At 40.8% G+C, this 67,726-nt stretch overlaps 3 protein-coding genes across 6 annotated transcripts; 1 reads left to right on the forward strand and 2 right to left on the reverse strand.

Annotated features, from left to right (window-relative positions):
• Positions 1–591: 591 nt before the first annotated feature.
• sun1b (Sad1 and UNC84 domain containing 1b) lies at positions 592–25,540 on the reverse strand. Of its 4 annotated transcripts, none has more exons than XM_056407699.1 (23): positions 22,527–22,768; positions 20,544–20,641; positions 12,907–13,101; positions 12,337–12,599; positions 11,143–11,397; positions 10,864–10,998; positions 10,477–10,605; positions 9,698–9,781; positions 8,849–8,959; positions 8,609–8,728; positions 8,369–8,462; positions 7,780–7,838; positions 7,256–7,458; positions 6,731–7,006; positions 6,539–6,631; positions 5,156–5,247; positions 4,925–5,069; positions 4,493–4,819; positions 4,291–4,375; positions 3,203–3,318; positions 2,594–2,761; positions 2,420–2,512; positions 592–2,333 (listed from the first exon to the last, which is right to left on the reverse strand). In XM_056407699.1, the coding sequence occupies exons 2-23, from the start codon at positions 20,624–20,626 to the stop codon at positions 2,217–2,219; spliced, it is 3,243 nt and encodes a 1,080-aa protein (XP_056263674.1). In that variant the 5' UTR covers positions 20,627–20,641; positions 22,527–22,768; the 3' UTR covers positions 592–2,216. The 4 variants fall into 4 exon arrangements, with proteins under 4 accessions (XP_056263674.1, XP_056263673.1, XP_056263676.1 ...); XM_056407698.1 differs by lacking the exon at positions 22,527–22,768 and adding an exon at positions 21,041–22,491; XM_056407701.1 differs by lacking the exons at positions 20,544–20,641; positions 22,527–22,768 and adding an exon at positions 25,448–25,540.
• A 143-nt stretch (positions 25,541–25,683) lies between these two features.
• Positions 25,684–40,850, forward strand: LOC130189059 (centriolar coiled-coil protein of 110 kDa-like). The gene is made up of 17 exons (XM_056407703.1): positions 25,684–26,202; positions 26,282–26,317; positions 26,418–26,567; positions 26,648–26,766; positions 33,067–33,238; positions 34,047–34,175; positions 34,883–36,086; positions 36,212–36,327; positions 36,498–36,675; positions 36,949–37,058; positions 37,582–37,698; positions 37,864–37,965; positions 38,046–38,162; positions 38,614–38,687; positions 38,796–38,861; positions 39,305–39,364; positions 39,859–40,850. The coding sequence occupies exons 5-17, from the start codon at positions 33,074–33,076 to the stop codon at positions 39,932–39,934; spliced, it is 2,514 nt and encodes an 837-aa protein (XP_056263678.1). The 5' UTR covers positions 25,684–26,202; positions 26,282–26,317; positions 26,418–26,567; positions 26,648–26,766; positions 33,067–33,073; the 3' UTR covers positions 39,935–40,850.
• A 9,225-nt stretch (positions 40,851–50,075) lies between these two features.
• Positions 50,076–59,646, reverse strand: LOC130189061 (nuclear GTPase SLIP-GC-like). The gene is made up of 22 exons (XM_056407706.1): positions 59,609–59,646; positions 57,981–58,062; positions 57,406–57,518; positions 57,173–57,217; positions 56,998–57,031; positions 56,334–56,420; positions 55,907–55,997; positions 55,417–55,633; positions 55,054–55,281; positions 54,284–54,487; positions 53,987–54,165; positions 53,417–53,507; positions 53,248–53,335; positions 52,978–53,099; positions 52,532–52,708; positions 52,285–52,439; positions 52,006–52,129; positions 51,726–51,834; positions 51,476–51,609; positions 51,301–51,379; positions 51,100–51,176; positions 50,076–51,026 (listed from the first exon to the last, which is right to left on the reverse strand). The coding sequence occupies exons 2-21, from the start codon at positions 58,045–58,047 to the stop codon at positions 51,115–51,117; spliced, it is 2,406 nt and encodes an 801-aa protein (XP_056263681.1). The 5' UTR covers positions 58,048–58,062; positions 59,609–59,646; the 3' UTR covers positions 50,076–51,026; positions 51,100–51,114.
• Positions 59,647–67,726: the final 8,080 nt, after the last annotated feature.

Consider the following 67,726-nt stretch of genomic DNA (forward strand, 5'->3'; position numbering starts at 1 on the left):
AAACAGTATTTGGCTCTATAAATTCCTGGAAGGCAGTATGATTTACCTTTAAAATCGTGTAATGTCAGCGTTTCTATTTGGTACATTTATTTATAAAGATAGCTGGTATTATTTCAGTGAACTAATTATTAGCCCCATGTATTACTATAAGCTACTATACACCTTAATAACACCATACATCGATAGTTTACACATTCAATTTAAATATATTTTAAGATGTCATGTAATCAATATGCTCCTTTACCTTTTCTAAATAATAGACAGGGATATCTGGCTATCATTGCACCTAGATGGTGTTTAGTGTTTTCAGAAGAACAATAAAGTTATGTTACTTTAAGTTTTTTTAATTCTGCTCGTCATCTTGGACTACACTATCTTTTAGGTAACATAGTATTACATTCCCAATGTGTTAAGTTTGCTCTCCTACGAGGAACAATGTCCTACATGAAGTCTTATCCAATACTGCTACCACTATATAAAGCATTTACCAAAATATTGATCAAAAATAGTGTTGCATAGTAATAAGCATTTTCGCTACGATAGTTAATGAGCAAAACATTTTTTTTGCTGAAGACCTCATCACAATCTTAGTCATGATTATATTAATCTTGAGAAGTTCTTCAAAATTAAAGTCTTTATTGGAATATATTCCAAAGCAGTTGTCATCTCATGACTGAACAAAAATAGCAATTTATCTTAAAAAAAAAAAAAAAAAGAAGTCCCAAGATGGTTCCAAAATGCACTGAACAGCTTTTGACAAAATATACATTGCAGTAAATAATTTCTTCCATTCGCAATTTGACTTGTTAATAAATAAGATAATGAAATAAACATATATGCAACTGAAAATGATCATTACTCACCCGCCATAACCAATTGTGAAGACCTGTGCCACAAACATATCTCTAACAAGCTGTTGCAGTGCATCCTCCGACATCAAGCCCCCCCCCCCCACCCGCCAAAAAATTAAAAATAAAAACAAGCTAAACACTACAATGAGAAACAGTACACATTATGGTAGTAATACAATAATTCTGATATTGATGGGATGAATTTTCTTTTTTACAAAGCAACACTAATAAAAGCAGATATTATAAAGGACCAACTATCAACAACGAAATATACAATTTACATTCCTTCAGGGTTTCATGTGAGGAGGACGTTTAGAACTGAGCTAGGAGACAGAGTCCCCTCTTTAGAGAAACTGAAAAGAAAAGTCACACTCTTGTCTACAGGAGGAGTTATTAAGTAGCCTTCAACATCAGTCATTAGTCAATTAAGATCCAGGCACAGGAGCCACAACTTCAAAGCGCAATAACACTCATGATGCATGTAAAAGTTAAGGGGTAGTTTGGGAAGAATCACATGCTAGAATTCGTTCTGGAGTCCATCCATAACCATATGCATATTGTCAAAGGTACATAGTGAAGAGCCTCCTAATACTCGGAACAGCGCGCAGTTCAGCTGAGTCGTGTTGCTGTGAAGCTAGAGGACGATTTGCATCACGCCTCCACTTGAGGAAACATTCAGTGTCCATACGCAGCCTATTGTGTTCCAGAAGGTATGGCTGTCTATATGGATGCGTGACGCCGAGTCTCGACTGTAGTACACACCTTGCAGGTCCACTTACACACCCACTGTGAGCGGGGTCCAGTCCTGCAAGCTGCCCAAACAGCTCAATTAAATCCATTGCAGAGACTTGGCAGCACCAAAGAGAGGGACATGGCCGGACAGCGCCACGGGCCAAAGGGGCTTCGATCGGGAAAATAGTCGACGGACAGGAAATCAAAGTTAAATACAGATGATGGAAAACAGAACTCAAAAATATGCCGTGTGTGAAGAAATAGTGGAAATGAGTCTTTAATCCCCCATTTCAAGCGTCCACCTCCCTGTCGGAGTGGAAGGTGCCAGGACGGGGATGGATCGTCCGCTCAGTGGAGCCGGCCGGCCCTCAGCCTGATTCAGTGCAAGAGGCCTTTTCATGAAGAGGGGGGACTGGGAGTTTTAGCTTCTTCTGTGGTTCTACTCCTCTTCCGCGACCACTGACGTTCTCTATACAGACTTCGCTGAGATTCTTACAAAACACATGTTCATGATTCAGTCTGGGCACACTCCTTTAATAATCCACAACGTCACCGCGTCATTCAGAGGCCAGCAGAGTCGGCGCCGCTTTAAAGAAGTTGGCGAGAGCTATGTACAGAATGGTAGCGGTCAGTTTAATGAGGCCGAGGTTCTCCATGAACTCGAAAGCGGTACATGCAGGTGTACTCTGGATGACCCCAGTTGGATAGCACCCGCACCTCGATGATCTGGAAGGCCCCGTCGTTCTGCTCCTGAAAGACAAGAGGGGGAGTGTTCACAACACGCTGGCAGACAAGGACCCCAGTTCTAATCGGTTAGGAGGAGCGCCGTAAGTTACCATAACGGGAAAGCTTTGCAGTGACTCCCCATCTTCCTCATACATGTAGTTCCCCAGCAGCTTTCCTTCTCCCTGGTACTCGTCATCGAGACCCTGTATGAAAACAACTCGTGAAAATAGGCACTCATCCACTGTGTCCAGTTGCAATGCTTTTACTATGACGATGGTCCTTACAAAAACAGTGAAGTTGCGCAGGGCGCTGGTGATGTTCCCCGTCGGGGACAGGGCCTTGGGGATGTGCTCCACGCAGAAGGATGTGGGCCGGATCTTCAGGGACAACCGGATCACCAGATAACCCTGAGATCCTTTGAACGCCCAGCAGTTACCGGGGTACACATCGGGCTGTGGGGATAAATAATCACTTTTCTTACCCACCAATCATTCAACAGCAACAATAATTCAACTCAATATAGTTCATCAACCAAAGAAGACCCAACCGTAGATCCTAAATCATAATATGCTTTAAGGATGCAATAGGCTGGTGAGCATATACACATTTAAACAGGTTTAGCTGCCAGTCATCATTCCTCCTGTTCATACAGGCCGTTAGAAGATCATCTTGGGCTTTCACCGTCCGTGATGGGGACAGAAGGCGAGACGAGGTTTCAGCAGACCGAGTGAATATCTCACAAGCGACTAAATTCCCTCGTTGCGTTTCCCCGCCGATGGAGGAGCGATCACACAATACTAAGTTGTTTCTCCCGACTATTGTTTTAAGACGGGGGTGGAGCATTGGAAAGCGATCCTGTAACTATCTTTATATCATCAGTCAAACGGACTCACCTGGATGACGACGCGTGGCGACTGGGAGAAGTACCAGAGCGACAGGCCGAACAGACTCATGAGGGCCGTCTTGGTCTTGTACGTCTCGGAGCAGCGAGTGCCGAGAATGCTGCCACCTGAGCGCACAGGGGAAGAGGAAGTGTGGATTTTATATTTATGTGTTGGGGCTCAATCATCCTGCACAGTTTGTGTGTATTGTTGCAACTGCATGTTGCAGTTGCAACTCCGATGTGAGGTTCTGGGACAGGGATGTCTATATGTACAGGTTGTAAAGCACTGAGAAAAATTTGTAATTTGTGAAAATGAATATAAACTGAATTGAATGTTGGCTGAGGTTTCCTCATCATGAGCTGCTGCCTCAGTGACTTAAAAAGGGAAGCTTCGACTGCAGAGTTTCCTGCCTCGCCCGAAATAAAAAGCTCACCCAATTTGAAAACAAATTACATTTTCAATAGTATTATTAATCAGTGGCAGTACATCACACAGTAAACGCCATACAGTAAATAAGAGGTTGTTTAAACAGTTATGTCGTAACATGCACCTCTAAACATGAAATTAGTCAGTCAGATGCTCTTGGTGGCCTTAATTTGAATGATAGGAGTTTAATAAAATCATTAAACCCAAGCCAAAAATCATGCCCCAAATCTGTAAACGCATATCAGTTGAAATGGCCACGCCTACAATCTTTTAAAAAAATGTCGGCATCTCAGCCTGAATTAATAGGAGGAGTCGAGACAGACGGGACATTTTGGGAAATTAAGTAAAGGTCCCCGGCTCAAACCCAACCCGGGTGGTTGCGAGTGTTCGGGTGTGTCTCAACTACTCGGCTACCTGGGCGTCTCAGTACTGACGCGTTCTGTGAAGCGACTCTCATGTAGGTCAACAGACTGCTCATTAACACGCCAGATAATGGAGCCTGAGCTTTTGCTGTTAATACCCTGTCGTCCTCTGGTCTGACTAATGCCTGCACCAACATTACATAAGAGAAGCACATGCGGGCACAGTGCAGCTAGCGGACACATCTACCCTTTAGAGAGTAAAGACCCGGATGGACAGGCACTGATGTCGATGCGAGGCTCCTTTCTTACCTCCCGACTCCAGGGCGTAGTCCACCAGGCCCGTTCGATCCTGGGAGTAGAGCCTCAAAGCGTTTTGGACAATCAGCTTCACTTGCTGGAGGAGAGACCACATCACAAGAGTTACAGATTAAATAAGGGCCTCAAACACTCATGTGAAGAGAGCTCGGCCTCCACAGTGATGATGTTGACAGTCGGCGTGGATGCTCATTACCTCTTCTGTCAGTCCCTGAGCAGCAGCACTGTGTTGGACCGTTCCTGCTACAGTCTTAACGATGGTCTTGGCTTGGGACTCGGCCTCGCCCAGGGTTTGGGCCCGGTTCAGCTCCAGCTGCAGGGACAGGTTTCTCAGGATGCTCCGCTCCAGTGAGGACAGGGCAGCCTGCAGGTCGGGTGTGGTCATGTAGCGCTGGGACAGCCAGAGGATCAGAGACTCCGGCACCGCTCCTTGCTCTCCACTGCCGAAGAACAGGGCCTGCAACTCCTGACGCACCTGGGAGGACACCTGGGAGGACACCTGGGAGGACACCTGGGCTGATATCTGTGACAAGGACACACAGACATCTAATGAATAGACCTGTATAGAAAACTGATTCACAGCAAGGACAAATTAAAGCTCAAACAAGTCAATATTTATGTTTCCTACCGTCTCCTGCAGAGTGTCCAGCTGCTCACACTTCCCCTTACATCCCACAACACCCTGCAGGTCTTCTCGGATTTTGGTCAGCTCCACCTCAAGTCTCTGCACCTCGACGAGCAGAGCATCATGTTCCTCTTGCTTCACACCCACACTGAGGGAAAGACAGAATCCACACGTGAGTGGTGAGAAAATATGCATAACACCTAATAAAGAAAAACAAATGATTGTGCTTTGTACCTGACGGGAACTGTGTCTGCTGAAGTGACCATCTCCTTCTCTCTTTCCTGCTTCTCATGTTCATGCTGCTGCTGCTGCTTCTCTTGCACCTCCTAAAACAAAATGTCATGTATATGATTACGGAAAAAAGCACAGAAAATACAAACAATGGCATTTTCCCAAGCACACACTTACATTAGATACAGCACCACAGCTCATTTACATAAATGGTAAATGGACCTACTTTACCTATTTTTCTACTCTTCTGACAACTCAAAACTTGTCATCATTCACCCATTCATACACTGATGGATGGATCCCATGCAAGGTTAGAAACCGGCTGGTTTACAGCTGATCAGCCAAGACTGGTGACTGTGATTAATTTCTCTTTTTTTAGCCGGGCACATTTGAACACGTGTGCCTCCGCATTATAGTTTTACGTCAGCACACAGCAGCACAGACAGGAAACGTCACAACCACAAATGTCGGCGAGTAAAGACGACAGCTCACAGTTTGTCACACAAGTCCAAAATATGCTGAGGAGGAACAACCAAAAACACTTTTGGAACAACTAACTAAATGCATTGTAATTCATTCTCATTCAGAGTAACCTGCCGACAGCACAGTCCTGCTAACAATAAAGCTAACAGCTAACGTTGCCTTCAAGATCTACTCGGTGAAACTGATAATTGGGACATGGTAAATTATCTCACTATCATGATGTATGATCAATGTATTTATGGATAGAAACCTGGAATAAATAGTTGTTTAAACAAGATGTTTTCACAGCAACATAAAATAGATATTAGAGGGATTATGACTGGTTTAACTTCCAAACATTACCTTTTAGCAGATTATAATAAATAATGTAATACTAATGATGAGATTTAAAATTTTTTATTTAAAGCAAACAGTTGAATACAGTCCTTTATTTCTGAATACTTTTTTTTATTAATGTGGCAAATAACCACTATAGATGACAATAACAAAGTAAAAGGATAACATTTAAAATATTTTACACAGAGTCTGGGACTATATAAATTATTTTCCGGGTTGGTGGTAAAAAAAGTTTTTCTAGAGTTTTGCTGTCTGTTAGAATTCCTCGAAAGTCAATCTGACTTTTCAAAAAAATCTGAATCAGAAGAAACTTGCAATCAGTGCATCTCTAGTTTGTTAATAATTAGACTTCAGGATTTGTATGTTTCACATTCGTCTTTCATTCGGTGCTTTGTCGTTGATTGCAATCTTGTGTCTGCTTGTTTTTATGATGCATCTACTGAATTTCACATCTACTTACAAAGACACTAATGTGACATTTACATAACAGTGGCAAGTATGTACGTAGTATGTAAAATAAGCCATCTTGCAGGTACGCTTTCAAGATGTATTTGAGTTCAAAAGTACCTCAGTCTTGGCAGCCAGCGCATTGAGCAGCAACGCTAAATCGGCCAGCCGGGTGGCCTGACCCTCTTGCTGCTGTTTCTGCTGCTCTGCACTCTGCAAGGAGCCGGATGAAGAGAAAGAGAGTGAGACTCTTGTAGATTTTTTTGGAATAAAAACATCACCACTGTAAGACACTTCTCTTCATCTCTTTACCTCCGCTCTGTGCGTGTTCTCCCGCTCCACTTCTCCCCGTAACACGCCGAGTCTCTGCTCCAGCAGGGAGGACACCCACAATCCCAGGCTGTCCCTGTCGGTCTGAGTGTGGAGCTGCTCCTTCAGGGTGCTGTAGAGAACCACTACGTCCCCGTGACGCTGCTCCTGCCTCTGATCACCCTGCTGGACTCGTGCCCACAGCAGGCTCAGTTGGCGCTCCACGCGCTCCAGCCGTTCCAAGTCCAGACTTGAGACCACCACAGGATGAAGGAACGGCTTTGGAAGAAAAGGTTGGCATTTAAAAAAAGATGTTTTAAACGTGGCAACACCAAAACAACTGGCATTCACACAAACATACAATAGTTTGATTCTTCTCTAAAATACACAGTATCTGTGGGCAATTAAGTGTTGGGCGAAAGAATATCTGAAATAGAAAACAGCTTGAACTATAATAATATTACCATAATAATATAGTATTTCAAATAGTTAACTAGAGCAATTAACTGTTTCATCTTTGTATCTTACTGGTGCCTGTGAGACCGGGGTGGCTGGGGTGAGCTCCACTGGACTCTCTGCTGCAGGGACGGGGGCCGAGGCAGGAACAGGAGCAGAAGCTGGCACCAAGTTAGACAGCAGGGTGAAGGGAGACGCGGGACGCCACTCGGTTAGGTTTATGGCTGGGAGGTAGGCGAGCAGGGCGGCAGTGGACGGTCCCCACCACCAGAAAGCTGCATATAGAAAATAGATTGTGATATTGCCCATAATATAAAACACATTTCTGATGAGTTTGAATAAGGTTAAACTTTGTGGGTTTATGAGTGTGCGTTAACCTTCCTAGATGCTACCATACAGACATTAATGTAAAGTTGTCAGTTATAAAAGGTACCAGACCTGAATCTGATACTGTATTTGTAGCATACTCTGGGGATGCGTGCTGGTAAGGATATCTCCCGTCTCTCTGAAGGCTGACTGACTCTCTATTTGCTGACTAAATGAGTCAATAAATACACCTGCTGTAAAAAGGAAGAGAACGCTTTTTAAAAACTCACCAAGGAGAAGCAAAAAGGGCAAAAGGAGCAGCAGGAGCCTCCAAAGTTTGGGAAGGCATCTGAAACACAGAGTCACACAACGGTTAGATAGACGCACAACTGACACGAGTGCTTGTGTTAATAAAAACAGACAAGGACCCTTTGAATCAAAATGGTAAATTCTCTGAAGAATACAGGCACTGCTCCTTGTGACAAGTTCCATTGAATTATTCATCAAAATGCAGTATTTCAATCCACCTGGTAAATACCTCCATCATGATTGCTGCCATAGCTCTAAAAAGTTTGGCTTTATTGTAAAAAATGATGAAATACATTTGTACATTTTAATGTTTTTATCGTTCTCTAAATATTCAACAATCTAAGAACTTCAGCAACTGAAACTATCTCTTATTAAAAAGCAATCATTAAATCTGAATGATTATGAAGAAAAGCATCTATTTAAAACATGTACGCCCTTGTTGGTCATGTAGGGGCATAACAATAACACAATGACACCTCATAAAGATCATAATGTGAACCGGTTAACAAACAGTTGCTTATTTACACATCCAGCAATTAAGGTTTATGAAAAGAGAGAACAAGCTCTTACCGCGTCAGAAAGAAGACGTTGAGGAGAGACATGAGAGACACCAGCTGGTACCACCCGGTTGCAAGAAACCACAGAAGTCCCCTGCCTGCCTTAACTGGGCAGATTTAATAAATATAAAAGAAAAACACATACAGACTGAGAATGAGAACCCATTCAGACCATATTGACAAAAAAGAAAAAAGAAAAAAGAAAAAGAGAAGTCACATTTTTCAAAGCGGATGAGACTTAAGCGCCACCAACCTGGAGCTGCCAAGAGCATCCAGAAAAACGACAGGAGCCTCTGCGCCACTGTGCCGATCCGTGATCCCACCGCTTGGCCTCCTCTCAGCACACCGTAACCTTGCCGGATGAGAAAGTGACCTGGAAGACAAAGAAAATGAAAAAGTAAACTGATTGATTGCAGTCAGAGGTGGAGTTATAGACCCGTCAGTAACAGTGTGTTTACAGGCTGTCATCGACATTAGTGAGGTGCTGGTTAACCTGTGTAAACTAGGACGCTCCACAGGGCCCCCACCAGGCGCCGAGGCCTGGAGGACCGTGTGAGGCGGACGGTGTGCGTCTCTGAATGCTGCTGTCCTTTACAGTCGTTGCCTGTGTGCACCGAAATGATGGATGGCAGCCAAAAAGAAGACACAAAAACAAAGGATGCGTGAATGAATGACATCAAGATGAATAACAAGAACGAAAAAAATATTAAGAAAAATCTACAAATAGCCAAAGCAACCAAATTAATAATAAACACTAAATCATATGTAAATACAAGTGGGCGGCCGGCATGCATGTTGCGCAATATGCAATTCACTGTATGTGATGACAACATGAACAGCTAATATTTCACTATATTCTTACCGTAATTATGAGCCTAAATGTACAACTTTGGGGCGGGTGAAGTAAACCTCAATCCCAATATTAGGATTATGTATTTTTCTATGAACCAAAACGTTAATTAGTCAGCTGAGCGAAACTGCATTATTTGTTTTTATATATGTTTTATAATTGTTTTATTATTTCTAAATTTCAGAGAGAAGTCCACGAACTGACCGTCTTTTTATAAGTGTAAAATAAAAACTTGAATTGTACTTATAGTACAACAGGATGTTAAAGTTTATCAATATTTCTGAAATAATCAGAATTAATGTTGCGATTTGGTGTCAAATCGTCCCTTGAAAAATATTTGGAGGACTAACTTGATTGAAAGAAGTTTGGTTAAAGCAGTTCACACAACCTCTGTTCTCTGGTCACGCATATAATTAAGTCTGTCAATCACCGATACCACAAGAAAACACCAAGTAGAGGGAGAAAGAAAAAGGTGTGTGTGTGTCTGCTTACAAAGGGAACCATTGAGTTTGAGATGTGATGCATCTTCAGTCACCAGATCCTTCACATTCAAGCTTCCACAGAAACTTGAGTGAGCTGCAAACAAATGGACAACATATTTTTTTAAATAACAAAAACCACATTGTGTGAGAAAATTATGAAAAAATAAGCGATTAATGAAGAAAAAGAAGAAGAAGAAGAGTAAATGCACAAGTCACCAATGTGACAGCTGAGGAGCTTGATGCCATCGTGAAGAAAATGAGAATAGCTGTGCATGAAAATGGTTAAAGAGGATACATGTTTATAACTGCTAGAAACAAGAATACAGAAGAGTGAGTTGAGGAAACTCTACCGCAGCTGTGAAAGAAACTAATTAAAATCAGCAGTATACTAGAAATAAAACATTTAGGGGGTATTTTAAGCTCCGCTCGAGTTTTCATGAAAGTGTCCATCTTCTCACCATCTCAAGTGAATTAAAAGATGCAACTTGTCATGCGATTGTTTTGTCCGAATTTGGGGGATGTACAAGGAGATGATTCGTTTATATTTTGTTTATAGTATACTTTTGCCTTCAAAATTAGAAAGCAACAGTGAAAGCCGGAGAGAAAGAAACAGATTATGAAGAGGTCCCTCAAAGTCAATTAAACTATTAAGAGGCTTCTTACTCCTTAGGAGGAAAGATCTTAGGAAGGAGAGAAATAGTGAAGAAAGTTTAGTAATAGAAGAGCAGCAAAAGAGTCAGGGGCTGGCTGTGACCCTTGACCTCTGCCCTGTGTAGTTAAAGCTGGTACCTTTTCCTTCATAGCCATGAGCCCTGTAGCCCATCATCCTGTGGAGAGTGGTCTGCTTAAACAGCCACAGTTGGGATAAACTGGAGGACACGGCTCGCCTCATCGAGGCCGAAAATGATGTGAGGACATCTGGTGACACACCAATCACTGTTAGTCAAAACACAGTCGAGGCGTTGCTAGAGATACAAAGTAATAAACAGAAAATGGTGATAAGATAGTCCGGGAGAAAAGAGACAGGATGCTACGGAAATTCGGCGAGAGAAAAGGTAATTACATGTGGAATAGAACATGAAACTCAGGAGAAATTGCCACTGCAAAAGACAGAAGAAAAGAAAACAACAAAAACAGAATGAGGGATGAAGAAAAGAGCATCTCTTGTTTTTATACCTTTTCCTGCATGGCTCCTGGCCCATGAACCCAGCCAGAGCACATTGTTGAAGAGCAGGGTGACGAAGGACACGATGGGGGCCAGGGCTCGTTGGCTGTAGCGCACACACGTGTTAGACATCGACACCAGGACACCTGGAGAGAGACGCCACGACCAATTACATTCACCTCATTACAACATGCGAGCAATGTCACCTTCCAGCTCCAATAAATTGGCAGAACTTGAGGAAGAACAGCATTTTAAATGCAACATTTCACCCCAACGCAACAGGTTCTCACCCGTCTTGTTCCTTCGACTCCTGTCTCTGGAGTATATGCTTGTGAAAGGTGACGAGGACGAAGAGGAGAAGAGGCCGCCTGAGGAAGCTTCTGCAGCCTGAGACGACGATGATGACGATGATGATAATGAACACTGTGAGATAGGGGAGTCCGTCTTGTGAGAGTGAAAGGAGCAGCCTTTGCAGAGGTATCCGTTGGTGCGTGAGGTGTGAGACTTTGACGCGCTGGCGTCGCCGTTGACATTTGAGCTTCTCCCTGAGAGGACAGCATGTGAAAGATAAGTCGCGACGCAATAAACACACAGGGAAACTACGAATACTTTATAAAAAATAATAACAAAAAGACATTACGAAGCAAGTATTATATTCCTTAATGTGTTACATAGTATACTTGTGGATACATACAGTGGTGGAGAAAGTATTAATTCATAGTAGAATTCAAAATCGGAACAAATGGAACATTTTTCTGAAGTACTCACTTTGGGCTCTGTCAGCGTTACATAAATACGTGATACAGTGCTGCATTTATTTTTTATTATTAATGTGCACGGCCCGGCCAAATAAAATAATAATTAGGCTAATTATAGGTATTCAAGCCCATACTTAAGTAAATAAGCAGAAGAAACAATATCAACGGTAGGTTATACGGTTATGAAAGCAATGCAATAATCTCACACGTGACATTTTAACCTGTAACTAGTATTTACCATTGCATCACTTTCTACTGGGTCTTATACTATTCTAGCTTTGTGTTTTAATTACATGTATTTTATTGCACTGAAATACATTTGGGATTCACAGCACAGTTTTCCCATGTAGATCAATGGTTTAATGTTATTGATGATATGCTCCAGTCTTGATTAATTACTTTGCTGCTACCACTGAAGAACTAGTTGATACCCAGGTTCAGACCGGATAGCCAGGATTGTAAATTTTAGGTCAACAAAGCTAAAAAACCCTGAATGAGTAAACCTTGCTGTGTGATGTATGCTCAAGAAATCAGTGTGCACAACGAACACCGTTTAGATTATGTAAAGATTAACCAACTAAATAAATAAAAGCTTTAAAATACGGTAATTTACTGGTTAAGTTAAGTATATTCTGCATGGTGGAAGTCAAATAAATGCTATGATATAATACAATATGCTCAAATAATAGTTAATTTGTGATGTAATCCACATTTTCATCAACTGACCCCAGTTTCCATCCACAGACGTAGTGGTGGTTGTGATGATGGTGCGTTGTCTCAGGTAGGACTGGTCCAGCATGGAGGAGAGCAAAGAGCCATCAGACGCCGTGTTGCCTTCATGAATGATGCTGCTGCTGCTGCTGCTGCTGCTGTTGTTAATCGGGGTATTTGCAGCTGAGAAGGAGAGGGTTTTCCTCGGTGTGGCGGCTTGGCTCAAGGATAAAGACAGTGAGCTGGAACTGGACTGCTGCTTTTTACTCCGCAGAGTCCTGGGAGAGCAGAACATAAAGAGCTGTGAGTTTTGTTGCATGTAAACTTACAGCCTCGAGCACTTTAGGGCTACAGCCACAATAATACGTTGATGTTTCGTCAAATGATTTAAAAATGTAAACGATCTCCGTCCACACGGTCGTTTCAGCATAGTTTTAGAAATGTTTACATCTATACTAACACGCATGAAAACAAATATCACTGACTATTAATAATAATAATGACTTGTACGACTCTGTTCGAGCGACATGCTCCACACTCAATTTAATTGCTTTCTTAGTTGCGAGTATCCGGTCCTGGTCTCACCGTGTCTCTCTCCTGGTGCTGGTGTAGCTGCTGCTATTGCTGTGGTTCTGGGAGTAATCAGCCAGGGTCTCGTTGCCATCGTGACCGGCGCCTGTCTGCAGACGCAGGCTCCGCCGTGACATCCTGGGAGACTCGTAAACGGCAGCAATGTGGTGCTCCTTCTCAAAATCTAGCGCTGCTGTGGAGTAGCTGGAGCTGAGGGAGGAGTGGAGCAGAAAGAGCAAGAAAGTTAGAAAGTGGTCGTTCCTGAGGAGACAACAAATGGGCCGCGACCGACTCCAACCTTAAATCAATACAGGGATATCCGGTACTCTTCATAATGTGTGCACCGTCTTAAGAGAGGCTTTCTTTTAAAACAAAAATGTAAAAAGTGCAGGAACAGTCTGTATAGAGAGCTGCGATGCCGTTTGATCGCTGCAACTGGCAGTGGGCCGAGAAGGAAGTGACTCAGAGGGAGAAAACAAGACAAAAGAATCGGCCAAATGGATTCCGCAAAGTATCCACCCGGCCTGTGGACTCACTGCATTCGAAAGCCAACCGGAAGTAGAAACAGATCATGAGTTTTGTACATTTTTGGTTTGCCACACCGTTATGACTCACGGGGCCACACCCACCTGGCAGAGGAGGCAAGCAGAGTCAAGGCCAACATTCAGACACGACTAACAGGCAGCAGGGCAGGAGCTGCCGAATACAGTGGAACCATGACACAAATAAGTATATATATAAATATATATCCCTTCTAGCTAATGCAAACAAACATAGCTAAACTGTGGTAAAAGAAGGTTCAATTTTAGAAGCAAATTAAAATCAATCAGATTTAATATTGATTTCTATTCACACAATACAAATATTGTAAGCCATCAGTGATCAGTTATAATAACACAAACTGAAATGACCAAACACTGCTGCACTTTGCAGACCGTACAGTCCTCAGCATGGGGTCCGACTCGGTCAAGCCTAATTACTCCACAGACGCACACAGGAAGGTGGATGAAAAGGAGGAGCAACAGACTTTGGAGGACAGAGAACAAACTTCCTGTTAGCGCTTGAAAAGGAGGGACCGTTGCTGTACAAACAAGAGTCTTTACAACTGGACCAACGACAGTGAGCAATATCAACAGTACAGGGCACGTTGCTCTCTGGCCTTAAACCAGGAGGCGTACACACCGAGAGCCAATTATGTGCTTTAGTGAAGGACTCTGAACACACGAGCAGGGAGGCAGCTCTCCGTTGTTGATCAGCTACCATAACGCTACATGTTTAAGACCAACGTCCTTGTTTACATGTGTATTTATGAAATACACTGGCAGCCTCCAATCATCTTTTTTTAACACGACCCTCTCTAGATGTCTCGCTGTCCACCAAGAGAGATTTGAGAAAATATGGGTAGCATTATTAAAAACCTCTCCAAACAGTGCAATTATGTCTGTGTGCTCCTGTACTTCGAGGAGCATGTTTCTGTGCACGACACACCCGTCTCCCGACAGTCACATACCTACGAAAAATATATCTCAGCCAGAAGGAACGCCGACGCTATCAAGCAGACCATAAATATACATCTAGACAGTTACACACCGCCAATAATACCAGAACAAGAGGCCATGCAAGAAGAGTTGAGAGTCTAAGTCACTGTGGCTTCCTGTCGTAGAGAACATGGGACCGAGGGAGGAGATAATCTCAGAGTAGCTGAACACAGGAGGGCCTGATATCAACCAAACAATCTACTTTCCATCACATTTCCATCCCTGCTTGTCCGATTAAAATTTGACTTTCAAATCATGGTAAATATCAGCGGGGCAGTGCAGTTTGTTTTTGTGTTTGCTTTGACTGCAGAGCATCCAACTGAAACCCAATTCCAGTGGGCCATATGACTTAAGAACAATATTCTATTCCATTGATCCTATTTTTAGGGTTGCGGGGCGCTGGAGCCGATTCCAGCCGTCATTGGGTGAAGGCAGGGCACAGATAGACAGACAACCATCCGCTCACACTCACGGTGCAATTTAGAGTCCAATTAACTGAACTGCAGGTCTTTGGACTGTGGGAGGAAGCCTGAGAACCCGGCGGGAAAAAACGCTGACAAGGAGAGAACATGCTCCACACACACACACAAGGATCCGAACCCGGGGCCCTCTTGCTGTGAGGTGACAGTTCTAGCCACTACACCACCGTGCAGCCCCTTAATAACAATATGTTATTAACAAACTAATCAGTTGTAAAATACAGCTGCAGAGTTCCTAAACTTGCTTCCAGGTCCATGTCTTCATGTGTAAACAAACAAGCAACATAGTTTTTCATAACGGGAGATATTAGTTCAGGATTCATTGCTAAACTGAGCACCTGGGGCGTTGAAGACTTGTGCAGAGCAGGGTGTGTGTGAGAAATAAATCAGACTAATGTCAGTCTATGTGTGTGTAGCCTCGAGCCAGGAGCAATGCAACGCTCGGCTCTACCTGGCAAATCAGGAACAGTCACATAGATCTTTATTTCAACAACATTAAGAGGTCCCTCTCCACGTGGCACTGGCAATCCCACAGTCCTTAAACAAACGAAAAAGATGTAACACTTAGTGACTGTAAAGATCCCATCCTGCCTCATCAGAAGCTGTAAACAATATTCAATTGGTTCGCAATTTTTGTTTGTTTTTCTTTCCCGGTGTGCTGCTCTCTCTCGGGCGCTCCCACGGCCCACACTGATAAAAATAGAGATGGACACTGTGCTTTCAGAACAGAGTTTAAAGAGAAAGATAGAGACATACAGAAAGGATAAAGAGGAACAGAGGATACTTTCATCCTGGCATTCAGCTTTCTGGAATCCCTCCTTACATAACACTAATAAAGCTTTGGTATTCCTCCCACTCGGTGGGCACAGCCGGCTTTCTTACAAGACACAACTACACACAGCATCAGAGCAGATAGTATTCTACATTTGTTTAGCTTATGTTGTGCAATTTACCACATGATAGTTTGCACAGTGACAGGTGCTCAACATTGGTGGGAATCAGCTGCCTAATAGACACAATTGTCAACCTATGTGTATGTCGTAAAACTCAAAAATATCAGAAAACAATGTGAACAGATTGTGTTGGGCTCACAGCAGCAGCCAAGATGGAAAGGCTCGTCATCATTTCTTTCAGATCAAACCAAAAAACCACGGAAGACAACTTCCTCCACGACCAAGACACAAAACTTTAGTAACGTCACTTCTGGTGCGTCTACACTTCCAGTCCCATGTTTGTTCGCTGCCACTAAAAGGACTCGCCACCCACCCACCTTCTGCCTGCTTTGCATGGTCGCTGCTAAATGCGAGCGGCCGTCACAAAGCACACCGAACGGACACGGCGAGACATCCGGTTCACGTGCGAGGACCACGTCTACGACCTTTACCTTCGACAACGCAGAAGTGGTCTCAAATTTAACAGATGACATTCTGGACTCAAAGAAACATTACTGATGGTTTAATTGGAGCAAAATGGATTACCTGAACAATGATGTAATCATTACCTTTTGGAGCTGCAACTAAATGCACATACAGATGGCACACTACAGACACACACCTGCATACTATTAATTAATTAATTGTTTGGTAAATAAAGTGAGTTCCTAATACTCTGGCAAACAATTAAATGGTTGATTGATTTCTTTGCTAGAATTCCACATGGAACGACAGTGTCAATCAGTACCCAAATACGAAACACTGGCCACCGTTTGTAGTCTCAAACACACACATTTTTTCAAAGATTATAGAAACCTCGTGGATTGTAAGTCTCCACAAAAGCCCTGGCAAATGCTGGCAAACAAGCCTGAACACTCATGCGCACAAGAACACTGGAAAAAGCTTTTCACAAAACAAGGGGCTTATCCCAATTATATTCATGGAGCAAAAACTTTCAGTGACAGCAAATGAAAAACAATCGTTAGTTCGCGATTAGTGTGTACTGCATGTCTCTTTTGAGTCCACTCAGAGATTCTTGTCTTACCATGATATGGATTAAAAGATTAATACAACAATATTTGATGCCTGTTAATGCTAACAGCCTTACCAACAGTCAGATCTATGATACTCTAATAAATGAGTATTATTCTTGGTTGGCTCTATAATCCATACATTTGTACATTATATGAGAATACTGTAAGCATAAGCAGAAAGAGTCTCAAGTCATCATGGGTTGGACCACTACCAACACCCCATTCTCAACAATTCATTTTGAATCTCCTCCCTACTCGTGGGACCATGCTGTGTTTACTAAAAGTATACTGAACTCATTTAGTCAACTGAAATTCAGCTAAAAGAGAAATCCCAAATCAGTCTTTGCGTTTCCACAAACTGTTACAGAAAGACTTTCCCCTGAGGTGCTGAGGCCGATATTTACCAGAGGCCAGGAACTGAGAGTCGAGAACAGAATCTTTAAATTTCCACCCAACTATCTCTGGGTGGGTAGAATGTTGCACTGATTAGGATCGCTCCAGCCCTCCCTCTTGTTCCCTCCCACGAAAACCACTTTTATTCTGCCCACACTCTCTCTTTTTCTCCAATAGTGTCCTTTGCTCGCCATGTTATAGCACTATAATGTGCCGTTTCATGTTGCCTGGCTCATGAGCGACTGTGATTAGAAGCAGAGGCTGGACATGTTAGTATTTCCAGATGCAGAAACAGAAATGCTTCCGACGTGTAAAACACCTCCACAAACGCTTTATGCATACAAGGGGACGGCCGGCGTTTGGCTTTTATAATTTGTCACGGATTTGTTCATTGGAGTAGTGACAGTTTGAAAAAAAGGAAGAGTTAAATAAAAGTCTGTGTTGTCGTGGGTTGAGCGACCTCGGCACAGTTCGGCTCCAGCTGCTGTCGCTCGGCCCTGGAACAGTGCTGCACGAACTGAAATACACTCGGAACAGATGTCAGAACAACTGCGACAGCAGCGTGAACGACACCTGTCCAACTGGCCTCGTGTTGGAGAGCGGGATTCATAAAAGATAAACTGTATTTCATATGCCCTCTCAGATGTATGTAGACTGCTTTAAAAGTAACACTATAAATGAAAAGTGTTAATAAAAAAATTTAAAAGCTTTTTCCACCAGCATTCAAAGCTTGAATAAAATAAACATAAGTTTTCATTTGTACTTCTACAAGATGGAGGGTTGAGTTTGGACATTTTCTACCGCTTATCCCTCATACAATGTTCATCTTTTCCATCAGCTGCTGCTCTTCTAAGACGACCATATACAAAACCAGATGGCTATCACTGCTGCTGCTTATGATCGTCACTCTTCAGCAATCACTTGGTGGAAAAGCACCCCAGACCCAGTGACCCACTTCCACCATCATAAAATATGAAGGGTCTGAGTAAGTCCAAACACAGCACCCAGTGAGGAGATGGGCAGAGCCTGTCAGCATTGAGCTGGAAAAAATAGAAAAGTCAAAATAATATTACCAGTTTAAAAAAAGGAAGGAGTCGCGTTTTCAGATCCAAGGGATAAAACTGCTTCAGAGAAATAAATACTAGATTATTTGAAATCAAACTAAAATCTTTCAAAGTGTATGTGAATTCTCAAAAGATGTGAATTAAAGACATTGTAGATTTTTCAAATCCCTTAGTGCACAAACCACCTTCATATCTTCTATATGACACAGATAATGATAAAGAGAGAGGAAAGAAGCTTTCCAATTCACCAATAAACACCTTGTTAGGAAAGTCTTTCCCCCCAATTCATACAATATCAATTAAATTCAATCAAACGTGGTGGTCCTGGTTGTAATGGTCCCTCTCTGGCAGGTGGACAGGAACAGGTCGTGATAGCGTGGGCGGCTCTCACTGCCTCTCGGCCATTCAATGGCACAAAACGTGTCACTGCTTTTTGAGTTTTGGCAGCAGATGGGCCAACGGTTTCTGACACCTGACTCCAGTGTTTGAGCTGCTCTCTTGTTCTCACTGTGGGCGACGGACACAGAAGACTCTCGGATGGGTTCATATTGCTAAACTTTGGTAAAAATACAATATAGCAGTTACTGAGAGGCGGAGACAAAGACATGCAACCAACTGCCTTCAGTTAGCTGATTTATATTTTATTACAGATTTTTCACGAGAGCTGGGAATCATTAGACGCTCAGCTGGAGCACACCGAGGCCATTTGAATCACAGGTCTATCGACTCGCTGGTCTAGAAGCATAACCTAGGTGCCTAATCCTGGGATTAGGGCCACGGTTGTGACAAAGGTTCATTAATAGCTTCTCAGCTGACGGCATTCAAAGGAACACGATTAGCTTGTTTCATCTTTTCAATCTGACAGGCAGATTCCAGGGGGGTGTCAAACTAGCTTTAGCACATTGATCTTACTCCGCCTCAGTCCACTGTGTGACTCAGACTAGTTTTCACATTGCTGGTATGCACTTAGTGTGCTGACCTGAAATCATGAGGATGTTATCAAGGGTTTATTTAGCCGTCATACCAGCTATTCTACATATCGACATGAAATCACCCAGCAGGCAAATGCCCCACTGTGCATCAACGCCATTCACACAACCTATAGAAATATAAAAGCTGCAGACATAATACATAAGGAATGCAACTCAAATAATTGTCACCTTAAACAGACTTCAGCCTGAACTTGTTCAGCTGGACAGGAAGAATGCCCAAAGCCGGTTTCACAATGCACTCTGCCATTCTGTAAGAAACACACACCTGGATATCTGATGGGGTTCTGGTTTCAATTTAATTGTTGGGCCTCTAGTCCGAAACACCATGCAGAAACTCTCGACTTCCCCAAAGTCGTAAAGTGAGTTAAGCATGGGGCCAAGTGTCCTTTCATTTTTTGCCTGACACACCCTTTCTGTTCTGACAACAGCATTCCTCCACAAGCACAGGCTTTCCTAGGTAAGTGCCGACCACACCTACAGTACGAGCCGTGATGAGGAGGCCGAGAAACAATACATGGATGAAGAGTGCGGGTAGAGGTCGGCGTGACATGAGCTCCAAAACTGACAGGGCTGCCTTGAACTTCTCAAAAGCTGAAGTTGGCACCTTTAATCTACATTATAGGAACAGTAAATACAGATATATCCCACGCTCGGTTTTTACCCTGGGCAAGGTTCTCAAATTCCCAAGCATACAAACACATTCACACCAACTCATGAGGCTGAGTCATCAAAACCACAGGATTCTTTGGGTTGGAAACAAATAAATAAAAAAGGAGCCGACTTACTGAAACCTCTAGTTAAGAAACAATAATGTAATAAAAAGTAAATACATTTAAACATATCATACTGGGATTATTTTTGTTATCAGTTTCCAATCTCACTGGGAAACAGCGCTGGACTATCAACGCAAGCTGCTTCCTAAAAACAACACAGTCGGCTCATTGCTCTTATTGGTTTTGTCTTTCAACAGAAAACCAACACCAGCAGTAAAGGTAAAACAACCTCTGGCATAATTTGACAGCCTAGAACCCTTTCAGTGTGTTGCACTGACATATGACAAAAGGTAACATATTATCATTAAGTTCAACAAAAAAAGAGACCAGAGAACAAATGGAACATAGCAGCTGGTTGACATTCTGAGTTTGTTCTACCTGGAGACACAAAGGACAGGCGGGGGGGAACTGAAATGCCATCGGCCTGAAGGTTTGATGCCGTCTCACCTGAGAGAGTAGGTATAGCCGGTGTTCTCGGGAGCACACTGTGGCGGCGTGTATGTGTGCAGTTGGGAAAAATCCATGTTCATTCTTCTTTGTTTAGGCTGCAAGAATCAGGATGCAAGGATAGGACTCTTTAAGCCAAATCGGACATGGTTTGGTGGAGATAACAAGCACAAACAAACAAACCATACGCACACATATACACACACACACACACGCATTCATTTGCCTTGTTCAGCCCGTCTCTTGCAGACAACTTAATTTTTCTAATGAGCTCCAGAGCTGCCATTGTGTTAAACACTCATTTAAAAATTGATTCAGAAGCGCATCTATACATCAAATTCAATACAGCACTGGTAAATCCTCTTCCTCTACTCAAACCAATCATAACGTGGTTCATTGAGCTGCTCTCCAACGATCACAGCCACTGGTTACTGCAGGCCCTGATGAGAGCTGCTGGACATTCCTTTTCCTCCGACAGTAGATGAGCATCGGCCGACCTTTTCCTGCATGCTGGCTCTGGCTGGTTGTTGACGAAGCTGTAATGAATGACTCGTCTCTTCTCCTTCGGTCGGCAACTGACACAGGAACGGCTGGTAGAGAGAGGACCGAGACGATCCTCAGTCCTGTTATATGAAGTAGACTCCTCACCGGGACGGCTACTTCTACAGCGACTGCTTGGGTAAGCTCCACACGGAGAGTGAGCCGTATTATGAAACCAAGTGAAACAGCAAGGGGTGGGGCTAAGTAGTGGGCAATGGGCGGGAAACAACTGCTCTGAGGGCTTGTCATGCATTGCAAAACTGGCATTACGGAAACAAGGTGTGCAAGTACAATTACCATCATACCATAAACTGCCAGTTCATTGGTGCACCTTGCTAAAACACAATGTAGCCCAATACAACAGTGCTGCAATATATGAATGAAACTGTGCATTGTAGCTTCGTGAAGGTAGGATATATTAAAGGACTCTATTAGACTGCGTTAGTTTAAGTCAGGTATTCCTACTAAACTGGCAACTGGGTGTATATTTTCAGCCAAAACTGCAGAGCATATCCAGGTAAAATGTTGATTAGTTTTGTCAGTTTATATAAAAGGTTTTAACCCTGGCTCAATCTAACATACTCCAACTTCTAATGATGCAGAAGCAAAGCAACAAATAGAAACAGATGGCTTTTCCAAAAATCCTCCTCAACCATTAATCTTAACGTTTAAAATCTACGTCCGAGCCGAAAAGGATAAATAGAAACACATATCTAAACGCCAAGGGGACTACTTTACTGCAGATTAGTTTTAGTTTGACTAAACTGGTGAATCATGACGCCAGTGCTTAATGCTGGCACTCAACTTGTATACCAGCGTCATTCTGGAGCTCATAACTCAAGAGACAGGTTCAACAACAACAGAGCATGCGTTCATCCGACTACACACACACACACACACACACGCAACCCAGGGACACCTGTCCCACAGGGCTGCATGTCTCCTCGCACGTCCGTCCGGCTGGCTCCTTTACGCACACTGCGAGTGCTGCGATAAATCCATCTACTGTCGAGACAGGCGACGTTTAAAACACACATCCAGTGTATTAATAACCGCACATAGGGTCCGGGCAAATTACATACAAGCCCCGTTACTGGCTCACATTGCCCGGTGCTAAATTTAGATGCCATGTATTTTAGACAACGCGAAAGCACCGACTTATAGACTTGAGGGAAGACGCGCTGTTCCCATGTCGCATCACGCTGGCTCTATTTACATCCATACGTCAACACTACGTACTCCTAATGACACGCGCGACAGTTATTGTCTGCAAATTTCGCAGATGTGAAATAATCACACAATAAAAATAAGGCCTGAAATTGCGTTAGTTGTGGGTAAAGGAGCTCAGCAAGGACCCAATCGATGTGGATAAATCGAAATGCCTCATCCACAACAGAACATCGTCGTAAGATGAACGCATCGCATGTCATCGTAGCATGTCACCTTGCCCGCGTCTGAGAGTCCATGTATGTTATTATTCTTTTAAAGAGCGTAATCCAAACAGGGAAAATATCCAAACATTACGATCACGGAAGACGCAAACTCCGGCCAGCATCCCGACGAACGGAACCAAAAAGATGATCTATCGCTGCAGACCCACAGATCCGAAACGTTATTCGTCTGGTGAAAAAACTAACGTTTGCCAGTCGCTCGAGAGTGTTCTGCTAGAGCACAACAAGCGGATTTCCAAAATGGCTTCCCGGTCGGAACAAAGCCAGAAGGATCTCTGGCGAGCTGATCCTCCCACTCCGCGGCCCTCTATTGTCGGCCAGTGCGCACACTTTAAATCTATTGGAGGACAGAAAGCATCGCGACGGCGGGACGCCCGGGCCGCCGCTGGAGCCCGGTGCACCGAGAGGGGTCGCACTATTGTTTACGTTGACATTGACCCCCTAACAGATGTCAACTGAAAGTAAAGGCCGTTGTATCACATCTGCCACCAGAACAACCGTAAACACATTTCTGAAAACACTAATATTGATATGCCACTCAAAATGTATTATGTTATGTAATGTGTGTATGTCCATGCACTATTAGACTATGCATTATCATTATGCCTATTGGTATTATTTGACAGCTCGCTATTGTTACTCCAATGAAACTTGAAGCACAATTTGTCTTTAAGACCCCAGAAAAATATTATCATTACGAAATACATTGTAAGCGACCATTGTTAATGATCAATCATCAAGTAAACAAGTGCAAGATCAAAAATGGTACGTTTGTGTCATATCCCGCCACGCTTAATTGCAGGAACGATAAGAGGAGATAAGATCAAGTGAATCAAAGATGAAGCATTGAGAAAGTCTAAAAGTACACAGATAATCAATAACAGACGTTTATTAGTTGGACCTTCTCAAGTCGGTGTAGTGAAAGGTTATGCTGGTAATTGTGAAAGTCATTGTGGACCATAATAATAAAGAGTTGTAAATTGTCCTGCAACAAACTAACAGCAGAGTTCCTAAAGTCCCCCAAATTATTATCCATTTCATATTGTTGCATGTAACAACAACTTTACATTCATCTTGATAAAAATATCTTTCGGGGCCTTGAGGTCTCTCAAATGTAACAGCAGAGTAGATTTGAGTGAGTATGTTTCATCATTTAAGTGCAGTTTAGCTGGTAGCAGTTATGTACTTTTACTCAAGTATAATTTCGATTGCAAGGTTTTTACCGACGTATCCGAACATTTTCCACAGAGATATATAAATATTATTTATACCTAAATCTGAATCATAAGATCTGATGAGAGCAATACGGTCTGCGGCGAGGCGCCATCTCCTGGACAGCAGACTGTACACTTCATTTAGATCTATGCTGTTCACACCCAGTTTCAGCATAGATAAGACATTTATGAAAAGAACAACTGTGTTTTAGATTTGCAAGCCAGTGGGGAAAGACATTCAAATCCTTTACGCAAGTAAAAATACCAAGACAACAATACAACATTAGTAACATAATAGCATTCCATAAAACTAGCATATTAGGTATCGCTCAGTCCAGTGGTTAAGGATGGGGCCCCCTCACGGTGGCTCCGTTCTATTTAACTGTGTTTTACCATACTGCCATGTTATTTGGTGTGACAGGAAAACATTTAGTGTGTTAAATGCAGTACGTTCCAAAACTACCAGGATGTTTCAGGTCCGGTTAAATTTTGCAGTGTGCAAGCCAGCATGTTTTTCTGTCTATTCTAAGCCCACAATCCTGTCTGCAGGAGATGCACAAGCCAGAGGGTCAAAGTTCAAGGTGCATGGGCAGCTGCATATGTAGTGCAAAACAATTTAATTTGTTTAATTTTTAAATTGAAAAAGCATGCACGATACCGAACAACAAACTCAACGCAACTAAATTGAACTCAGCGATCATTAATGTTATTATTTACACCTGTGCCTTTACTGTTACATGTCACAATGTCCATGAAAAACTCTCTGAAATGTCTCAAGATAAATCTGAGGGTTTGATTAATGACAGAGGAAAGAAGAAAAAAACAAAAGCATGCAACAAAATATAACCATGTATTTGCTTTAGTGTAGTGTCGCAAGCCAACAAGGTTAACATTACTTTATTTTATCATGCGTTTTCTATCATATTAATCTGAACATTTTCCAAAGCTAAAAATGTATGTATTAGAGTCCAAAGAAGTATGAAGTTTCAAAAAAAAGAAAATACACAAGGAAAGTACCTCGACATATTAAATGAATGAGTAAATGTATGACAATATGTGCCCTCTTCTTTCAGCCATGACCCTAGTCCTCTGTGTCTGGAACAGCCTGTAGGACCAAGGGGAAAGGTGAACTGACACAAAGCGTGTTGTTCAAGAAGAACTAGCCGGAAGCTAATATTACTGCCGCGAAACAAAATGTTTGAGTCTCCCGGATGAGACCGATGGCGGAAGAGGGCAGAAGTGCCGCCTATTGCTTCGCATGGATGCTCTGACTTGTCTAAAGTTAAGTACAAGGAAACAGTCACAGCAGACAGGACGTCGTTGGACGTTTATTGAAAGCCAATTCAACAAGCCTTCCCGTTATTTCAGTGAGAGATAAGTTAACTTATCTCTCACTTAGTAGGCTAGTCTGTTTAGTGACCAATACACTAGCTTAATTTAGCTTCCTGCTACTGCACTGCTTAATGGTCAGGAAAAAACACAAGCAGAGTCGGTCTCCTGCCTCTTCTTGTTGTTGTTTCTTTTCAGTAGAAACTCTGCAGTTAGCTAACAGTCTCAAAAAACACCCTTAGCACAGAAACAAAAAGTGCCGCTTGCCATCAGGAAATTTAAAAGTGTAGCCTCCTCTGACAGTTCAGGACAGCACGTGTGGATATAGTTAATTTACATATTTATTAATACAGAAGATAATACTACTCACATGTAGAGACTCTGACGCTGGCGACTGTCAAATGTGTGTATCCTGAAGTTATTAAACGCTACGTGCAGTTCGTTAGAGCTTCACTCCCCTCAAAAGAGGACCTTAATCCAACGTTTGCCTTTCCTGCACACACTGTCATATTTTCCGTTGCGACGGTAACGTCACGTGCGTCGAGCCTTATATGGTAAAAATGACCATATATGGGATCTGTCAAACCGCCGCTTGAAGCCTGCTACAAACCCCATGCTGGAAACTGACTGTCGATATAAAACAGCACCACCTAGTGGCCACTGACAGAAGAATACAAATGAAAGTGAATTAATAAAAAATACAACATACTGCTACTGCTATACTACCAAACATACTTATAGAAAGCTACTAAGCTAGCCATACAACCACTACCAATTGTGAAGAAGAAGAAGAAGAATATGTATTTTGGTCCCACAGTACCTGTGAGAACCCTGTTTAGTTTAAAGACCAGGAATAACAGCCTGTAAGCAGCCAGAGAAAACCTGAAAAACAAAACACCCGTCATGTGTGGAACGATGGTGATATGAGCCCATTGTCCTTGAGATCACGTGACTCCAACATGTGAAAGGGGAGATACTTGTGTCTAGGCGCAGTTGTCTGCTCGGTCTTTCCTATTTAGAGCTGTTATTTGTGCATGTTTGATCTTCAGTCACTGACCATGAAAATCCTAATTTTTCTCATGTGTCTGTACCTTCTTCCTGTGAAGCCTAAAGACGTGGACCGATGTAAGTACATTTAACACAACTCTGGAGGACACCGGGCATTATAGTCTTGGTTTCTGTTGACTGTTTTTCTTTTTTACAGACGCCTATTGTGAAAGTTGTCTTACAACAGCACAAGGTATGGTGAATTAATCAACTATATTTTCACAAGCGCTTTGGTTTTAAATTATAGACACTGAATTATCTCGGCCAGTTGTTTTGACTATTTGTATTGACAGAGATTGAGAAAGCCATGAAGGAAGCCCCAGCTGAAAGCAGACAGACAGTAGTGGAGAACCTCATCAGTGGGGGTGTGTGTGAGAAACTGTCCTACAAACATGACCACGTCTCTATGGCCCAAATTAAATCTTCCTGCATGCACTTGTTGGGTAAGATCAGGAGGACATAATTGTGGATTTGCATGTTTTTTACAGTCATACTCATTAATAATATATTACCCCAACTCCAGAGTCTCATTACAACCAGTTCCATGAAGCTTTGGTGAATAAAGAACCAAAACATCTGGATATAGTCCTGTGTTATGAGCAGTCCATGGCATGTGTAGGGGTGAAACGCCAGTCTTTTGGGGTAAGTTATACATGTAATTGTGAAACATTAATATCCATGTTATTATCTAAATTGTTCATCTGATACTTCAACTTATACTGTGTAACTTTTGTGACAGAGTTCCAAAACCACAGACATTGACATTGAAGCTCTACTTTGGGACAACAAAGAACATGTGCGCATTGCTCAACCTGTGCACTCAAATGATGAGTTGTGAAAACAGCAACCATATTTTAATTCCTTCTGACTGTATAATGGCTTTTTTATGATATTGTGTTTTGGAGTGTCAATCAAATGAAGACATTATTTACCATTATTGTCCTGAGCTGTCTATTATACCCAACATGGCCTCACCTTTCAGCAATTTTAAATTCTAGAAAGAACTTTAGATCCACCATCATACATATTAGAAATAAATAAGGCACATTTATTGAGTGTATATTAAGAGTAATCATATATTTAATGTACACTGTATTTTACATTTATGATGATGATTATATATATGTATAATATATATGTGTATGGAATATGTTCTACCTGGTTGAATAAACTATGCATCAATGTAGTTGTTGCGAGTAGTGAGGACACAAACATCATTGGAAAGAAACTTAAATAGAGGAATCATACAAAACAACAGGTCTACATTGTGTAATCACCTGCAGGGATCTAAACAGTACGAACCAACCCTCATGGGGAATGAGACAAACAGGGTTTAAATACACAGGAATGGTGCGGTGCAGGTGATTGGACACAGGTGAAAACAATCAGGGACAGGGCAGACAATCACAGGGACAGGAAGTGCAGGGAAACAGAGGACACGAGAGATGGGGACTTTATAAAATAAAGCAGAAAACGAGAGACAAAACCTCAGATCCTGTAGTGATGTGCCAACAGTCAACAAATCTTGTTGTCTAAATGGAAAAAATATTTCAGATTGAAATCAACAGAATCGAGCCACAGGCTGATAGTGCATCACACATGGCCCTGACAGAAGCTAGGAGAGTTAAACAATTTCTGCTGGGCCCTTATTGACCCTCCAAATCCCTCTACTGTTCTCTGTGCATTGTGCATCTGCACCAGAGAAACTGCCATGTGACTTATTGTAAGTCGCTTTGGATAAAAGCGTCTGCTAAATGACATGTAATGAAATGTAATGTTATGTGAAGAAATGATATGCTTGTATATAGTAATTGGTTATGTAAAAAACAAACAGTTTTTTAGGAATATGATTCTACTAATATGGAGACTCAGTCTCAAGGAGTACAGTGTATGTCAAAAATATTATTAGTATCAATTATCAGTATTTCATCTTAAACTTCACAATCCAAATTTGATTTATTATAAGATTTCCACACAACAAAACAAGGGCCATATAGGATCACTATATGCACATAGTGGGAAATGGTGAGTTAATAGAACCAGTGGCTAATTTTGTAACCCTGAGATGAATAATATAGGATAAATATATCCTTGCTTTAATCTATAGAAATGAGGTGATTTAAGATCGAAATGATGAGATATTAGTCCGACAAAGATCTCGTTTCATGTTTCCCCCTTTACATTCCTGCTACCTCTTTATTGCCATGATGCGACAAAAAAAATCCCTAAAACATTTGAAGCCATTAAATTCTCACATGTGAATAAAATAGTTTACAATGGAATTTAATTCTTGATAATTGCAACATGAAGAAGTCGCGTGGACCATATTGGGACGTGTCCGACGCGCTGTTGCTAGGAGGCGCTGTTGGAGCCCGGAAGAGTTGAAAATGATGATGATGCATGGCAACCCGAGATTGAAGGAGAAACACAAGGTGCACGTTGTAGCCGCTCTTTGTTATTTCCCTGTGATGTTTTTGCGCGTCTAACACTCCCGCCATCGGGAAAAAGAAAAGGAGACATCACTTTTTTTTCCTTCTTTTTCTCCTTCTCTTTTTTAAAGGTAAGAAAAGAAAGCGGTATCGAGCAATACGCACGGGTGTAACGTCACCCACTGTCACTGTGCCAGTGCACATCTGGACTGAAACGATGCCGGACAATCGGGTATCATTTAGATGGAACCGTAAACACCTCCGACACCAAGCTTGATCTGCTGGGTAACGTAACGAAAAGGAACCCCCGACCACCTCCACGTGCTGTCGCTGTAATTAATCTTTGCGACTGGAGACCACGAGGTTACTGACAGCATCGTAAGGACTCCAGGTTGAAATAAAACATAATTTTACTGGATACACTAAATAGAGTACACGACACTAATTGCAAAGCAGTGTTCATTGACATTATGCTTTCATCTATACAGCTGCGCTACGCCCCGTGTGCACTATCCCGTCAGTGAAGGGCTGTAATATACATTTGCTAACCGGCATTTAAGAAATGTAAGCTATTGATAAGACACGCGAATTCATTTGCATTTTTCCATGAGACACGAAAATCGGGAGAGAGGGCGAGTGCAATCACTGGCACCGACAACTCACTGGCACCTCACTGGCAACTCACTGGCACCTCACTGGCACCTCACTGGCAACTCACTGGCACCTCACTGGCACCTCAGTGGCAAGTCTGTGGCAAGTGCCACAGACTTGCATAGATAATGTATTTTTTTAGACTTACTTAAAATATGCAATACGATATTGCTGTACAATACTGCTGTACTATATTGAATATTGTTTTGCTACTACTACGTTTCACTTCGTAATATATAACACTTATATACCATGATATGTATAATGTACCGCCTTTCTTTAATAATAAAAAATATATAATTATTTTTTTACCATGTCATACTGTTATACCTCCATGAAATTCTCCTTTGAGGAGATGCCACTGTTAGTCTAAAGTTTAAGCACTGGCACTCAGTGACACTTGCCGGCACTTGCCATCAGTTGCCAGCAGTTGCCAGCAGTTGCCAGCAGATGCCACTACTAGTCTAAAAGTGCCACTACTAGTTAAAAAGTGCCACTACTAGTCAAAAAGTGCCAGCAGACGGAGGGTCGGCCGCAGTGACGAGTCTGCGACGATTTAGTGACAAGCTTCACTGAAGTGCCCGGACAGCGGAAGAAATCACTTTCATGATCACAAAATGGAGGAGCTGCGGTTTAGCTAGATAGATAGCTAAAATAGCTAGATACACAGATGGATGTGTGTATATATATAAAAAAGACACTAATTAATATATATATATATATATATTAATTAGTGTCTTTTTGTAGACACTTACTGACAATATGCAATAAGATAGTGCTGTACATTACTGCTGTACTATATTTAATATTGTTTTGCTACTACTACGTTTCACTTCGTAACCTATTACACTTATATACCATGATATTGTAATGTCTCGGACGTTATGGCACTGATGACACGGAGACGGGACGACGTTATTAATCCTCCCTTTATTAGGCATCCACCAACACAGACAGCGTGCTCGCATCCACCAACACAGACAGCGTGCTCCTCTCAGTTTAGCAGCTCGAATGTCAACAACAACGGTTCCCGTCAACCACCCTTAACTTCCGTTTTCCGACAGGTTAACCCCGCCTCCCCTCTACTCCGCCAATCACAGGCACGCTCCCTCGACCAGCATGCACGGTGCCACACTGTGATTGACAGCCACTTCACAGGGTCGCTACAAAATGTATAATGTACCCGCCTTTCTATAATAATAATTTTAAAAAAATATATATATATATATAATTTCTTGTTTTACCATGTCATACTGTTATACCGCCATGAAATTCTACTTTGAGGAGATGCCACTGTTAATCTAAAGTGTAAGCACTGGCACTCAGTGACACTTGCCGGCAGTTGCCAGCAGTTGCCAGCAGTTGCCAGCAGATGCCACTACTAGTCAAAAAGTGCCACTACTAGTCAAAAAGTGCCACTACTAGTCAAAAAGTGCCAGCAGACGGAGGGTCGGCCAGGCGCGTCTGCGGCATGTCTGCGCAGTGACGAGACGAGTCTTCGACGATTTAGTGACAAGCTTCACTGAAGTGCCCGGACAGCGGAAGAAATCACTTTCATGATCACAGAATGGAGGAGCTGCGGTTTAGCTAGATAGATAGATAGATAGCTAAAATAGCTAGATACACAGATGGATATATATATATATATAATTGTCTTTTTGTAGACTCTTACTGACAATAAGATAGTGCTGTACATTACTGCTGTAGGCTACTATATTTAATATTGTTTTGCTTCTACTACGTTTCACTTCGTAATATATTAAACTTTAGACTAACAGTGGCATCTCCTCAGAGTAGAGTATCATAGTGGGGGTATAACAGTAGGCCTATGATCATGGTAAAAAACAAATCTTTTTTTATTTTTATTATTTAAAAAAGGCGGGTACATTATACATATTATGGTTAATAAGTGTAAGTGTAAATAAAAAAACCTGGAGCTCCTCCAATCTATGATCATAAAACTGATTAACGGCAGCTGATCTGTCGTAACAACAATGGTTGTTCCACCCACAGCTTCTCGGCGAGTGTCGTTCGCTTGCTCCTGTCCTGCCACTTGAGTGTTGCTGCCGGCGACTCGTCGCAAACACGCCGCTGAGTTGTCGCTGAGTACTGGCACCGAGCGGCACTTGCCGCTGAGTTGTCGGTGCCAGTGATTGCACTAGTTCGGTGTCGGTAGGTGCCATGAGCTGCCAGTGCTAGTTGTCAAAGAAGTGCCACGACGCGTCAGAGACTTGCCACCAGCCAGTAGTTAGACAGATGCCACCACGATGGGGGCAGAAGTCAGAAAGGTGCCACTACTCGCCAAAGAAGTGCCAGTAGTTCTCAGATGATTGCCACGAGTCAGAGTGTGCCATTCCTTTTTCATTCACCTTGTTTCAGTAATTGAAAGCACAACTTCCACTGACATTTATCAAACCACTTTCATATTTACAAATACGTTCCGTGAATACTGTTTCCTGACTTTCTCTGCGTCTCGTTCTTTTCATATTCTGTTCACACCCATGACAACTGTAGCTTTATTGATTCAGCAAATATATGTGCTTTGATGTGTAATTTAATGTTGGCCTAGTATTTAATTAATAACCATCACATTAATTGCATTTATAAACCTAACTCAAGCATCACAGCACCTTACAAATATATAGAAGCAAACCAATATTAAATATAGTATAGCAGTAATGTTCTGTAATTTAATGTTGGCCTAGTATTCAATTAATAACCATCACATTAATTGCATTTATAAACCTAACTCAAGCATCACAGCACCTTACAAATATATAGAAGCAAACCAATATTAAATATAGTATAGCAGTAATGTACAGAACTATCTTATTGCATATTGTAAGTAAGTCTACAAAAAGACACAAATTATCTCTATATATATATATATATACATATATGTATATATATATATCCATCTGTGTATCTATCTAGCTAAACCGCAGCTCCTCCATTTTGTGATCATGAAAGTAATTTCTTCCGCTGTCCGGGCACTTCAGTGAAGCTTGTCACTAAATCGTCGCAGACTCGTCACTGCGCAGACATGCCGCAGACGCGCCTGGCCGACCCTCCGTCTGCTGGCACTTTTTGACTAGTAGTGGCACTTTTAACTAGTAGTGGCACTTTTTAACTAGTAGTGGCACTTTTTGACTAGTAGTGGCATCTGCTGGCAACTGCTGGCAACTGCTGGCAACTGATGGCAAGTGCCGGCAAGTGTCACTGAGTGCCAGTGCTTAAACTTTAGACTAACAGTGGCATCTCCTCAAAGGAGAATTTCATGGAGGTATAACAGTATGACATGGTAAAAAATAATTATATATTTTTATTATTAAAGAAAGGCGGACCACATTATACATATCATGGTATATAAGTGTTATATATTACGAAGTGAAACGTAGTAGTAGCAAAACAATATTCAATATAGTACAGCAGTATTGTACAGCAATATCGTATTGCATATTTTAAGTAAGTCTAAAAAAATACAAATACATTATCTATGCAAGTCTGTGGCACTTGCCACAGACTTGCCACTGAGGTGCCAGTGAGTTGCCAGTGAGGTGCCAGTGAGGTGCCAGTGAGGTGCCAGTGAGTTGCCACTGAGGTGCCACTGAGTGCCAGCGTCGCTAGGGGGATCTCGCCCCTACTGAAAATCGGTCACCAGCGAGGTCTGATAGAAAGGAATGACAGGAATGTGATGAGTATGATAACACCATTAAGGGCAGACAGACCCTATTTTGTTGTAGGCTATTCGCCCTGCTCTTCCTCATTGTGATCCATACCCAGTGCACTGACTAATTCCACACTCTCTATTTCATTTAACAGCTGGTTGACGAGGGCTACATGTTGTGTGTTTCCTATTCAGAGTGTGGATGTGTGCGTGTCCGGAGATGGAAGGCTATGACGAGTTCTGTCTGCGGAGCTTGGCCGTATTGCAGGAGGAGGTGACACGCAAGAAGACGACATCTGAGCCACGGTGGTCCCTGAAGGCTCTCTCTGTCATCCGCTTCCACGGGAGAGCTGTGCTTTCGCCTCTGGTGAGGAAGAAATAAACATAAGACATGAGTACTTATAGAGGAATCAGAACAAGATGTAGCCAAACTAATTAGTTTATAAAGTTTCCTCATGAAAAGTAGACAGAAATCGTAGCTAATGTATGCTTTTAAAAGATGTGGTTATTACCTGGCTCCAGACTTTTGAATATGCCAACCAAGGTTGAGTCGACTGATGAAAACAGAGTGTAAATAGTTGACAAATCTGTCTAATATCAGGCAACATTTGTTAACCAGAGAAAGTATTATTGTTGCCTGTCTGCACTTAATGGTAGAATGTTTGGCTGGTTGCATTAGAAAGTCTGTATATCTGTTACACTCCTGCTGTGGCTATGTTGTTGTGTATCTATGCTGCATAGGAACAGAAAGCATTGCTTACACAGTAAAATGAGAAAGATGTTATGATCAATATTTGAGGCACAAACCACAGATGTACACAGAGGTACATTATCACAATGAGTTAAAGGTAACTTTTAGGGTGAAACACATTTATTTTTTAGGCCTTCATAATAGATCTGTAGTTCCAATTCGATTAGCAGTTGGCGGCGTAGAGACAGTGGACATAATCGATGATGAGGATCATCAAGGCTGTTTGATGTTAGTCAGAAGAATCCATCTAGTGACCGCTGACAATAAAAGTTCTCAGGTAGAGGCTAAAGGAGACACACAAATAGGATTGTGTTATTTGCAATAATGGAAAAAATATAGATCACAAACAAACCTCATGAAATACATTGTATGTTTTGAAAATCTTGTCATAAATAGTTTATTTGTGTGTATTTTATTTTTCCAGTTGAGTGCAGAGCAGCGCAGTGAGATGTGGGAACACAGACAGAAGGCGGTGCAGCTCGAGGTGGACAAGCATAACATGCAAAGGAACAACCTTATGACCCGGGTTAAGGGGATACTGGACCTGGCTCTGGTCAGTAGCACAGTATGGTCTTGGGTAATACTGTATCAGGATTCTATGGAAAAAGGAATATGGAAGATGATTCTATAATGAATGTGATATTGTGTCTACAGTGTGCACTGAATAGGCTCAATTGAATAATCCTTATGCAACATCCAAATGCTTACAAAAGACATACAGCATAGATGTGGCCAATCTAAGAAACACGTACACATTTCTTAAATGTGCCCACATGAGAAATCGGACTGGGTGTCAGTCCCACGATTTAGCACATAAATTTAATTACAGTCTGTCCCAGAATCTCTTGTGACATTTGCAGACTTGGATACAGGTGTCTGACTCAACACTGTCTTTGGTCGGCTGTGCTATTTTTACCTGATGTGTTTGTATCACAACCAAAGGCTGTATATGTCGTTTCACTGAAAACAATCAAGACATGGCTATTTATTAAGAGATCTGGATTATTATCAAGCATGTCACTAAAAGAGTTTAAGGTGATTCGAAAGGCTAAAAATAAATTGGATTATATACTTGACAAGTGACATTTTTAGTTTTGGCCCTGGACTATCTGATATTTTTACATTTCACTGTTTGTATATCAGTGATTAATTAAACCAATGTGGTTTAGGTCATACAATCAGCTGGTCAACCTTTATAGTTGCTTTTGATTTCAACAATTATTTGATGATTGGTCCTCATGACTTATTTTCTTTGCACAGGCACATAAAGTACCAAGTGAAGATGTTGAAAAGCTGCCAGTTTATCAATCGGCAACAGTCACTGGCTACACCCTGGTCACCGACTCTCCTGGACTTCCCAGAGACCCTGGATTTGGGCTTCAGACAAATAAACAGCCATGCTCTGAGACCCCCATCCTCAACGGCTACAAGGCAGTGGATGAAGTGATGGTTGAGAAGGAAGAGAAGAGTGAAGAGGAAGAGGAAGATGAGGATAATAGTTTGGACAGCCTTCTTAAGAGATCAAGGGAGTATGTGAAGAGAGAGCAGACCCAGCAGGAGTCAAACGTTGTCCACACAGTGACCAGGACTCCCCCACCGGAGACTATCTGTGATCAGGAGAGGAAGAGCTGCAGTCCCATGGGGGACACAGGTTTTGAGTTTGGATTCAGTTTGCACCATAGCCCTATTTGCCAACCTCAAACCCAAATCCAGTATCAGACTCTATGCGACCCGAGTCCCCAACAGTCTGGCGGCCTCTCACCTAGTCTACCCGACCGGTATGCTCGTCTCCCCAGTCCCCAGTCCAGCATTACCCCCCGTGCTCAAAAACGCAAACCACGTCCATTTTCTACAGGGAACATCCATATATCGTTTCCCATCGGCCCAGCAGACCTTATACCCCGAAGTCCGGTGAGGTCAGGGAGAGGTGCTGGTATGGCAGATTGGGGAGAATCTCTGTCAGGGGCCGTGATGTCCCCCAGTCACAGGGGCTCAGTGGGGAGTGAAAGTGGTGGTGGTGTTAGCAGTGGCAATCGTCGATCCAGCCACTGTGGAACCAGTCCATTGCAGGAGCCGTGCAGTCCCATTAGTGCCTCCGGGTTTAGCCCAAAGGGACACCTTGACCATCTAGCTGTAGGATTTCGCCGGCGCTGCCACACGTTGGACAGCCAGCTGCATAACTGCCACTCTGGAGTTGAGCACATAGACCGCACCCAGGAAAGGGTTCCTCGCTTCATGGCAGGAGTTACATGCATGGCTCCGATTTGGCGCACGCCGGCAGTGCCCTTAAACCAGTCGTGTGAGGTAGATACCCTCTCATCATCTCTGCTGAGGCCCTGCATGACTTCTGACTCGGCTCAGGTCACACTCAGAATGGAGCCTGATGACCCTCACGGGACAAACAATGGAAGGATCACACCAGCTGACCTCAGAAATGCAGCTGAGGCACAAGTCTACAAGACAGGTGAGTCTCTCTTGTACTGTATTTCCTAAACTCTACAAAGGGAACATGATTCATTTCTGCAGAAATCCCGGCTTTAAGGTAAAACATCTTTCATGATAAGTGTATTTATTTGTGAAAATCAACAGAGGAGACCCAGAGGCGAGCACTGGGGGACATGCAAAGGCATCTGGAGGAGGAGCATGCCTTGCAGATGTCTCTTCTCCTGGCTGAGCAGGAGAAAGAGCAACAGCACCTCTGTCTGGTCAGCACGTCACAACACAGATTCTCTATTCTAAATAGAAGTAGATACCTTATTTTACAGATTGGCAAGAATTATTTAGTTTTTTAGTTGCCGTGTTGAAGAGTAAATGTTTTCTTTTTCATTTTGGGTTCAGGTACTGACGTGGTTGTCTCCTGTACGCATGTGTTCAGGAGCTCGAGGAGACAGATAGGAGACTGAAGGAGCAGGGGTGTGTGCGGCCTTTGAGCGGGGATGCTTGTGGGTGGAATTGTCGGTCTGTAAGTGACAGCCGTCCTGTTGCGAGCCCTTCCTGCCCAGGACTGAGCCTTGTGCACACACCATCGGAGCCATCACCTAGACACAGTATAGGTACCACTTCACCAGGCTCACTTATTACGTGTTGGAGTTTGTAAAGCAGTGTTGACGAAAGACAAAAACAGTGTTGTGGTCTAATAATTCTTGTTATTACTACTTCAATTTTGGACAACTCTTCATTCACCATTTAAACAAGATACAATGGCTGCATGAAAAGTATGCATGTGAGGAAGCTGCGAGTGACGGCAATTGCAGCTTCCACATGCGCAGACAGTTCAAAATAGAAACGGTCAAACAGCTGAATTGAAAGTATGTTTCTCTCTCCAGGTTTTCCCAGTCCTGTAAGTTCCAGTGTGTCCTCTCCCTCTGTCCAGCCTCCCGTTTATCTGTGGGGACCCACGTGGGCAGTTAGCAAACCTCGAGCGAGGCTAAGTCTGGTAGGTATGCACAAGGAGACAAGAGGGCGTGTGTTGATTGCTTATGTTACACATGTTGGGATTTTGCTGCTGCCGGTTTGGTTCTTGGAAAGTATACAGATGAATTATTGAGATTAATAGAAATATTAAAATCAAAAGGATTATTAACATTTTACTCGAGGTGGTGGATTTAAACACATCAAAGCTTAGCAGTGTGCCAACACTATGACAGGAGCAGGCAAAACAATGATATTTTACAGCACTGAGCGGGACTGTACAATGCATAACACGGTAACAGTGACGTCAAATTTAAACAAACAAACCAGATTACAAAAACACTGGCCTCTCACACAGGACAAATCTCACACTGAGATTGTTTACACCTGATGGGAATTAGGCACGGTTTCATAGTTTTTTACATGTTGGCCTCGTTTTCTCTTACATGGTTAAGTCCCAAAACATATCAGATGGATGTTTATTTCTCAAACCCTCTCTGTGCTTCTATCTTTACGTTGCCATCTTCTCGTATAATCTCGTTGTCCAGGTTACGACAGCAGAGCAGCAGAGAGCCTTCTGTCGAATCGGCGCCATCATTCGCGGCTTCCTCACTCGCAGGCTGCTCAAAACTGAGAAGGTCAAACACCTGCGGCAGACCATCAAGGTGATTTTACACATTTCGCACAAATGACACGCTAAATATGTGCACAACCAATTCCAAACACCAATGTGATTTTAAAAAGGAGTTCATTAATAAATGAATCACCATGTGGGTGACTGGGAAAAAACTGCATGTTTAATAATGTGTACTTTATATATGTGTGTTTAGGATACACAGGAGTTCATCCGTTCATTCCAGACTGAAGCTCCACAGAAGAGGGGCCCCTGCTCAGCACAAGATCGCTCCCTGCAGGAGAGAGTTAGAGCCCAGGTAAGACTGTGTAGTAACTGTCTAGAGACAGCAGAGGTCCATCTTACTTTGTGTTCATGTGTGCATCTTTTGTCCCTCAGTTACGTGCAGCCCTTTATGACATCCATGATATCTTCTTTGAAATGCCTCTATGGGATCGATTGCCATTGCTGCAGCAGGACAGGGAGCTCCGAGCGGAGAGGAAGCTGCGAGACTTGGTAACCTGTCAACCAATCAATCACATGTCCATGTTTGATCCGAAGAACGAGAAATGTGTTGCTCCTAACTTGAGTTTGTACTCGTGCCTGGTGAGCCGTGATGCATTTGCCTGGAGAATGTGTGTCATGTTTACCAAAGTCCAAGACAGTCGTGGATTGTTATTGCAGCTACATCTGTTAAGATGAATCATAATTGGTCTACCAGTTGATAGCTGGTGGTACTTGAAAAGCTTATCATGATGAACTCTTATTATATTACTCCTTGATTACCACATGTACAAAGTGACACTGTAAAAGAGGAAATACATTTAAAAATGAACGGCGAGGTAAGTAAAACAGCTAACTAGACAGTTTTACAACAGTAAATGAATAAAAACTCATATATAAGGTAATGTACGTCAGTGTCAGAGCTTCGGTCATAAACCATGATTCTTACTGTCTGTATCAAAAGGAGAAAGCCAAGGGCCCCAAGGAGAGAGTTGTTCTGTCTGCTGCCACACAGAGGTCTATGCACAGGAAAAAGAGGTACGATGGGAAAGAGGAACACAGCCTTACATTTAGATGCTAACGTCTTTGATGCTGAGATCCAGAGATTGGCAGTGTTTCTATTGTATGTGTTTGGTACTCCTCCAGGGTCGGTGAATCCCCGTCAATAGCTAGAAAGAAGCAGCAGAAGCCAAAGAGCCCCACTACTAACAGGTACTATATACTGTATTGTTACCTTCGCATTGAAAATGCGGAAGGTTATGTTTTGATCGCCGTGTATTTATTTATTTATTTATTTGTATGCGTGTTATTCGCATAACACAAAAAGTATTAAACCGAATTGCATGAAATTCGGTGGGATGATTGGTTATTATCCGGGGACCATTTGATTAGATTTTGGGATCGATCGGGTCAAAGGTCAAGGTCATGAAAAGGTCAAAATCTTCTTTTTACCATAGCACGGTCAATTTCTATCCAATTGGCATGCAACTAATGCCAAAATGTTCATAATTCAATACCCAATCTTGTGAAATGCGAAGGTATGCGCTCTACCGAGTGCCCGTTCTAGTTCTAACTGTTATACTGGACTGAAATTTCCTGTATTTAATGTTTTCCAGAAAATGTGTTCTCTAAATATATCCATTCTTCATTTTCAGAGTCCTGAACCCAAGCCAAGGCCAAAATGCTCCTGTGCCAGGCCAGCTGACTGGGCAGGGGTGAGACTTGTTTCACATTATTGCAAAGTGCCTTCTCTGTCGATCATACGTCACATAAACTGCCATATGTCATTTCTTTGGGGATTCGTCACTCGACCTCAACCCACGACTGAGAAATTGTTGATTGGCTTTTTTGGTGTTAGTGTCTTAATTAACAAGCATTACACTTTTTAATTTGTCTGACTGATAAAGACACGCTTAGCTTCAGAACATTTGTCTTCTAATAAAGTGTGTTGTCTTAATTAAATCTGTGCGCTCCAGTTTCTTTTGGACCAAAGCACTGAAGTCTTTCCTGATTGAACGTTTCAGATTTCATATGCTGACCTATAATGTAATTCTGCATGTCAGCAATAATCCATAAGTAGATGTCATGTTTTACTAACCAATCAACTGTAATTCAAATACTTTACATGCCTATTGCTAAAGGAAACATTATCAGCTTTAACAGATTACCTAAAAGCCAGCGAAGTATGACAGTGTCTTATTCTTCTCAGGAGCTGGTACAGAAAGACCCCAGAGGAGAGAGCGAGGCACTCAGACAGCCTGAAGAAGCAGCACTTGGAGGGTTAACAGGTGACTCAACTTCCCACGACCTGTGAACTTGAATTTTTTGTTTTTGAATACAAACTCCACTGAAAGTCCAGTCTGTGCTGCTAATTATGATTGTACCTTCTGAAACTCAAATGATTGTATTCACTACCACACTGGAGCTCATTGGTATACATCATCACAAAGTCATTGTGTGTTATTCTTATAGCTTGCTGAAAAGGATTCTTTCTAGTTGGCACATGTTACACTTTTTTAAAAAAAAGGAAGTTAGTCTATTTAAACGCAAGAAGAAGAAGGTCAGAGTTATAGGGACATCTTTTGTATCCGTGCCCAAGAGCATTGCCTTTACTATCTGTAACATGTTAGCATGCATATATGTACAGGTTGTGTTCATAACCATCGAGTGCTTATAGCTGTAAGATACTTTATAAAATTACTTTCATGCTGAGTATTTAAGTGATTATAAGATATTAATTAGAAGTGTTTTGTTCAAGGGCTTTTACCTGTTTGTGCTTTGTTTCTTAATGAAAAGGTGCTGAGTTTACATAACTCATTATTACAACATTGGTGATATATTTGTTCATAATGGCGCACTGTTACATTAATGTAGCTTCACACAACAGACGATGCACAGTAAACACTGAGTTAAACTAAATTATTGAGACGATTGATTCAAATGCATGCCAAACTCTGTATGTGTGCCCTCATTGTCTACTGCCCATGTCCACACTGAGTAATACTCTAAATAAAAGAATAGTCATGTAAATATATTATTGTTAGGAATTGGTACACCCACTAGTCCACTGTGATCCCACACAGACGTAATGCCGGCGTCAATAGTCTTCAGTGTCTTGATGTTGTTGGCTGTTATTGCTGTACTCTCTTTAAACATTTCTTTTGTTTAAAATGCCAAATTGTCATGTTTTCTATGACCAGAATAAATTCTGAAATGATTTGAATTCTTTGGACTGTATTTGCATCTGTTTATAAAGCGCATATATAATTACATTAAGTTGTTATTTTTCTTGGACAGTAATGAAAAAGGAACTGATAGCAGAATGACGCTTGTCTCTATTCATGGCTCATCTGTGTGTCTGCATGTTCCATTTGATTGGATCAGTAAGTGGCACCTTGAAGCATGAACAGGTTTCATACATCCCATTACAATGAATTCTAAATAAATAATAACACACCTTTTCTAAACCTGTTTGTAAATGAAGAGCAATCATTGACAGGAAAAATCGACAAATTGTTTCGATATTAACAGCATCTGCATTGTGTGGATGTAGATGTATACAATTAGGTCCATAAACAACATGGCTTTTGAACGACGATGTTCATGTCATATCAGTACTTAACCCTGATGCTGAGTAAATTAGCCACTAACATGCATCATGGTACATCCTTACACTTTGACACTTTCTGTTTCAAGAACATAAACTAGTTTGGACACACCCAGTAGAACACATGTACTCACGTACGAATGCAAAAACAATGTCAAAAGATATGCAAAACTAGGACACCCCTTTCACTCCATATTTGACTCTTCCGCCTGCTTTGCGAATATTTCCTTGAGGGCGTAGCTGCTTGTTTCTCTTCAACAATGCTGTTTGTGTGTTTCATTTGAAATTGTTATAACTTTCTGGTGCATGGTACAAACAGCAGCAAACTCAGCAATGAATACATGGATGGTAATTATATATCCACATAAATAGTTACCTGATGGATTAGCATACAGTTTAGCTAAACAATTAAAGCTGTTAGATTAGCTGCTAACATTAGCTGATAGATAGATAGATCGATAGATAAATAGATAGATAGACAGAGCGACAAATATAGATCCTTTATTAATCTTGCAAGGGGAACTTCTTTATAAATGCTGCTGTAGCAAAAACATTGTGTGTACATCATTTGTAACTGGTAACCCTGGTATCAACAGCAGCTTACTCACCAATACACACACCCAAAACAAACAAACTCATGAAAATAGTTTTTCCTGAAAATAATCTCACCTTCAGGCACACAAGGTAAGCCACTCATCAAAAAGAAGGTTTACTGGTGGACTGATATATTGCCACGGATGTTAGTCTGTGATTACTCTTTTATTTTTGTTCAAGTTCATATCTTGACTCAAAGTGCACTCTTTTTCTTACACAGTAATGAAAAAGGAACTGATAACTGGGCAGAATGATGCCTGTCTCTATTCATGACCCATCTGTGTGTCGACATGTTCCATTTTATTGGCTCAGTAGGTGTCACCTGGAAGCATGAACAGGTTTAATATTCCATTACAATTAATCATAAATGAATAAAAACACACCTTTACTAAACCTGTTTCAAGTTCACTATAAATTACAGTATTTGAAATGTGCTGACTTGTTAATTTCAATCAAATATTTGTATTTATTATCATGTTTCAACGTTGTTTCGTTGCCTTTACCTGGGATTGAGACGCCATCTGTCTTGGGCGATAGCTCGATTGATTCCTGCATTGTTTTTTCCAGGTCTTCAAGGATTTCGCTCTAAATCAGCATACAAGTCTGCATTAGTCACAGCCAAAATATGTATTCGACTAATAACAATAGCTGAGCTAGTGAAAGGGCCTGCAGTGTTTTAATAGTTAAGGCAGCATTCAAAAAGATGCATATTCCACTTGATTATATTTATATATATGATGCCCGAGAATTGTAGTAACAGATAAAAAGCACAGCATGTTTTAATAAATCCTCATCGTATGACGTATTGTAAAATGTGACAAACCATCAAGTCTCTCAGCTGCTTCAACATAACATCTTTAGCTTTCTGAAACATGACGTCCTTTGACCAAAGGATGTGCTTCTTAATAGTGGCCCTCATTTTTTTAAACTGCTGCCACCTCTAATTTGTTTAGTAACTACAAAAAACAGATAACTTTCATCAATTACATTTGATTATAATTACATTCTGCACAATGATGATGAATAATGAGCATTTTTACAAAGTCAGTTTTTATTTCAAGATCTTGGATAGTACTGTCATAGCAGTGGCGGGCCGTCAGGGCCAGCAAGGCCTTCTCTGCTGGCCTAAACATCATCAGAATATATATTTTTTTCTAAGTATATTTCCCCACAAATATGTATTCAATTATTCCCCAGAGTAAGAGTTATTCTCTTAATTTCATAGCGTTCCTCTTGGTTGCGCTGCTGCCAGCGCCAGGTTGAGATTTGGAGGGCTGGTCTTTATGTTAGATCTTTTATCCAATCATATTCAGCCATCGTGTGTTGCCAGGGGGCTAAAATCTGCCCTTAGGCCTTCAGAATCAACATTGCGGGCGCTGGTAGCTTAAAGTGAATGGGAATGACGATGTTGTATCAACCAATCAGCTTTAGAGTTGGCTCCTCTAGGCCTTCGAGAAGGCCCCGGAACCGGCACAGGAGCAGCTAGCAGGCGGAGTGCTGCACGTCTTTTGATTGGATTACCAATATTGAGAGGCGGGTCCTATGGGCAGGTAGATGCAAAACCTCAGAACTAGGAAACTGAATTTGATAAAGGAATTAATTCGCGGACTACAAAGCTGTTTTTTCAACCCACAATGGCGGAAGGAGGAGAAGATGTCGATTTGGTCGAGCATATACTTGAAATCTGCTTTGGGTGCGACAATGCCCTGTTTAGTGAACAAACGAGTGCAAGTGACTTTTTTCTTCTTCTTTTTCTCCGTCCCGATGCGCGCATTCTGCAGCGCGCGAGACGGAGAGCCGAGAGAAATGACATGCTGTTGTGTAGTGTTGTATCTTTCTTCTTGGGGTTCCGTCGGCGCCGTTTGAATGAGGACTTGTTGGAAAAGAAGTTGCGAGGGACCCAGCACTCCAAGAATACAAAGTTTATTCTTTAGAGTACAAAGTAAAAACAGACGCTTCGTTCGAACGGCTGGGAATCCACGGGTCCGTGTATAAGGAATTCAACGGAGCTATGTGTGTTTACAGCTTATATAGACAAAAGAAAGTGGGAGGTCTTATGTTCGATTCTATAGGTTCCCTATAGAATCCCTATAGCCCCCCTTCCTCCAAAGATGATCGCTGGCGCGTTGGCCACCAAATATGGATATATAGGGCAGTCCCCTGCTGTGGACTGTGGCGCCAGCGTGAGACAAAGGAACTCTTCCCTCCAAATTCTCGTGTGGCCTTCTAGGCTCAGATCTATAAAATAGCTGTATCTTTAAGAGTAATATGCAAAATACACGACATATTCCCCCCTCGAGAGTTGATAGACTCTCGCCAATAAACAAACAATCAATGCAAACATACAGGTGTATTATCATGACAAAAATACCACCCCGTCCTTCAGTAAAGTTCCAACATTACTGTGACTGTATGAAGTGTAAAAGTGGTGTAAAATGAAGTATTACATGTGAAATTGAAAAACCTGTCAGGCAGTTATCTTTTCTTAAAATATCATTTAGCAATGTAGACAGGAAAATTATTTCACGGTCCCTCTGCCTAGGCGACCTTAAATTAAACTCCATACCACTGAAATCAGAAAGGTTTTAGCAAATTGTGTAGGGAAATGGTTTTTTAGCAAATACATCAGGAATTCCTCAGTAAATAATAACAAAATAATGATGTCCAGGGGTCCGGCTGGTCATCCCATTGGACCTTTCCCCCAGACCTCCTCCTGCCTGTTCCCCCGCTGTCCCTAAATGTCACGCCGAATAAACACTTGAGATTCCATTATATTTACCAAAGAACAGAAAATATCGTTTCCCCCACAATTAACACCTAAACAAGAAAATACATTCGTAATTTTGATAATGACAAATCTACAAGAATACACAAGAGTATGTAACACTTTAGCTCTTCAGCAGCTGGACTCGGTTCTTGAGGACGTCTTGACTCTGGTGGTTGTTCCACCAGTCCTTGTCCAGAGTCTTGTAGGCCACTGGTATTGTTCATGTTTGATATAATCGACTCCATTCCACCCAGGGAGTCCTTCAGCACTCCATCCTCCCCTGTTGTCTCCCCCGTTGTTCTAGAATGACAGAAGAGACGACCAGTATCCTTGCATACACAACAGACACAAATCAGACATCAACACAGATTAACACTTTTATGAGTAAATGTAAAATTATAAAACATATCGTTGCGTCTGTTTTAAGATTATAGTACTCCTTAGTTCTTTAACATGGGTATGTGTCCATTATTCTACCCTCTCCCCTGTCGTCCTCATCCACGTCCGTCTCCGCACCACGCCATAGTGGCATCTGAGTCTGATCGCGGGCATCACCACTCCAACCCATCTGAGTATCATAACTTTTGCAAAGGTTAGCAATAGTGTACAGAAACAAAACATCACACACAATGACAGAACGAGTGCTACCATGATCTGGACCAACACTGCTCCTAACGGCCCTAATTTGTCCTGCAGCCAAGAATTTGCAGACCATCCAGCATCCTCCGATGGTCCAAACGCATCCCTTATGAGTTTCAATGCCTCTATGACACTCGTCATATTGTCAGAACTGTCAGGAATCAGGGTGTAGCAAGCATCTCCAGTTAAATTTAAAGACACACAAAGGCCTCCTTGTTTGGCCAAAATATAATCCAGGGCCATGTCATGTTTTAGCAATGTCAGTCTGTGGCTCCTCTGAGTGTTTGACAGTAATTCGAAACCTCTTATGGTCTCGTTCGCAAAGCCCTGTAAGGTGTATGTGATATTATCTATGCCCTACACAAGCGACCTCTGCTTGCCGTGAACAGCTCTGAGTCATTTACAGCCGTTCCCACGTACCGCGCCAGTCCAGCTTTTTCTAGGATTTCTCCCATGCCGTGGACCCCAAGGAGATTAGCCAGGAGTCTTTTGATGTCTCCCATCGCTGGCTGTGAGCCAATCATGATTTCTTCCAGTTTTGCAATCCAAGGATGTGCTCCGTCTTGAATAATGGGCAGTTTTTCCAGTATATTTGACATATCGGTGTTCAGCAATGGCTTATACTCCAGATTCTGGCCTCGGACGATCACTGGGCACATTGTCTTGGGCGTGGACTGTTTCCTAGGGTGCAATCTGTTCTTCATGCCTGATTGCCTTGAGTCTTCTCTTTGTAAATCTTCCTTCTGTACCTGCAACTCTTCCAACTGTTTTATCAGCTTCCTTTGTTCTTTTTGTCTTTCAGTTTTCTTCAAGTCACGGAGAAGCCGGTCGATGCTTACTTCAACCTCTCTCACAGTCCTCTGTGTATCCTCTTCATCGCTGCCCTCCTCTTCATTGTCTTGAGTGGTTCTATCTCCTCTTCTTTCCGCTCTAGCCAGCGTCCGCTTGACTTTAGGATCGTATCCCCCCACGTCCTCTTCTTCATCACTCTCGTCGATTTCTTCATCTCTCAATTCCACCCAATCGACCTCAGTCTCCCAGTCAGTTGTCTTCTTCCTTCCGGAATTTGGATACGTTGTTATGGTTGTCTCCGCTCGTCCTCTCTCGGTTATTTGGTCCTCCCTGTCTCTGACCAGATAAGATCCCTTCTGACTCATCACTGGGAGCTGCGGATAAACCCTCTTGGGCTTCTTCTCTTCTTCATGGCGTGGTCGTCTTTTTACTGGATTCATATGTGAGAAAGTTGGATCGGTGTCGGTCAGCAGTTTCTCAGTTTGTTTCGTAATTTGCTCTATTTCTTCCGCGTATTTATCTCTTTTCTCGATGGTAGCATTCCTGAGCTTCTGTCCTTCTTCTTCAAATAACCGAAGGATGCCAAGCTCCACCAGTCTCTTCTCTTTGCGTCTTCCTCCCTTTGTGCCTTTCTTTTCGCCTGCCTTGTATGTGGACACAAGTACCTTCATCACGTTAATCACCTCTGGGTTGAGTGTCCCCTCCTTGGGCCACGGTTGGTCCACCTGGGGCCATCGTTTTGACCATTTCTCGGATATCTTTGCGATGTTTGCGATGCCGCTGACCAAAGGATTGTTTTTCTGTACTACATCAACTGGAGTAGATACCTTCGGATCTTTGGTGACATTTTTCCCCATTATGACGGCTTTCTTAAGCAGTTATTATTGTATTGTTTATTGCAAGCTCAAGGTACTTCAATTAACCAATTAACAGGAATCAATCAATTAACAAAAATTAATCAATTAACAAAACTTAATCAATTAACCAATTAACGAATTCATCAAATCCAGACTCCCCCCTTTTATTAATGAGATTGATTTGTCTCTGCCAAAATACCAAAGGCTCACAGGCCCAACCCTGAGTAATGTATGTGCTAATCAACACAGCAAGTGCATGCCCTCATTACTGACACCAAATGTCCAGCAGAGGTTTGCCCACTGTCATCAAATGTGGTCTTGAACTCTTCTAGCAATGTCCGTGTTGAATCACCATTCAGCACATATCAAAACAAACACTGCATAAAAACATAAGCAAAGCAAAATAAAGAAAAATAAAAATGAAAAGTAAAAAAAAAAAAAAATAATGAAAATTAAATAATAATAAAAAATAAAAAAATAATAATTAGAATTAAAAATTAAAAATTAAAATTAAAAATTAAAAATTCAAATGAACAAATTAAAAATTAAAATTAAAATGAACAAATTAAAAATTAAGTAAATAAAATGAAACCGTATTTGTCAGCCGAGTTTCGACCAACTATTATGTACCCCAATTTAATTAAAATTGTACTTGATCAGTCAGCCGCCAAGCCTTCATGTGTTTACCTAGATCAATGTTCTACAGTTTCACCACTGTACGCAGCTTTACAATGTGTATCATGAATATCTGACTTTGACTCGAATATATCAACACAAATGAAAAAGCTTGTGGAGTGAAACATGTACCGGCCTTTTGTTGCAGATTGTCCAGCAGGTGGTGCCAAACGTCAGTGGCCACGCCCCCGGCCTGGACCTTGGTGTTAACTGGTTCTTTGTCCTCTTTTAGCCCAAATCTCATTCGTCATCAAATGAGTAAAAGAAAAGAAATATGAAATGGTTAGGTTCTATCAGCATGTAACCTTATGTCTAACAGACTGTGTTCTCCCCTGTGCATGGCTTCCATCTGTGTAACCCAACACGTTCACCCCGTTCCCCCCACCCGTGCACCGGATGTAAGGACTGAGATGAGGATGTTTGCCCACAAGATGGCGATGACTAGTCGACCACCACGTGTTCGTTCACCGTGGGACTCTCGCGAGAGCACGAGTCAGTCCTCTACTCTTTTTTGTCTTTTTTATTTCGACGATCTTATTAACTAGTTAGTCTCCTCTTCAGGGAACTCACGTTTGTCTTTACGTTCTCTTATAGAATAAAAATGCACGGCGTGATTTAGAGTTTATTGAAAAACTCCACACACCCGCACACAGCAACTCAACGCACACACGCCAGCAGGCTCGCGCGCACGCACACACACACACACACTGGGTGCAGATCCTCCGGCCGAAGCAATCGCCCCCACCTTTTTTATTTCTCCAACCCGTGATCAGGCAATTGTGCCTACACGACGCACAAATGGCTATTTTCTTTCCTAAAATCAGTCATTTATACCATCCATCCGTATTAGCATGCTCTTGCCGCTTGTTCCTCTCTTAAGGTTTAATTTCTGCTACCGTCCGAGACTTCATTTCTGATGAGAGGCTGCTTCGTGCATTTATTCGTCAATAACCGCAGAGTGGGAGCATACAATCGTACTTTATTTCTCAATCTCGTTAAGCCAGTACTAATTTCTTTAGACTATGTTCTATCCGATTTAAGCAGCTCTATGATCATTTCCCAAAAGGTCCTTTAACCTTCTCTCTCTTAATCTCTCTTCGTTTCTTGTTACTTTTCTCTGTCTTTCTGACTATCCAGCGCAATGTTATTTTAGCAATCAACTTTCCCGCGTCTTAACGTTAAAACAAATCAAAGGCCTTATTTTCGGATAACTGCACTTACTAATTAATACACCTCAATAACATTCGCTATTTATCACTATTTTACTTTATCCCGAAAAAACTTTTCCCTCTCAATTCAAACGCACCTTTTTCTCCCCGCACTCAAATATGCAGGAAAAATAAAAATATCGTTCGACACGGTGAAATTATTCTTGAGCCACGGTAATCACACACAGACTGCACTTAATGAACCATCATATCAATGAAGTCAGCAGATGTTTACCGTGTTTGTCGTCCTGAGTATTTTCACACGTGACTGTTCGCGACGCCACTTGTTGTATCTTTCTTCTTGGGGTTCCGTCGGCGCCGTTTGAATGAGGACTTGTTGGAAAAGAAGTTGCGAGGGACCCAGCACTCCAAGAATACAAAGTTTATTCTTTAGAGTACAAAGTAAAAACAGACGCTTCGTTCGAACGGCTGGGAATCCACGGGTCCGTGTATAAGGAATTCAACGGAGCTATGTGTGTTTACAGCTTATATAGACAAAAGAAAGTGGGAGGTCTTATGTTCGATTCTATAGGTTCCCTATAGAATCCCTATAGCCCCCCTTCCTCCAAAGATGATCGCTGGCGCGTTGGCCACCAAATATGGATATATAGGGCAGTCCCCTGCTGTGGACTGTGGCGCCAGCGTGAGACAAAGGAACTCTTCCCTCCAAATTCTCGTGTGGCCTTCTAGGCTCAGATCTATAAAATAGCTGTATCTTTAAGAGTAATATGCAAAATACACGACAGTAGATACGATCAACATCAGACGGCTGTTTAGTTTAATAAATAAACAAAGACGTGCTATAGAGAAAATGACGGGGGCGGGCCAATTTTTTTTATGTCATGCGATCTACCAATACTACGCCGCGATCGACGTATTGAGCAGCCCTGGTCTAGAGCCATGGCATCATAATGATAGTAATAAGAGGTGGATTAATTCGGGTGGGACTGTGTAGGACCTCACTGAAGGCCCAGGCCCCAGGCCCACGGCCCGCCACTGTCACTGCGTCATAGTATTCCTGCATGTTTGTCTCAATTGTGGCACCTTGAAGCAGAAACAGGTTCAACACATCCCATTACCATGAATCCGAAATGAATAACAACACACCTTTATCAAATCGGTTTGTACACGTCTTCATTTCTTTGTGTACAATCATGAACAGGACAAACCGACAAAAAACGTCTTAAAATTATTTGTTTATCTCTCTCTCTCTACAATAAAAACTGATGTGAGAACCTGAAGAGGCATTTAGATTCTTTTACATAATAAAGGAAAAATAAGCCAAAGAACATTTGGAACTTTGAAAGTGAATTTATTCGACAGTATACCTTATCAGATACTTTAAATGCATTTAGAATCAGAGTAGATTAAAACACAACAATATTTCAGTAAATAATGAGAAACCAGATAGGCTGGTGTATTACTATCATCTAGTTCTATCCAATTCTGATACATGGATTAACACACTAAGAACACATTATTTAGCAGTAAGCAAGTTTTTTCCTTGAACAATAAAAGAAAAGGTCAGATCATTCTTTTAATAAAAGCTTATAAAGTCTTTGAGAAATTCAACATACTGTGATCAAAATTCAGGATGTATTTTAAACACCAATAAAATCATCGACATTTCAATCTCAATCAACCAATACTAAACTACGATTACAAAATGGACAAAAACTTAAAGAAGAAGAATTTTTTTGAAATCATGAAAACCATAATGATGGACTGGTAACAAAGAAGATCTGTACCGTGTAAACCACAATGTACCTGGGTTGAATCCGACTGGGGACCTTTGATGCAGGACATCCCGCTCTTACCCCCCACACAGTTTATCTGCTTCTGAACTTTAAACAATTAAAAGCTAAAATTACCCGACCAGATATTGACCAGAAAAATGTCTCTGCATTTAATTCACACCAAACTAATGAAAAGTACATATAAAGAAATCAATTAAAAGCTAAAATTACCCGACCAGATATTGACCAGAAAAATGTCTCTGCATTTAATTCACACCAAACTAATGAAAAGTACATATAAAGAAATCAATTAAAAGCTCAAATTACCCGACCAGATATTGACCATAAAAATGTCTCTGCATTTAATTCACACCAAACTAATGAAAAGTACATCTGAAAAAATCACTTAAAGAGAATAAGATGACTTGACAAAAAGGGTTGAGACCAAATCCAGAGGCCTCACGTCTCTAATCAGCACACACGCAGGGCTCGTCAGTTGGTACTGTAATTAAAAAGCGTCGTTAGCATTATTCAGAACAGCTCAATTATTGTTATTACTTGAACAGCAGTTTTACCAAATGAGTGGTTCTTCATCTGGACCGCTTCAGTTCTTCGTAGTGGTTCTTCACCATCTCAAGCTGATTCTCAACATCTAAACCCCCCAGAAAACATCAAGTTCACTATTAATTACAGTATTTGAAATGTGCTGACTTGTTAATTTCAATAGAAATATTTGTAGTCATTATCATGTTTCTACGTTGTTTTGTTGTCTTTACCTGGGATTGAGACGCCATCTGTCTTGAGCGTCAGTTCGATTGATTCCTGCATTTCTTCCAGGTCTTCAAGGATTTCTCTCTAAATCAGGATAAAACTCAGCATTAGTGACAACCAAAATGCACAGCATGTTTAAATAAATCCTCATCGTATGACATATTATAAAATGTTACAAACCATCAAGTCTCTCAGCTGGTTCAACATAACATCTTTAGCTGTCTGAAACATGACGTCCTTTGACTCACGTACGTGATTCGTAAGAGTGGTCCTAATTTTTTCCAGACTGCCTTGTCCTTTAATTTGTTTTGCAACTACAACAAAACAGAAAAACTTTAGTCAATTACATTTTATTCTAACTAAATTCTGAAAAATTACAATGAATAATATGAATTTTTACAGGTTCAGGTTATATGATCTCTTATCGTACCGTCATAGCATTCCTGCATGCTCGTCTCAATTGTTGTCGTCAGACTGCTGTAGATCGTTTTCTTACGATCGCGGATGATTTTGTTGAGTTTTGTCTTTATCTTGTCTTCCTAAGAGAGAGAATATGAATCATAGTTCAACATATTTTAAATGAAAGCAAGATATTATATAGAGATAGGGCTCATCTGGTAACCCCCCCCCCCCCCCCCCAAGATTTTACATGAAAGTAAGTATTCAATCTGATAATTTTGGTGACTAATGGTACTCTTGTCTTCTTTTACCTCTGTGCTGAGAAATGTCAGTTGCAGTTCGACATCTTTGTACTTTGTGTTCTTTCTCATCGTCTCCGTGTTAAGTGAAAACAAATCGAGGACTCCGTTGAATTGTCCACATTCTCCTTCATTTCTGAAACATGTGAACAAATTAAAAAATGTCATAAACGCAGCATTGACAAGTTTGCATTTCAATGATGTACTTTGTATGTATGTATTCACATCATTTGTAAACATTTTCCATAGTTTTAAATTAGCCAGCACAGCTTTCATTGAGTCATTTCTTACGGGAAGGTCTTCTTGAATTTGTCATCAATGCTCTGAGTCAGGCATGAAGATAACTTCATATTGAGGTTTATTAGTTTTCCCTTTTTTGCTCTGTAGGCGCCATCTTGCTGTACTATGCACTTCAGTGTCCGGTGGAAACTACTACCTTTCTTGTTCTGAAACAAAACAGACAAGAGAAACACTTTTAAGACATTCATATAAAGTGTCAAATATGTTGTAATGATGTCGTTATAATTCAAATACATACTTTAGGCATTATGACCGATGTCAAGTTTTTGTCCCATGAAATTTTTGATTCCTTAACTCCCTCACTGAGGCACCCTTCAAAAGCCTGATGAGTCTCTTTCATTTTGTTTTCGACTTTATTAAGTGCATCCTTCATCTTTTGTTCAAGGTCTGTGCAGACAGCTGTCTTTATATCAGCCTGAAAGAAACAACACATTCAGTATTTAAAGCAATAAAACAAAACTGCTATTTATTCACATTTATATATTTTTTTAATACTGTCATTTTTCAGCCTCTCTGAACCGACACAACTTATGGAAAATAATAACCTTGATTGCTAAAATATATGTATGGGTGACTTTACATGTAAGAAGTCTATCTTTGACTTAAATTATTTTCTTTCAATTTTAATGATGATTAAAGACAAAGAAAGAATACAAAGAAAAAAATGTCATGACTTGATCTTACCCCATCTGTACGGCTGGCCCCTTGAATCAGAGAGAGAATCCCGAGAGCTCCTTTCACATAGTTTAATGTAACTGAGTGACAGTCATTGAGATCCTGCAGAAATTCCTGAAGTTCAGGTATTTCTGTAAAAAAAATGCAGTTTGCATCTTACAGTTACTCAACATAATTACATTTAAATGCCATAATATAATTAGTCATTCTGGTTTGTTTTGTTAAAGTAAATTAAATTGATGATATCGATATCAAATCATATTTGGAGACTTCACCTACCAGTTTCATCTGGTTCTAGGACTGTCTTTTGAACAAACTCGTAGGAGCTCACTGTGAACACTTTGAAACTTCCATCACTGAAATATTTCTGAAAAAGAAATGTTTAGATTTGAAGGCATGCTTGTAGTTGTCGAAACTGTTTTAATTTCTGTCAGTCTATACAACTCACCGTAACCTCGTTTAGTTTTCTGAATTCTTTTCTCACTTCATTCTTGGCTTTAATATTTCTTTCCAGAATGAAAGCACGGGGTTCAGTTGAACTAAATAAAACATAACTGCATTAATTGGAACCTCATACAGTATTTGTAGAACTGAAACCTCAAATTCAAACTTTTTTTGCGTTCACAAAACAAGTCAGAATGATCTCTTTTGAACTTGTACCTGTAACTATCGAAACTAAAATATTCTATTGAAACATGCAACATTTTATTTTACAAGTCTGAGATATCTTAAAGGTTTTCTGGAAAGAAAACCATAAAGACCACCTTACAAACTACTATTTCAGTTTAGTTAGTTGTGTTGAATGTTTAAGCAGTTATTGATTTCTAGAGGAATTTCCTTGTCAAATGTGTCATAGAAATAAACAATCTATTTGCTGATGGCCTCATTTTCTTAGGTATACCGTTATCATATAGAGGCTTCAGTATTATTATTGAGACTGTTTCATTACCACTTAAAAAATCCTCACAGTGACTTTGATATACATGCCTATGTACTTTTGACACCTTAAATCACTTACGGACAGGCTGGATTATGACTTGATTCATCAGACTGGGAGCAGATGAAGTGAATCTGCCGACACTGGCCAGCATTTCCCATGAAGCTACAGGCACTTTTCAGTATCTCCCAGGCTTCAGGCTCTGATGCAGCTCGTTTTATCTCAGTCACGATCCACACAGTGGAACAACTTCCAACGATCTGAAGGGACAGGACAGCAAGTTAATGATGATGGGTATCAGTACTTTGTAATAACACAATGTCACAGTTTGCAGACGACACAGCAATAAAATAAACAGCATTGCATGTGATAAATTACCTTTTTCCACATTTTGTCTCTGCTCTTGTTACGATCCCCATTTCCAGGAAGATCCACAAGTGTGACGTGCTTCAGGAGATTATTATTTGGCACCCTGATAGTCACACACTTCACAAGAGGCCAATACCACCTCTTTGCGTTTACTTCTCCATCTTCTGATTTGCTTTTTGTGTACATGACTAGTTTTTTAGATAGCTCTTCAGCCTGCAATACATAATAGAATGAGATAAAAGCAGTGTAAGGCAATTAAGATGTGAGCATCGTCTGCGTTAAGTGTCCCTTTATAAAAAGGGATTATGCATGAACCGTAAAAGAAGGGGGTCAAGTACTGATCCCTGTGGTACTCCATAAATCATGTTTAACTGCTGGGAAGTAAGGTTACCAAATGAGATAAAATAATTACTATTATTGTGACCAGAAAGTTTGACACAGCTGTCCAGTAAGATGTGAACAAAAGCAAATTTGAGATTTAATAATACATTTAATCTTAATGTAAACTGTTTGGTCATCAAAATGGAGGAATAATCCTCATTGGATTTAGTCAAAACAGTTGTTTAAATGTAATTAGTTGCTGGTAGACACACTTTTTTCTCTCTAAAGTGTCAATTTGATACAAGCGTGTAGTTATAGAGGACGGTGGATCAAGGCCACTTGAGTGGAACATTTCACAGACTGATTTTCTTTTAAACTTGCATATTACAAGAACTAAATAATATGTCACTGTCAGGCAGACAAGAAGGCTTCTTATGAAGATTTTGACTCCTACTTACTGTTTCGTCTGTCAACATCTTCCTCTTGGACAGCAGAAATTCTGGGATCTCTTTGAAATATTTGCCATCCATGAGCTCTTCAGGAGATTTGTTTTCCCCGTCTTCTCCATACAGCACTGACAGCTTTTCCACAATGTCTTTACGATCCCTCTCTTCATCCTCATCCCTTCCCCGATCCGCACTTTCCCGAAGGAAATTTTTAGAGAACCATAACTCATCTTTCCACTCCTAAAGAAAAAAAGAAAAAACCTTTAACTTTGTTACATTAAATGACATGCTGTATAATCAACAACTGTATTATTTCAGCCACATCATACCTTTTTAAATAGCTTCAAGTCAACACACATATTCATCATAGTTTACCTCTTTCGTTATGAACTCGATGTCTGCCTCATATTTTGAGTTCTGCTCATTAGCCTTCACTTTAATCATGACTGAGGTACATGCATTGACGCTTCCACTGGGCAAGAGATTCTTCTCTCCAATGACGGTATTTATCAAATAGCTCTTTCCAGCCCCGGTTCTGCCAAAGACACCGACCACCTCCCTCTTGTCCGTCTCCAAGTCATTAATTTTTCTCCTGTAATAGAAGAGTTTAGGTGTGGGTCAATTAAATAATGTCAAAATTATTAAAACATTGAAATAATGTGTCAAATCAGAAGGAGATCCGTATATGAACTAAAAGTAATTTGCTGTATATTTTTGGTAAATTAAGATTTTTTTGAAACCCATGATACATGGCTCAAAACTGTAAAGTTTTAAATCTGTCCTCGTAAAACTGGCCCCCGGTCAGGAGTGGAACCAGGCCCATATAACATATTAATATGGACAATTTGATAAACTTAAAACTTACCTCAGGAAGTTGTTGAGCTTGTTGTCTTGTTGAGGAATTTTCTGATGAACAAAATTCATGATGTTTTTCACGTCAGACAGTAGTATTTCCTCTGTCAAAATGAAAGTAAAGACATTTTCAGCTGGAACCATGAATCAGCGTATCAAGTAAGCGGTAACGCACAATGAGGAGAAGAAGGTAAAGCGTGAGAGGAACTTTCTCTGCCAGGTTCATTTATGATGCTTCGGAGTGGATTATCATGCTTATACGTGGCAGATTAGCACATGATAAATCACGGTCTGGGTTCAAAGCATCCTCACGTTAAAGCCCAGGGTTATGTTATTTACATTGAAGCATATGCAGTGTTACTATGGATACCTGCATATATGCATTGGGGTTGTGTGACAGGATTACAAACAGACATTTGCTTTGTAAGTATTATAAATACCTCTGATGTATGATCCTGTAACTCGTGGCTTTTTGATTGGGGATTGCCATGGGCTGGACTCACCCTGAAGATCTGACCTTCTCTTCCCTTAGTGGGTCATTTTTGTTGAAAGAAAGGGGAAGAATAATGTGTTGTTTACAGTATTAGTATAGTTGCTTAGTCAAAGCAAGATATTAAGACCTTAAAAACTTAACCCTCCTGTTACCTTCAAATTGACTAACATCTTTTACCCTTGCGGTCAATTTGACCCCAGCAATTAAAAACATTTAGAAAATTATTAGAATTAATATTGTTTCCCAAGTTTAAGTGTCAGGTACTTTATGTTTGTTTGTTGAGTACCTAAATAGCCCTTTAAATAAATAAAAAAGTTGATATTTCTTATATGTTTGACAAGGTGACAAACAGCCTGGGGTCAAATCGACCCCAAAGAACACCGATGCGTACAAGTTGTGTTCAGGACATTGAAAACATATCATCATGTGAATTTGATGTTTTCCCAGTTGTCTCCAATAAATTAGGAAAAGTCATGAAATATGAAGCAAACAAAATGATGTCAATCATTTTTTAGAGACGTTAAACATCGAATGGGGTCAAATTGAGCCCAAAGGTAATAGGAGGGTCAAATGAACAATGCACGTGATCAATAAGAGAACGTTTATCTCACCTTTATTACTTTTGTCACTGGTGGATGCACAAGCCTGAGGGTGAACATGAACATGTGTATCTTAAATCAATACTAGTGGCCATGTAAAGGTTGGAGCGGACTTTGACAATATGATCTGTACTATTGTAATAAATGCCTTATGATACCTTCGTGATTGAAACTTTATTCAACTTACTTGAGCAGACGAATCAACGACTTCGGGATTTTCTGTTTTTTGTTCCTTTTAGTGACAAAAGAAAATAGTTGCAAACCATAAAAATAAATAAATGTTCAAATTCCAGCACACCCTTTTATTTTTAATGAGATAGTATGAATTATCCGTCATGGAAAGTTTGAACAGAAGTCTGTGATACTGTGAATTATAAATAAAGTATTAGCGTAACTTGAATGCAGAGTACAGAAATGTACCTTTAACGACTTGAGCTTTTTCTTGAATTTTGACCTTGGTCCCACGGTGGGGATCAAGTCGGCGATATCTTTATCATCCAGACAGTAAAAATTTTCTTCGTCGATGTCTTGTCCTGCAATTAAAACACAGAGACGAATCTCAGTCATCTCAAACTCCTGTAGAAATCTATTATATTGAATAGATGATGCTTCAGCTGTTCATTTAATTTTTTAAGAGTATTACAGTCTGAAAATAGCGTGAATGTTTATTAATTGTATTTTAATTAGTTGTCATTCTTTAGTCTTGATTTCAGTGCCAGTGAGATCATCATCTTAATACAAGATACAGAGCAGCGGCTACTGAACTTTATTAATGTAATGTAGCAGTGTGAAAATGTCCACGGTGTTTACCGTTAGGGCTTTTTTACCCTCTGAACAGAGACAAGAATTGCCAGGATTAGTCAACACTGATTTCTCACATTGCCTTAAACCTATGTCTGCATTTTTCATAATTATATTAGTTCCGTATGATTAGATCTGTAAGTATTGCTATGAACATTATCTGTGCCTTAAAACAGATGCATAGACTACGTTACCTTTAAATGTATCTATGAACTTGCTGAGATTCCATTCAGATAATTTATCCCGAACAAAATCATCCATGACCCCGAACAGCAACTGGAAGGAAAACAAATAATCATGTGTTAAATCGACCACTGCAACTTTGGAGAGTTTTGAGTTTACAAAACCAGTAGGGATGCAGCGATCTGATCGGCGCCGATCCATATCGGCCGATATTCCCATTATCGGTTTTGATCGGCATTCTCAAAACGGCCGATCAAAACGGCCGATCAGATGACGTAACATCTGCGAGAACTATCAGAAGTTTCAATCGCCGCGCACCGCAACGGAGACGATGCGCCCGGCGAGGGCCGCAGAGTGCAGAGGACCACGAGGGGATCCTCACGCACCGAGCGGCGTCCCCGTCCCCCGAGTTGAATCACTGGGTCGACTCAGCCGACACTCACATGTCTGAGCCCCTATAGACTGATGTTCACGGGAAACGCATTCGATCGGGAGCGCGCGAGGGTTTTGATAAAGTTAGCGGAAGAATTCACGTAACACAACATCCGGTTTTGCAAAGTTTACGGAAAGAACCACGTGAAACAACATCCGTTTATCAAAATAAGATGTCGACAAATTATACACTAACATATAAAAGTAAACAATTAAATGATTTTGTATCTTTATAGATCGTTTCTGAGATTTCACTTAAATTATGCGAACATTAAAACATTTTTACTGTTCCAAGGAAGAGTTTATAAAAATAAGTCAGAGTTCCAGGAAATGAATGATGCAGATGTGTTCCATACATATCTGAAATCCCCTACAATAGCAATCAACCAATTTTAATGTATCAATTAGGACATTTTTCAAAGTAAAAGTCCTAAATGTTTAAAGAAATCGGTAATTTCTTTAATGTTTGAGGTGCTTTATATATGTATTTCCTCATAGCCCTAGGCAATAATGCTACACAATGAATATAATGCTTCAATCGACACCGTGATCGGTATTATCGGATCGGCAGATACTGATTTCAGTGATAGGTGATCGGTATTATCGGTGATCGGCAGATACTGATTTCAGTGATCGGTGATCGGCACCAAAAACCTGATCGGTGCATCTCTAAAAACCAGGCCTGGTCAAATATTCTAATGTGGAGAGTGTCGCAACCAAACTTACGTTACGCTTACGCAGTGCAACGTAAGATGTAGAGATCTGTCAATATTGTGTCCGTCCCCAAGAGAAGCAACTTCTCATCAAGTCGGGACGAGCGCGCTTCATTACTCAAATTCTAGCGCGTAACATCATTACATTACATTACATGTCATTTAGCAGACGCTTTTATCCAAAGCGACTTACAATCAGTGCATTTCAACCTAGAGTACAAACTAAGAACAACAAGAATACAGGAAGTAACATTTCCTCAACATAGTCGAACAACAAAAGTACCATAAGTAAGTGCTATTTAAGTGCCACTGAAGTGCAAATCTGTGTTTTAATCCAGATATAGTCGGAAAAGGTGTGTTTTCAGTCTCCGGACATCACATCTAGCCTTTTGTTTTGTCATTCACAGAGACGTCTTCCAGCTTTCAATCGACCAATACGAGTCACCCGCCGTGCTTTCTGTCCTTAATAAGTTAATATAAATGTCAGCGCTTACCTGCGACCCGGAGGCTGCAGATGTAGATCAATGCCTGTTCTCCAGTGCGGGCGTAGTCTCTTTGTCTCACTAGTTATCCGACTCTGCAGACACGGAAGTGTTGCTTCCTGCACTGAAACTCCTCCCTTGAGGAATCTCCCTTCTGAATGAAAAGTTGTCGACATAATACCGTGTTCTGCTTCATACATTTGAATTTGTACATACCTAATTTTTTTCCGGCCTCAACATTTTCAAGTAAAATTTACTTCACTTAAAATTGAAGTTAGGAACATTGCAACAACGTCCATGTTCCCATTTAACAGACGGGGTTTCAAACTGGACTAGTGTGCAATGGAAAATCTTCCACATAAATACTACTGAGAGGTCACTGTAAGGTATCCTTGATTGTCTTGAGCTATGAGCAGGTATTTCCAACGAGTCCTGAGTATGAGTAAAAATAATTATAAAAAAATTCTAGCCCTAATCCTAGATGGCGTTGAAGCGTTCCCTGTCCGGAAGGTCTCAGCATTGTAACCTTAAAGTCGTTACACAGAGTCACGATGAGTCTGCCCAAGGATGCATGAAGAGTCACAATTCACATATTTATAAGAGAGGAAAGGTGGGGTTGTTGAGGGACATGTGGTTTCAGGTTGTGATACAAACAAAAGCACTTCAAAACATCTAAAAGTCTTTGTCCTGCCATTAATTTATGACATGGTATATCATGTGCTTTGTAAACTGCAGGATAGAAGTATAACGCCCTCTTCTGTGTGATTGTTTCATTACCTTCACCTGCCCTCAGCCACTCCTGTTTCTCTGATCGCTCATGCCTTTCACCCGTGGTGTTCTCCCTTATATATTCTCCCAGTCTTCCCCTTGTCCGCTGCAGGATTGTGCTCTTAGTTTGCGTAATGCAGCCATTCCCAAAGTGTGGGCCGCGAAGGTACTGCAGGTGCGCCGCGAGAGGTCATTTACAATAAATTAATACAATGTTTTTAATTTTCAATTTTGAAAAGTTTGAAATTAATATAAAAATATTTATGATTTAAATTACGTGTTATTCTTTTATCTGACCTATTTTTGATCCGTGACGTGTCTTGTATCTCGTCAATAGCGGGAAATCGTAGTTTATGTTTTGATCAGAGTTGTGATCAGCGCCGCCGCTCCCATAACGCGCACTACGCGCTGTGCGTAGGGCACCGAGTCCTGAGGGGGCTCCACAAAATAGGCAACTAAAAAAATCCTCATAGTTAGAATAATTATAATGCCGATATTATTTCAGTCTAGAAATATTAGGCGCCTTTTAGGCATGTATATCACAAAACAGGCAGAACAAGAGATATATTTAATCGCTCAGCACCCCCCCGTTAACACTTCTCGGGTCGCATCGCTCTGCCGTGATGCGCGCCGACACATCCGCGCGCATAGGTGAGCACACTCTCACTAGCACACCCCCCCCCCCCCCCGTCGACAACGCTCGTCATGGGGGCCGCAGAAGATTTTCAGATTTCAAATTGGGCCGCGGCATTCTTGAGTTTGGGAACCGCTGGCGTAATGTATTCCTGTCCTTGTTGATTCCTGCATTATTACCCGTTGTAGATTACCAGTGTTCTGTCTCCATGCAGTGTATGTTGTCTACAACCACAGTTTCTTTGCTGAACTTTTTCCCAGTAAAAAGAGTTTTTGTTCCATTTAAAACCCTCCTGTTATGTTTGTTTCTGACATACAGCCATGATGTTCCTGGGTCAATTTGACCCGGTTAATGTTGAATCACCCAAAAGTTGTCGGAAACAAAAGAATCCTAATGACGATAGCTTATACCTCACCAATGTCATTCACTAACAATGACCACACTTGTGGCGATATGAGTTTGAACGGTTTATTGCTAAAGTTATGAAAAGGAAAAAGGGGTCGAGGGGAAGGGATGTAGGGATGAGGGTAAGAGATAAGGGAAGTAGAGGGGGTAGAATGATGAGAGAGAGTGAGGGTCTGAGGGGTGCGATGGTGGGTTGCCGGTGTCCCGGTGGCTGGTGGGAACAGGAGAGTGGAGACTCGTGGGTGAGGATTGTCTCTTCTTGGAGCTTCGGAGAGCGGAATCTCCCGTTCCTGTGAGGGAGAGAGAATGATATGTTTTAAACAAATAGCTAGAAAGAAGCAACAGAAGCCAAAGAGCCCCACTACTAACAGGTACTATATACTGTATTGTTCTAACTGTTATACTGGACTGAAATTTCCTGTATTTAATTTTTTCCAGAAAATGTGTTCTCTAAATATATCCTTTCTTCATTTTCAGAGTCCTGAACCCAAGCCAAGGCCAAAATGCTCCTGTGCCAGGCCAGCTGACTGGGCAGGGGTGAGACTTGCTTCACATTATTGCAAAGTGCCTTCTCTGTCGATCATACGTCACATAAACTGCCAGATGTCATTTCTTTGGGGATTCGTCACTCGACCTCAACCCACGACTGAGAAATTGTTGATTGGCTTTTTTGGTGTTAGTGTCTTAATTAACAAGCATTACACTTTTTAATTTGTCTGACTGATAAAGACACGCTTAGCTTCAGAACATTTGTCTTCTAATAAAGTGTGTTGCCTTAATTAAATCTGTGCGCTCCAGTTTCTTTTGGACCAAAGCACTGAAGTCTTTCCTGATTGAACGTTTCAGATTTCATATGCTGACCTATAATGTATTTTGCGTGTCAGCAATAATCCATAAGTAGATGTCATGTTTTACTAACCAATCAACTGTAATTCAAATACTTTACATGCCTATTGCTAAAGGAAACATTATCAGCTTTAACAGATTACCTAAAAGCCAGCAAAGTATGACAGTGGCTTATTCTTCTCAGGAGCTGGTACAGAAAGACCCCAGAGGAGAGAGTGAGGCACTCAGACAGCCTGAAGAAGCAGCACTCGGAGGGTTAACAGGTGACTCAACTTCCCACAACCTGTGAACTTGAATTTTTTGTTTTTGAATACAAACTCCACTGAAAGTCCAGTCTGTGCTGCTAATATGATTGTACCTTCTGAAACTCAAATGATTGTATTCACTCCACACTGGAGCTCATTGGTAAACATCATCACAAAGTCATTGTGTGTTATTCTTATAGCTTGCTGAAAAGGATTCTTTCTGGTTGGCACATGTTACACTTAAAAAAAAAAAAGGAAGTTAGTCTATTTAAATGCAAGAAGAAGAAGGTCAGAGTTATAGGGACATCTTTTGTATCCGTGCCCAAGAGCATTGCCTTTACTATCTGTAACATGTTAGCATGCATATATGTACAGGCTGTGTTCATAACCATCGAGTGCTTATAGCTGTAAGATACTTGATAAAATTACTTTCATGCTGAGTATTTAAGTGAGTATAAGATATTAATTAGAAGTGTTTTGTTCAAGGGCTTTTACCTGTTTGTGCTTTGTTTCTTAATGAAAAGGTGCTGAGTTTACATAACTCATTATTACAACATTGGTGATATATTTGTTCATAATGGCGCACTGTTACATTAATGTAGCTTCACACAACAGACGATGCATAGCAAACACTGAGTAAAACTACATTATTGAGACGATTAATTCCAATGCATGCCAAACTCTGTATGTTTGCCCTCATTGTCTACTGCCCATGTCCACACTGAGTAATACTCTAAATAAAAGAATAGTCATGTAAATATATTAGTGTTAGGAATTGGTACACCCACTAGTCCACTGTGATCCCACAGACTTAATGCCGGCGTCAATAGTCTTCAGTGTCTTGATGTTGTTGGCTGTTATTGCTGTATTCTCTTTAAACATTTCTTTTGTTTAAAATGCCAAATTGTCATGTTTTCTATGACCAGAATAAATTCTGAAATGATTTGAATTCTTTGGACTGTATTTGCATCTGTTTATAAAGCGCATATATAATTACATTAAGTTGGACAGTAATGAAAAAGGAACTGATGACAGAATGATGCTTGTCTCTATTTATGGCTCATCGGTGTGTCTACATGTTACATTTGATTGGATCAGTAAGTGGCACCTTGAAGCATGAACAGGTTTAATACATCCCATTACAATGAATCATAAATAAATAACAACACACCTTTACTAAACCTGTTTGTAAATGAAGAGCAATCATTGACAGGAAAAACCGACAAATTGTTTGGATATTAACAGCATCTGTATTGTGTGGATGTAGATGTATACAATGAGGTCCATAAACAACATGGCTTTTCAACGACGTTGTTAATGTCATATCAGTACTTAACCTTGATGCTGAGTAAATTAGCCACTAACATGCATCATTGTACATCCTTACACTTTGACACTTTCTGTTTCAAGAACATAAACTAGTTTGGACACAGCCAGCAGAACACAGTACATGTACTCACGTACGAATGCAAAAACAATGTCAAAAGATATGCAAAACTAGGACACCCCTTTTACTCCATATTTGACTCTTCCGCCTGCGTTGCAAATATTTCCTTGAGGGCGTAGCTGCTTGTTTCTCTTCAACAATGCTGTTTGCGTGTTTCATTTGAAATTGTTATAACTTGCTGGTGCATGGTACAAACAGCAGCAAACTCAGCAATGAATACATGGATGGTAATTATATATCCACATAAATAGTCACCTGAATGATTATCATACACAGTTTAGCTAAACAATTCAAGCTGTTAGATTAGCTGCTAACATTAGCTGATAGATAGATAGATAAATAGATAGATAGACAGAGCGACAAATATAGATACTTTATTAATCTTGCAAGGGGAACTTCTTTATAAATGCTGCTGTAGCAAAAACATTGTGTGTACATCATTTGTAACTGGTAACCCTGGTATCAACAGTAGAGCTTACTCACCAATACACACACCCAAAACAAACAAACTCATGAAAATAGTTTTTCCTGAAAATAATCTCACCTTCAGGCACACAAGGTAAGCCACTCATCAAAAAGAAGGTTTACTGGTGGACTGATATATTGCCACGGATGTTAGTCTGTGATCACTCTTTTATTTTTGTTCAAGTTCATATCTTGACTCAAACTGAACTCTTTCTTCGACAGTAATGAAAAAGGAACTGATAACTGGGCAGAATGATGCCTGTCTCTATTCATGACCCATCTGTGTGTCTACATGTTCCATTTTATTGGCTCAGTAGGTGTCACCTGGAAGCATGAACAGGTTTAACATTCCATTACAATGAATCATAAATGAATAAAAACACACCTTTACTAAACCTGTTTCAAGTTCACTATAAATTACAGTATTTGAAATGTGCTGACTTGTTAATTTCAATCAAATATTTGTATTTATTATCATGTTTCTACATTGTTTCGTTGCCTTTACCTGGGATTGAGACGCCATCTGTCTTGAGCGACAGCTCGATTGATTCCTGCATTATTTTTTCCAGGTCTCCAAGGATTTCGCTTTAAATCAGCATACAAGTCTGCATTAGTCACAGCCAAAATATGTATTACACCAATAATAATTGCTGAGCTAGTGAAAGCGCCTGCAGTGTTTTAATAGCTAAGGCAGCATTCAAAAAGATGCATATTCCACTTGATTATATTTATATATATGTTGCCCGAGAATTGTAGTTACAGATAAAAAGCACAGCATGTTTTAATAAATCCTCATCATGTGACGTATTATAAAATGTGACAAACCATCAAGTCTCTCAGCTGCTTCAACATAACATCTTTAGCTTTCTGAAACATGACGTCCTTTGACCAAAGGATGTGCTTCTGAATTGTGGCCCTCATTTTTTTTTAAACTGCCGCCACCTCGAATTAGTTTGGCAACTACAAAAAAACAGAAAACTTTCAGCAATTACATTTGATTATAATTACATTCTGCACAATGATGATGAATAATGAACATTTCAGTCAGTTTTTATTTGAAGATCTTGTATTGTACCGTCATAGTATTCCTGAATGTTTGTCTAAAGACGTGGACCGATGTAAGTACATTTAACACAACTCTGGATTATAGTCTTGGTTTCTGTTGACTGTTTTTCTTTTTTACAGACGCCTATTGTGATAGTTGTCTTACAACAGCACAAGGTATGGTGAATTAATCAACTATATTTTCACAAGCGCTTTGGTTTTAAATTATAGACACTGAATTATCTCGGCCAGTTGTTTTGACTATTTGTATTGACAGAGATTGAGAAAGCCATGAAGGAAGCCCCAGCTGAAAGCAGACAGACAGTAGTGGAGAACCTCATCAGTGGGGGTGTGTGTGAGAAACTGTCCTACAAACATGACCACGTCTCTATGGCCCAAATTAAATCTTCCTGCATGCACTTGTTGGGTAAGATCAGGAGGACATAATTGTGGATTTGCATGTTTTTTACAGTCATACTAATTAATAATATATTACCCTAACTCCAGAGTCTCATTACAACCAGTTCCATGAAGCTTTGGTGAATAAAGAACCAAAACATCTGGATATAGTCCTGTGTTATGAGCAGTCCATGGCATGTGTAGGGGTGAAACGCCAGTCTTTTGGGGTAAGTTATACATGTAATTGTGAAACATTAATATCCATGTTATTGTCTAAATTGTTCATCTGATACTTCAACTTATACTGTGTAACTTTTGTGACAGAGTTCCAGAACCACAGACATTGACATTGAAGCTCTACTTTGGGACAACAAAGAACATGTGCGCATTGCTCAACCTGTGCACTCAAAAGATGAGTTGTGAAAACAGCAACCATATTTTAATTCCTTCTGACTGTATAATGGCTTTTTATGATATTGTGTTTTGGAGTGTCAATCAAATAAAGACATTATTTACCATTATTGTCCTCAGCTGTCTATTATACCCAACATGGCCTCACCTTTCAGCAATTTTAAATTCTAGAAAGAACTTTAGATCCACCATCATACATATTAGAAATAAATAAGGCACATTTATTGAGTGTATTTAAGAGTAATCATATATTTAATGTACACTGTATTTTACATTTATGATGATTATATATATGTATAATATATACAGGACTGTCTCAGAAAATTAGAATATTGTGATAAAGTTCTTTATTTTCTGTAATGCAATTAAAAAAACAAAAATGTCATGCATTCTGGATTCATTACAAATCAACTGAAATATTGAAAGCCTTTTATTCTTTTAATATTGCTGATTATGGCTTACAGCTTAAGAAAACTCTAAAATCCTATCTCATAAAATTTTAATATTTCCTCAGACCAAGTAAAAAAAAAGATTTATAACAGCTGAGTGTTTGTCAAGGCTCAGGAAACCCTTGCAGGTGTTTCGAGTTAATTAGACAATTCAAGTGATTTGTTTAATACCCTACTAGTATACTTTTTCATGATATTCTAATATTTAGAGATAGGATATTTGAGTTTTCTTAAGCTGTAAGCCATAATCAGCAATAAATCAGAATAAAAGGCTTGCAATATTTCAGTTGATTTGTAATGAATCCAGAATGCATGACATTTTTGTTTTTTTAATTGCATTACAGAAAATAAAGAACTTCATCACAATATTCTAATTTTCTGAGACAGTCCTGTATGTGTATGGAATATGTTCTACCTGGTTGAATAAACTATGCATCAATGTAGTTGTTGCGAGTAGTGAGGACACAAACATCATTGGAAAGAAACTTAAATAGAGGAATCATACAAAACAACAGGTCTACATTGTGTAATCACCTGCAGGGATCTAAACAGTACGAACCAACCCTCATGGGGAATGAGACAAACAGGGTTTAAATACACAGGAATGGTGCGGTGCAGGTGATTGGACACAGGTGAAAACAATCAGGGACAGGGCAGACAATCACAGGGACAGGAAGTGCAGGGAAACAGAGGACACGAGAGATGGGGACTTTATAAAATAAAGCAGAAAACGAGAGACAAAACCTCAGATCCTGTAGTGATGTGCCAACAGTCAACAAATCTTGTTGTCTAAATGGAAAAAATATTTCAGATTGAAATCAACAGAATCGAGCCACAGGCTGATCGTGCATCACACATGGCCCTGACAGAAGCTAGGAGAGTTAAACAATTTCTGCTGGGCCCTTATTGACCCTCCAAATCCCTCTACTGTTCTCTGTGCATTGTGCATCTTGTCTGCACCAGAGAAACTACCATGTGACTTATTGTAAGTCGCTTTGGATAAAAGCGTCTGCTAAA

Source organism: Pseudoliparis swirei, chromosome 23 (genome assembly GCF_029220125.1).
Source record: "Pseudoliparis swirei isolate HS2019 ecotype Mariana Trench chromosome 23, NWPU_hadal_v1, whole genome shotgun sequence".
Lineage (NCBI taxonomy): Eukaryota > Metazoa > Chordata > Actinopteri > Perciformes > Liparidae > Pseudoliparis > Pseudoliparis swirei.

Excerpts from the sequence above, each read along its gene's own strand:
- LOC130189061 (XM_056407706.1), bottom strand. The coding sequence starts at position 58,047 with ATGGATGATTTTGTTCGGGATAAATTATCTGAATGGAATCTCAGCAAG. Across the intron at positions 53,336-53,416 it reads GAAAACTAAACGAGGTTACG|AAATATTTCAGTGATGGAAG; the intron begins GTGAGTTGTATA and ends TTTCTTTTTCAG. Across the intron at positions 51,610-51,725 it reads CATGCAGGAATGCTATGACG|TTGCAAAACAAATTAAAGGA; the intron begins GTACGATAAGAG and ends GTTTTGTTGTAG.
- sun1b (XM_056407698.1), bottom strand. Across the intron at positions 11,398-12,336 it reads GTCTGTGGATGGAAACTGGG|GGAGAAGCTCAAATGTCAAC; the intron begins GTCAGTTGATGA and ends CTGTCCTCTCAG. Across the intron at positions 7,459-7,779 it reads GCCCTTTTTGCTTCTCCTTG|CTTTCTGGTGGTGGGGACCG; the intron begins GTGAGTTTTTAA and ends TTCTATATGCAG.
- LOC130189059 (XM_056407703.1), top strand. The coding sequence starts at position 33,074 with ATGTGTGCGTGTCCGGAGATGGAAGGCTATGACGAGTTCTGTCTGCGG. Across the intron at positions 36,087-36,211 it reads GGCACAAGTCTACAAGACAG|AGGAGACCCAGAGGCGAGCA; the intron begins GTGAGTCTCTCT and ends GAAAATCAACAG. Across the intron at positions 37,699-37,863 it reads ACCTGCGGCAGACCATCAAG|GATACACAGGAGTTCATCCG; the intron begins GTGATTTTACAC and ends ATGTGTGTTTAG.